The sequence below is a fragment of the Pseudorca crassidens genome, chromosome 13, assembly GCF_039906515.1.
Source record: "Pseudorca crassidens isolate mPseCra1 chromosome 13, mPseCra1.hap1, whole genome shotgun sequence".
NCBI lineage: Eukaryota > Metazoa > Chordata > Mammalia > Artiodactyla > Delphinidae > Pseudorca > Pseudorca crassidens.
The window spans coordinates 60,244,732-60,316,820 of NC_090308.1; the positions used below are offsets into that span (position 1 = coordinate 60,244,732).

At 39.5% G+C, this 72,089-nt stretch overlaps 1 long non-coding RNA gene across 1 annotated transcript; it reads left to right on the plus strand.

The window, feature by feature from the left end:
* The first annotated feature begins 352 nt into the window (after positions 1-352).
* Positions 353-17,981, plus strand: LOC137204719 (uncharacterized). Its single transcript, XR_010933802.1, has 3 exons — positions 353-5,557; positions 13,163-13,299; positions 17,500-17,981. It is a non-coding gene; the product is annotated as an uncharacterized lncRNA (long non-coding RNA).
* The last annotated feature ends 54,108 nt before the right edge of the window (positions 17,982-72,089 follow it).

Below are 72,089 nucleotides of genomic sequence, written 5' to 3' on the forward strand. Positions count from 1 at the left end.
CTTAGGAATATTTATTCCCACATACGAACTTTTTAATTAGCCAAAAGATCTTCGTTTTACTTTTAAAATATTTCATCAAGAAATATAAAATAGGGGACTTCCCTGGTGGCGCAGTGGTTGAGAGTCCGCCTGCCGATGCAGGACACGGGTTCGTGCCCTGGTCCGGGAAGATCCCACATGCCGCAGAGCGGCTGCGCCCGTGAACCATGGCTGCTGAGCCTGCGCGTCCGGAGCCTGTTGCTCCGCAACGGGAGAGGCCACAGCAATGAGAGCCCCGCGTACCATTAAAAAAAAAATATATATATATATATATATATATATATAAAAAATGGGAAAGGAAAGACATATAATCATCTGGGTCTTGGATCACTTATTTTTTAAAAAATTATTTTATTCAAGTATAGTTGATTTACAATGTGTTAACTTCTGCTGTACGGCAAGTGATTCAGTTATATATATATATATTCAGTTACATATATGTATATATATATATATACATACATTCTTTTTCATATTCTTGGGGATCACTTATTTTGAGCTTAAATTTAAAAAGAAAATATATTTTCATCTTTCTCTTAAAAAGTCATCTAGAAGGTGTTGCTGAGAATATTTGTAAGAAAGTGATCCACAGGAAGATGACATATAGGATGATTTAAAAGTAGCCTTTCTACAAAAAAGCCATTTCCACCCTAGTTTTTGGATTTGTGGCTTCCATCTGCTTGGTTCATAGTAAGAAGTCTCTGCAGCTCCAAATCCAGGCATCAGACCTGGGTGCATCCTGTCTCTTGCAGAACTGGGAGTGACAGACGATCTTTGATCAAGGCTACTGAGAGGTGGAGAAGAGCAGGAAAAAGACAGAGAGATGTTAGAGTGTATGTGTGCTGCCTGCCGTCTTTTAGTTGGTTCAATGATATAATCTTTTAATTTAAACTTTGGGTGCCAAACATGCCCAGTTTGAAGCAAATGTATTCCTTAAGAATTAGTTATATATTTCCCTAAGCAATGATTGTTCTTAAGACCCCTGAGTAGTTTCTTATAACAACAGTAACAACTGCAAAAACGTTATAGAGAAAACTCAGCAAGAATAGTATTTTGCTTTCTTTTCTCTTCAGAAGGAAAGAGGCAGATAATGAATGTGTGCATGCCTGAGTTTGTGCAGCTTGGGTATGGGGGGCACATAAATAAATCGTATTTTACTGCCCCAGAGTATTGGGAATCATTCCAGTTATCTCCTTCTGTGTAATGGAGTACCTTCCCCCTCGAACTTAGTGGGATAAAACAACCACCATTTTATTAATCGTATACTTTCTAAGGGTCAGGAATTCACTCAAGGCGTTGTCTTTGCTCCCCAAAGTTTGGGGCCTCAACTGGGATGAGAATCACATATCTGGCGCCTTGCCTGGGCTGGTTCAAAGGCTGTGTCTGTTGACCTGCGCCCCTACATGTAGCCTCTTAATCGTGTCCTCAGGGTAGCTGAACTTCTTACCTGGTAGGTTAGGGCTCCCAAGGAAGGTTTCCAGCAAATCAGGCAGAAGTGCCATGGCTTTTTATGACTTATCCTCAGAAGTCACATTGTGTCTCTTCCTATATACTCTATTTGTCAAAGAAGCCACAGCCTACCAGATTCAAGTGGAGGGGACATAGACCCACCTCTTGATGGGAGAAGAATGGAAGAATTTGTGGCCTTGTTTTAACATGACTACAGGAGGCATAGATGCAGATGAAACTTACAGTCCAACAAGTTATTTATCTAGGTCTCTCAGTATTCTGAAGACCAGGTGTTTGGATATTAACTTTTCTCCTTTGGACCACCCTAACCTTTCATACCCCTACATTTTGCATTCCTGAGAATGTTGATTTTTTTTCCTGTGATTTCCTTTCTATTTCTGAGCTTTAGCAAATATATACAAAGTAATATTAAACATGGTTTCCTCTGTGTTTAACTGGTGACACTTATCCTTACCAAGACTAGAGAAAGTCTTGCCTAAGGAGCTGGGCACCGATACAGTATTATAAATCCCCTGGAAGAAAGGGAACCATTATTAATCTAACTGGGGGATATCTCAGTGTGTGTCTTGCTCCCCTGTATCAGCTTACCCACAGAGCTGACTGTTTGCTTCTTCGGGTTTTCTTTCATAGGGATTGGCTTCCCCTGTATGGAAAGAGTAATGCAGACTGAGTGGTGGCATTCAGGTGCCTCATCCTTCAAGGCACTGGCTTGAAGTGGTTTTCCATTTAACCCTGCCTTTGTCTTCTTCTGATTATGTACCTCTTGGTTTGTGTCTAGTCTTCTAGAAATATTCTCTAAGCCTGATCATTGGATACATCCTTCAAAGACTTCAGATCTGCTCACTTTATCTGACTGTGCTTGTACTTACAACCCTCCTTGTGTATGTGACAAGTCAGCCAACTCCCGAATCCTGGTGTTTCTCTGTTCTCTTGTCATAAACCATAACTTGTCCCTGCCTGACTCCAACAGAGGCTCACCCTCCCCACAGTCCAGCGTGGCAGTAAAGAACAGAATGCTAACCTATGGAGAAAATCTTCCCACATGAATCCTGGCCAGATGGTAGGAAAAAGTCAGAGTGGGGGTGGGGTGGGGTTACCCTCAGTGTTAGTGCTTTTACGTTTTAGTTTGATTGTATTATGATAGTACCACGTGGTCTGATGAGACAAGCACTACCTTTCTAAAGAAAAATGTCCAGTCCTACTCTTTATTTGCTTGTGAAATAATCAGGGGGTTTGTTTGTTGGTTTAAATCAGCTGTACTTGTTATTGTAATTGTTTAATTATATAATATGGAAGTGAATGAAATATGAATTGCAAAAAGAGAGCTAGGGCTTCTTGGGAAAATAAATACATTAATTGCTTTATTAAGTGCTTTATTGAGCAATATCTTTGTAAAATTAGGTGAGGGAGAGATAAGTATAAAAGGTAGTAAAATAATTGTAATAAAGTAGAAGGATCTTGCACTAAGTTCGCTACCTCATCTGAGATTTATCTTATCCTCAACAAATGATAGTTATTATGTATTGTATTTAAGGAGAAATAACCAGGTGGACAAAGTTAGTACATATTAGGTTCTTTTGTCTTTGGATTGACACTTGAAACAGAACTTGGGTGGGAGGGGGAGATTGTGTTTCACTTTCAAGGCACAAAAAAATGTGTCTTGCCCAAACATCTAATTACCTTCTTAGGAGGCTGTGTTGATTCTTCCAAGCGTTGATGGGCACAAACTGTCAGATGGTGATAAATTATGTATCTGCTCAAATGATGTATCATGGGCCCAAGTTTTTGTATCAAGGAATTTTTGTAACAGTGAGGACTTGCCCAATCCCCCTACTTAAAATTGTAACCCTTACCCCATCCTTTTTCCATGGTTCTCCCTATCCTCTTTCCTGCTCTTGTTTTTCCCCCATAACAATTATCACCTTCTTATATATCATACGATATCCTTACTTATTTTATTGCCTCTCTTCCCCCACAGCCTAGATTATAAATTCATAGGAGCAGAGATTTTTCATGTTTAACTCAGAGCTATACCATAGCATTAAGAACAGTGCCTGACCACATATGGTAAATACATGCTCATGCACACACACACAAACACACACACACACATTTATGAATAAATGAATTTATGAATGAATAAGAAATGTGGAATTCTTATACTAGTAATTAACAAAACTTTCCAACCACATAATAAAGCTTGCCTTGAAGTCACCCCAGAATTAGATTAGATTATTTTAGATTAAGTTAGATTACAGACACAGACACAGACACATACACACACAAAATCAGGAAGTGACCAGTGATAAATACTTATGTCCATAAGGATAACTTTGAAGATAATATTGGATTCAGGAAACAGAACTCCAACTCAAAATGGCTTAAACAGTAAGAATACTTACTACTTTATATAATAAGAGGTTCCAGAAGCAATATAGCTCCATACTGTCTAATACAGGAGTCCAACAATGACATCATGGACCCAGCTTCTCTGAATCTTTCTGTGTTTCCACTCTTAAAAGAGTCAGATTTGTTCTCAGGCTTCAAAGTGGCTGCAACAATCCAGGCATTACAACCAAATGCAAAGATGTTCAGAAGAATAGATTATTTGCTTCTATGTGTTTTCCTTTTAAAAATTAGGAAACATTTCCTGGAAGCCCTCCAGCAAAGTTACCCTCATGTCTCATTGGTCAGAATTGTATCACATGCCTACAGTACTAAACCAATCATTGGCGGGGAGAATGGGTTTCCCCATGGTTGACAAATTAAGACTCACCCTCTGTCCTGTCCTAAAGCATATGGCTATGAGAAGAAGGAAGGAAATTGGAATAAATACGTTTTGGGGGGAGGGGAAGAAGAGAGCGGACAGAAATAGATGCTTGATAATGTCTGCTACAACACTAAATGCATTTGTATGTGGAGTTAAGGCTAAATATTTATAGGCTTGTTTGAAGCAGGTGGTTTAAAACGTAATAAAATGAACCTCTTTAATGGTTTTATATTTTCCTTATACTTAACCAACTAATTCTCTTTGTCAGAAGAGACATTGCTCTGATTTCATAAATTCTTCAACTTTACTTCAGTTAGAAAAATTATCTTGTTTAAATTCAAATAAAACTGTATTTCTTACTTAAAATATTACATATATTAAAATTTTATTTTATGTATATATCCATCCATCTCTATTATTTTCTATATATTTATGCATAAATATCTGGAATGAAGCTCATTTAATGTTAATGAGAGTTTTTAGTTTTTTACATTTTGTATATATTTTTTGCTATCTTTTTTTATACTCTTCTGGAGAGCTTGAATATTATGGAATGAGAATGTTTCATATTTATAAAAATAATAACATTATTCTAAAAAGTAAAAAAAAAGACAAGTAGATATATAATATTGTAAAAGTATCTCCATATTGTTAAATCCAATAAGCAAATTGTAAAAAAAAAAAGTATAGTATAATCCCATTTTGTAAATAAATAAATAAAAAGAGAGGGAAAACTATGTTATTAGAGGAATAGAAAAATTTGAGACATTTATATATAAAACAGGTAATAGTGCTTATCTCGGGATGATGCTGGTTTATGGGCACTTGCACTTTTCACAGTTTCTATATTGTTTGAATGATTCTTCAATGATTGTATAAATTTTTTTTTTACAGTACATGTTATTCTTTTTTTATTATTATTGAAGTATAGTTGATTTACAGTGTTGTGTCAATTTCTGCTGTACAGCAAAGTGATTCAGTTATACATATATATTCCTTTTTACGTTCTTTTCCATTATGGTTTATTACAGGATATTTAATATAGTTTCCTGTGCTATACAGTTATAATTTTTATAAGTATTAAATATAATAAATATAAATGTATATTAATAATAAGCAATCCCATCCCCCAATAATTAATCCCTTTTGTTGGGTTACTCTCCCAAAGCTGCAAATCCCTACTTCCTGCTGCCTCTGCAAAGGCCATGGTCAGCCTGTCATTTTCTGCCGCTTGATGCAGCCCCTGACTGTTGAATGGCTCTCCTGGAGGTTACAGAGGTGAGTCACAGGTGCCTTCCCACTTGTAGTAAATGCTGACGCTCTTTATTGCTGCTGAAGCCTGTTCAAAGGGAGGTCAATGGTGTGACTCTGGCCTTTGCACTTAGACTCCCCACTCTACACTCCTTGAACTTTAACAGTAGTTGTCTTTGCAAAAGCCTACTGTGAGTGCACACCAAATGGTGATCTTAAACCACTACTGTAAAATTAATGATAAAGTGATTCCTCCCCTTCTAGTGCCTTAGGGGCATCGTAAGTAAGGCCAGCACTGTGCAGGCAGTTGGAATTTCTTTTTAACTGAGCATACTTGATTTTAAGACTCAGAGAGGTTGGTTTTTAGGTATTTGTTTCCTATTGGATTTTAAGTCCAGTCCTCCCTGGCACTGTCAACTTTACTTCTCCTTTGTTGGTTTGGGAGATTAACTTTTCAACAGAAAAATCTCTTCCTGAATGCTTAAACATACTAGATTTGAGAGTTATAGAGTGTCAGCTTTAGGAGTACCTGACACACATTTTTAACTTCCCACTGAAATATCAATGAATATGTGCAAAAAGACAAAATAAAGCATACACCACAACTAAGACAGTTTCAGACAAGTTATTGCCATATTTTGGTGACAATTCATTAAGAAAAAAAGATGAGGGAACTGCACTGAGAATTACTGACCTTCATGAAACACAGCATTAAAAAACTTTGCTGTGAAAATAGGGATTGATCCTACCTGAATAAACATAATGGGCTGCCATAACAAAATACCACAGGCTGGGTGGCTTGAAACAACATAAATTAATTCTTTTGTAATTCCAGAGGATAGAAGTCTGAAATCATGGTGTTGGCAAGGCCGTGTTCCCTCTGAAGGTTCTGGGGAAGAATTCCACTTTGCCTCTTTCTAGCTCCTGTTAGCTTCCAGCAATCCGTGGTGTTCCTTGGTTTGTACATGCAGCACTCCAATCTCTGCTCATGGCTTTCACATGGCCTTCCTCTGTCTTCACATGGTCTTCTTCCCTTCATGTATCTCTTGTGTCCTTCCCTTCTTCTCACAGTAGTCATTGGATTTAGGACCAACACTTCTCCAGTATGACATCATCTTAACTTCTGCGAAGACCCTATTTCTGAATATGGTCACATTCACAAGCATTGGGGGTTAAGACTTAAACTTGTCTTTTAGGGGGACACAATTCAACCCACTACATTACCTGAAATCAAGAGAACTACACCAAATGAACACATACTGGATCCTATGTTAGTCAGCTCTTGGTAAGTAAAGCAGTGGTGACAAACCAACCCTGAAATCTTAGTGACATACAATAAGAAAGATTTATTTGTGGCTTGTATTGAATGTCAAGTATGGATCTGCAAGGCTTTCCTTTACATGTCTTCTTCATTCTTGGATTCAGGATGAAAAAGCAGTTGTGGTTTGGGGCATTGTTATGTGTTGAATTGTGTTCCCCCATTTTCATATGTTGAAATCTTAACCCCCAGTGCTTCAGAACGTGACCTTATTTGGAAATAGGGTCATTACAGATGTAATTAGGTAAGATGAGGTCATTAGAGTGGGCCCTAATCCAGTATGACTGAGTCTTTATAAAAAGGGCAAATTTGGACACAGATACAGACATGCACAGAGAGAAGATGATATGAAAATACAGGGAGAAGATGGCTGTCTACAAATCAACAAGAGATACCTGGAACAGAGCCTTCCCTCACACCCTCAGAAGGAACCAACCCTGCCAACACCTTGACTTTGGACTTCTAGATTCCAGACCTGTCTGACAATAAATTCTGTTAACCACTCCCCTTGTGGCACCTTGTTACAACACCCCCAGGAAACTAATATAGTCATGCCAATCTCATGGCAGAGGAAAATATATGTATGAGGAAGCATGCAGTGAGTTTTGAAGCTTCTGTTCAGAGCTAGCTGACATAAATTCTTACATTCCTTTGGTTAAAACTGACAATGGGGGCTTCCCTGGTGGCGCAGTGGTTGAGAATCTGCCTGCCAATGCAGGGGACACGGGTTCGAGCCCTGGTCTGGGAAGATCCCACATGCCGCGGAGCAACTAGGCCCATGGGCCATGGCCGCTTAGCCTGCACGTCCGGAGCCTGTGCTCCGCAACAAGAGAGGCCGCGATGGTGAGAGGCCCGCGCACCGCGATGAAGAGGGGCCCCCGCTCGCCACAACTAGAGAAAGCCCTCGCACAGAAACGAAGACCCAACACAGCCAAAAATAAATAAATAAATTAATTAATTAAAAAAAAAACAACTGACAATGGGGTGACTTGAGTTGGAATCTGGAGGAATTGTGAATGCATGGGTCTGCCAAGTACTGGGGCGACAGGCACGATGGGGCCTGGACTGAAAAGGGAAGTGAAATTTCCCACAGTATGCTGGGGCTTTGGTAGACAAAGCCGTGCTGGAGGAGTGGGCCTGTCATAAACACAGGCTCAGCCTCAAACATTTGACACTAAGGTGAACTGAGTCGTATCTAAAACTCTGTCCATTTGGAGTCAACTCAGTTCTTGGTTGGAGCCCAGCGATCAACCTCTCACTTTATTTGAGGGACAGAAGAAAGGCAAGACTTCTCTGAAGAATGCAGGGTGGGGATAATATTGACTTCAATTTCTTCTATCCTCTCATACACAAATATCTGGAATCAAAAAGAGAGAGAAAGACATGCAATGAAGCAAGAAAATTATTCAGGTGTTAGGTTTGGTATCAGGCAGAGTTTTTCCACTGTGATATTTTAGGCAGAAGCTTTTAGGCATCTGTGTTAAATCATTGTTCCTGCAGACAACTGTATTTGTGACCCAGGCCCTCCTTAGAACGTGAGGCCTCTGTTCAATATACAGTAGGACAAAGGAAAATAATATATATTTAACATTTTACAGGATATTTTAATCATATGCTTTGAAGTAATCAGAACCAAAAGAAAATGAAAGCAAACTCTTTAATATCTTCCATACCCATCAATTTATTTATTTGTTCAACAAATATATGCCGGCCACTGTGTTAAGTGTTAGAAATCTGGGAATGAACAAAACAGAGCTGAGTTTTGTCCCAGTGGAGTTTACTTATTTATTATTAATTTTTATTGGCGTATAGTTGATTTACACTGTTGTTTTAGTTTCAGGTGTACAGCAAAGTGAATCAGTTATACATATACGTATATCCACTCTTTTTTAGATTCTTTCCCTATATAAGTCATTACAGAGTATTGAGTAGAGTTCCCTGTGCTATACAGAAAGTTATTTGTTATCTATTTTATATATAGTAGTGTGTATATGTCCATCCTAATCTCCCAATTTATCCCCCAGCCCCTTTTCCTCCCTGGTAACCATAAGTTTGTTTTTTACATCTGTGACTCTATTTCTGTTTTGTAAATAAGTTCATTTGTACCATTTTTTTAGAGTCTACAAATAAGCGATATCATATTATGTTTGTCTTTGTCTGACTTCCTTCACTCAGTATGACAATCTCTAGGTCCATCTATGTTGCTGCAAATGGCATTATTTTGTTTTTTTAATGGCTTAGTAATATTCCATTGTACATATATATACCACATCTTCTTTATCCATTCCTCTGTCGATGGACATTCAGGTTGCTTCCATATCCTGGCTGTTGTAAATAGTGCTGCAATGAATATTGGGGTGCATGTATATTTTTGAATTATGGTTTTCTCCAGATATATGCCCGGGAGTGGGATTGCTGGATCATGTAGTAGTTCTATTTTTAGTTTTTAACGGAACCTCCATACTGTTTTTCATAACAGTTGTACCAATTTACCTTCCCACCAACAGTGTAGGTGGGTTCCCTTTTCTCCACACCCTCTCCAGCCCAGTGGAGTTTAGAGTAGGACAGTCAGAAATATTGACTAAATAATGAAATCAAAGGCCAAAGGCTATTAGGGTAAAAAGAAAATACAGGGCTCTGGCCCCCAGAATGGCGTTGGGACCCCAGTGCTAATAACAAGGGTGGGGTCTTTCTCTTGTGAGTGGGTATTTCAATCCTTTGCCTCAGGGGCTATGACCTCTGCATCTTCTTATGAAATTGTTTTTGCTTAGGAAAACTCATTCCTAGGAAAGATTTCTCCTTCAACTTCATATTGTTTCAGCTGGAGAACTCCCTCAGAAGATTTCTGCATAGAAGCTTCCATCAAGAGGTCACGTGAGGATCTGTGCCTATGTTTATTCTCCTCAGCTTTTGGACATCAGGGGCCTTGACTAGTAGTTTTACCATCTATTGTTTTCAGCAGAATTGGGATATGTTTCTATTAACGTATCTTCCTTCTCTTTTCCGCCCCTACTCTTTATTTATTTATTTATTTGTTTATTTGTTTATTTATTTTGCGGTATGCGGGCCTCTCACTGTTGTGGCCTCTCCCGTTGCGGAGCACAGGCTCCAGATGCGCAGGCTCAGCGGCCATGGCTCACGGGCCCAGCCGCTCCACAGTATGTGGGATCTTCCCGGACCGGGGCACAAACCCGTGTCCCCTGCATCGGCAGGCGGGCTTTCAACCACTGTGCCACCAGGGAAGCCCCACCCCTACTCTTTTAAGAAGCCTCTGTGGTGTCTAACAGTTTATTCTTTTTGTTATGTTAGTATCTTTACTCCTTGCAACAATAATGATGGTAATGACAGAATTTGGAGAAATCTATCCCACTGCTGACCTAGGCCTCACACGAACAATTTAAAGCTAAAAATTTGCACCCTATGGGACTTGCTTGGCGGTCCAGTGGTTAAGACTTTGCCTTCCAATGCAGGGGGTGCGGGTTTGATCCCTGGTCAGGGAGCTGGGATCCCACATGCCTCGGGGCCAAAAAACCAAGACATAGAACAGAGGCAATAATGTAACAAAATCAATAAAGACTTTAAGAAAATGGTCCACACCAAAAAGAAAAAAATCTTAAAAATCTTTAAAAATTTGCACCCTATTTTTCTGTAGTTCCTACACAACGTAGTTATAATTTAAGATTTGATCTGGTTGGCAAAACAAAACAGAAAGCAAACAATAAAAAAACCTAAGCAAAAGCTTCAGATAATTTACATGACCCCCAAATATCTAAAAAGCCTGACATGCAACGACTTTTTCTCTGTAATCAAATCCTCTCACTATAGTCCCTGAGGACTGCCTGCACTTGCTGAGGTCCCAGCTGCATTTATTGTCTAGCCTGGCGCCTGTGTGGTTTCTGGTTCAGCTACAGCAGCATTCAGCCTGAGGCATGCACCTTTGCTGATTCTAAGACAGCCTGGGAATCAGACATATGCTGAGACCAAGGCACCTTGTGCTTTTGCTGAGGCAGGCTTGAATTTTCCGAATGCCAGTGAAGATGTACAAAATAGCCATTTGCCTATGAACAAAGTTTCCAGAAGCTTCTGTGGCATGTCAAGGAAAAACTGCATTTGTGCAGCTTTGATCGCTCTCTTTCCTACCCATCTCCTCTATGCATCAACTCTTTTATTATTACTTGTCCCCTCAATTCAGTTTCGTCTCCTTTTCTGAAGTTTCAGATTTTGGCATTTCCTGAATCCCAATGAATGACTCCTTTGCTTTCTCTACCCAAGATTTGAACCAGTTGAGAGAGACAAAGAAGTAGCAGATAGCAAAATATTACCTCCATTACTAATAAAGTGTTTCAGGTGGCCTGTGTGAGTGGCAAGAGTGGACTTTCTAACTTTGAACCCTAGGATTAGGCAGACCTACACACTGGGTCCCAGGCAGTGCTGGGAAGCCCCTGGCCTCTCCAGTTAAGCTGCGGCTTTAAAACTTACAGCAGAGGGGAGCAGATATGACAAGTGCTTCCCACAGTTTCTGGTGTGGAGGAACAGGGAGGTCGGAGGAAGAGTGAAGCTGTGCTTGCCCAGTTCCTTATCGTAAACTCACAGATCAACAGTTCCTCATCCCTAGGGGCAGAGGGAGAGTGAGTGCGGAGGGGAGCTGTTTTGGGGAGAGTGGTTGAGGGACCAGGGGTGTTAGGCAGTGGGGCTCCATCGACATATAAGATGCTCTGCTCTAAATGTTTGCATCCCCCAAAATTCTTATGTTGAAATCCTAAGGCCCAAGATGATAGTATTGAAAGGTGGGCTTTGGGGAGCTGATAAGGTCACAATGGTGGAAACCTCATGAATTGGATTAGTGCTTTTATAAAAGAGACCCCATAGAGCTCTCCAGACCCTTCCACCGCGTAGGGATACAAGGAGAAGTCTGTAACCAGAAGAGGGCCTTCACCCAACCATGCTATTCTGGCACCCTGATCTTGAATTTCCAGCCCCCAGAACTATGGGCAATAAATTTCTGTTGTTCATAAGCCACCTGGTCTGTGGTATTTTGTTACAGCAGCCCAAATGGACTAAAACAGAGGGAAACAACAGGAGTGGGAAGGTACGTTCCTCTACTTATATTTCAATAAGGAAAACACTAACAGTAGTGTTAAGTAGGCAAAAGACAATAGAAAAAGAAAATTTTCTATAGGAACTTAGGCAAGAAACATAGACAATTAATGGAATAAATCCAAAGTATAAATAAGTAGCTTAAAAACTGTCCAATTGGGCTTCCCTGGTGGCGCAGTGGTTGAGAGTCTGCCTGCTGATGCAGGGGACACGGGTTCGTGCCCCGGTCCGGGAAGATCCCACATGCCGTGGAGCGGCTGGGCCCGTGGGCCGTGGCCGCTGAGCCTGCGCATCCAGAGCCTTTGCTCCGCAACGGGAGAGCCACAACAGTGAGAGGCCCACGTACCACCAAAAAAAAATAATAATAATTAAAAATAAAATTTAAAAAAAAACTGTCCAATTTGATTTCTTGTCAGATAATTAAAATTTAAAATAATGATGAGGGATAGATTGGGAGTTTGGGCTTGAAATATACACACTGCTATATTTAAAATAGATAACCAACAAGGACCTACTGTATAGCACAGGCAACTCTGTTCAATATTCTGTAATAACCTAAATGGGAAAAGAACTTGAAAAAGAATAGATACATGTATATGTATAACTGAATCACTTTGCTATACACCCGAAACTAACACAACATTGTTAATCAACTATACTCCAATATAAAATAAAAATTAAAAAAAAATAATGATGAGTTACTGTTTTTCCACCAGAGGAGGTAAAAAAAAATTATAGAATTTCTAGAAAGTATTTAGTTTCTGAAATATAGGCCAAGTAAATGAGGGTAATGTAGACAAATTAAGCACAAAGATGTTTCTTATAGTATAATTTATACTAGCCAAAAATGGGATAATAATCTCAATATTCAGCTGTGGGAAATTGGTGAATTAACTAGGGCATGATGGAATATTATGTATCCATTAACATTAATTTTCAATAAAATTTAACAAATTGGAGAAATGCTCATGATTAAAGTTTAAGTAAAAAATCAAGAAGCAACTCTACATACAAAATGATGAAAATTTTGTTGAACATGTATATGCCTAGAAAAATATTCTTGGAAGAAATATATAAAAATAAACCCTAGTTTGCTTAATTTTTATTTTTCTCTCTACGCTTTCATGTAGTTTCTAATTTTTTGCAACAAGTATATATTTTACTTTTTACAAGTAGAAAAATATAAGCATTTAATAATGTCATGAATTTTATTGCAGATTAGCCCACAGTCATTAATCCCACTCTGTAAAGAAGAAACCATGGGAAGTGAGAGTTCAGAGAGCAGAACTGAAGTGAACTGAGAACAGTTCAGCACCAAATGGAACGGCCATCAGCTTATATGTTTATAACCATAGTGAGTATTCATTTCATTCTTGGTGCAGCCCACACACTGTCCTCAGAGTTTTAGTTGAATTAACTCTTTAAATCCTCACAACAGCTCTATGAGGGAGGTACTATGATATTATTATTCTTATCTCATAGTTGATAAAAAGACTGAAGCAGAGAGAGATTAGTTAACCTGTCTGACTTCTTACAGCCCTTAAGTGCAAAGGGTAGGATCTGATTAAGGCCCATCAGATCCTAGAGTCCATGTTTTTAATCTTAATGTTCCACTGCCTCTATGCTGGCATTTGTTCACCCAGGTTATGGAAGGGAATTTTAAAACAGTAGGTTCTCTTGTAGGTACTTCCACTATGACAGTTCCTTTATTGCCATGTTAATTGTGTGGCTCCGGAAGTCTGGCAGGGGTCAACTCCAGAATCTTTGAATCCAGATTTCATGTTCTTCCTACCATACCATGCACAATGCCAGGAAAGCTCGTTCTTGTTATTGTAAGAATGAATTTTCTTATAAGAAGGCTAATTACACTAAGAGGCTAGCTTTTGCTCTGTCTTGGGTAGCATCTTGGTACACACACTGCTGATTATTAAAGGCAATACTTTGATTCATTGTGAACCATTCGTATTTTATTTTCTAGGTGAGTTAAGGGATAATGCTGCAACCTAATTAGAAGAGCAAATTGCATTGCTTTAAATGTTAGTATTTAGCTAGATTGTGAACACTGTTTAAAGAGAGTAGGACATAAGAAAATCAACTTCCAAAGTCGAATAAACACATATCCCCACATAGCTTACAACTAAGAGTAAATTAGTCATCAAATTCTGGAAGTAATATCTATGAATTAAGGTAGCACAATGAAGGACTTCCCTGGCAGTCCAGTGGTTAAGACTTTGCCTTCCAATGCAGAGGATGTGGGTTCGATCCCTGGTCGGGGAGCTAAGATCCCACATGCCTCATGGCCAAAAAACCAAAACATAAAACAGAAGCAGTATTGTAACAAATTCAATAAAGACTTTAAAAATATTCCACATCAAAAAAATCTTAAAAAAAAAGTAGCACAATGAAAAAAAATTATGAACTCTTTCAGTAACCTGAGCTTTCACATACCCCTTACTAAAGGTACCTAAATATGCCAATCAACTGTGGTCTGAAAATAAATGATCTTTCCTTTAATTGTGTTATAGTAGGAATTAGCTTTAAGAACCCCTAAAAACACTGTCAATACAGAATGATTTGAGAATAATTTAAAAAGCAAAACAAAGGACAGTCCATTACTCTCCCTAATTAAATTAATTACAGAAACTTGCTATCAAAGAATATACAAGGCAGGTGAAAATAATCTATTTAAATAGCTCATTGATTGCCAAAGACATTTATATCACATGAGATTACATTAAGGAGCACTAGGTACTTGAAATCTTTGTTGCAAGTGACAGTTTCATACTGTGTTCTCCTAGTACTTCACATCTTTTTTCAAAATATTTTGCTTTAGTGAAAATTATAGGGTTTACAGTGTTATAAGTTTAATTCATGGACTAATTCTTGTGCTATATGACTCCTCCTCCCCACATCTTTATTCGTGGTATCAATTCTCAGCCATTCAAAGAAAGAAAATAATTTTCATAACGCACTAGATGGTTTTCTTTTCTCCCAATCTAGAAAAGTAGCCTGTTATTGAATAAAGTTTCTTGAGAAAACTTTAATTTTGAAGATACTGTCTTGGACAACTTGAAAATGGAAATTGGAAAGGATTACAGCAGTGAAAAGGATGGATTTGATTAAAGATCAGCCTTGAATAAATCCTTTTCACCAGACTTCAATGTGGAGAGATGATTATATCAAGGACTGACTAATCCCACCCAATGCCTCCCTCTCACTCCGCACCCCATCAGAACGTGGACGCAAACTCTAGGGAAATTGACTGAGATGAAATTTCTGCTACTTGGAGGACTAGAAGCTAAAAATAATAAAGTTTCAGAAAATATGAAATTTACATGTTTTCATATGTAAGTTTGCAAACCAGTGAGAGAGAATAAAAGACAGTGAATGGATTTTACATATACATGTACACACCCGCACGTGCACACACACACACACACACACACACAAATGTATAATGCTACAGAATTTCAGGAGATACCTCCTAAATTACACAAGCAAGAAAGGCCTGTCAAAAAAGGTGATCATTAAAAGCTGAAACTTGAAGGATGCATCAAAATAGATCATAAAAGGGCTTCCCTGGTGGCGCAGTGGTTGAGAGTCCGCCTGCCAATGCAGGGGACACGGGTTCGTGCCCCAGTCCGGGAGGATCCCGCATGCCGCGAGCTGCTGAGCCCGTGAGCCATGGCTGCTGAGCCTGCACGTCCGGAGCCTGTGCTCCGCAATGGGAGAGGCCACAACAGTGAGAGGCCCGTGTACTGCAAAAAAAAAAAAAAAAAAAAATCATAAAAATACATGGAATCTGAAAAAGCTGAACTTATAGAAACAGAGAGTAGAATGGTGGTTTCTAGGGTCTGAGGGGTGAGGGAAATGGGGAATTCTTGGTCAGCGGGAACAAACTCCAAGCTATAAAATGAATAAGTTCTTAGGATTTAATTACAGCATGGTAGCTATAGTTAACAATGCTGTACTGTATACTGGAAAGCTGCTCTCAGAGTAGATCTTTTTTTTTTTTTTGGCTGTGCTGGGTCCTTGTTGCAACACGTGGGCTCTTCAGTTGGCCCATGGGCTTCTCTAGTTGTGGTGCGCAGGCTCCAGAGCACATGGTGCGTGTGCTTAGTTGCCCTGTTGCCCCACGGCATGTGGGATCTTAGTCCTCTGACCAGGGATCTAACCCACGTACCCTGCATGGAATGGAATGCGGATACTTAGCCACTGGGCCACCAGGGAAGTTCCGAGAATAGATCATGAATGTTCTCACCATACACGCACACATACGTACATGCACACACACACACACACACAAATGGTAATTGCGTGAGAGTGTGGAGGTGTTAACAAACTCTATTATGGTTATCATTTCACAATATATGCGTGTATCAAATCATCATGTTGTACAGCTTATGTAAGTTTCAATGTCAATTATATCTCAGTAAAGCTGGAAAACAAACAATTTAAAAATTGTGAAGAAAGAGCATTCTAGGCAGAGGCTACAGCATAGGGAAAGCCCTGAGGCAGGAGGGAACTTATACTTGAAGAAACCTGCAAGATGCCTCTGTGTGTGTGTGTGTGTGTGTGTGTGTGTGTGTGTGTGTCATAGTGAAAGAGGATGTGAATTATACAAGGTCAAGTAGAACAGGTAGACAGGAAACACATTCCCCTCTCAAAATACTCCACCCACCCACAGTGCTGGGATAGGTCAAACTGATTTAACTATACCCCTGACCTAACTTCAGTAAATCATTCTTTTTTTTGGGGGGGGGATTTTATTTTATTTTATTTATTTACTTTTAAATTTTATATTGGAGCTTAGTTGATTAACAATGTTGTGTTACTTTCAAGTGTACAGCAGAGTGATTCAGTTATACATATACATGTATCTACTCTTTTATAAATTATTTTCCTATTTAGGTTATTACAGAATATTGAGCAGAGTTCCCTGTTCTAAACAGTAGGTCCTTGTTGGTTATCTATTTTAAATATAGCAGTGTGTACATGTCAATCCCAAACCCCCAATCTATCCCCCCCCCGACCCTTGTTCATTGCAGTGTTGTTTACAATAGACATGAAAGCAACCTAAATGTCCATTGACAGATGAATGGATAAAGAAGATGTGGTACATGTATGCAATGGAATATTACTCAGCCATTAAAAAGAATGAAATAATGCCATTTGCAGCAACATGGATGGACCTGGAGATTACCATTCTAAGCGAAGTATGTCAGACAGAGAAAGACAACTAGCATATGATATCGCTTATATGGGCAATCTAAAAAATTATACAAGTGAACTTATTTACAAAACAGAAACAGACTCACAAACTTAGAGAATGAACTTATGGTTACCAGTCAATCATTCTTTCCTTTGGAAAGTTAGAATTGGGAACAGGGGCTGAGACAGTTGAGGGCAGTGAGGAGCTGAGCTGCACGGTCGTATTTCTGAGAGACAGTGTCAGCATGGGGAGGTGGGTGTCAGAGTCACATGGAAGCTAAGGTTATGGGGAGCCAGAAACAGGAGTTTTCTGGAAAAGGCTTTTTTTTTTTTTTTTTTGTAGAGAAAACATAGGAACAGATGCTCAAAGAGAAGCAAACATGAGAGCATGTGTGGATCTAGAGACTGACCATCAGAGAAATTGGCTGCCTGACAATTTTTTTTCGGTTTCTGTGTGGTCCTGCTCTTCATTCCTGTGAGGTCCTACTCTTCAAATCCCATGTGAGTCTGTGGTGGACACTCACCATTTTTGTATTCTCAGCACTCATTTATTTCTTCCCCAACTGTCAATTATGGTGCCCCTCTGGTTCTGTGGTCCAGGGATGAGTATGTGGCCCACTGGAAGCTTTCCCAGAGATTTGGTATATGGGCAATAGGACAAAAATATCTCTTTTCCCTTTGAACCATGAGTTATAAAGGGTGTGGTTTCCCAAGGGTGCTATTTCCTACCATGTGTTGAGAAGTTGTTGATGGTAGAAGAATGAGGCCAAAACACAGAAGCAGAGACAAGCAAAGCTGTGACATAGAGCCCTTGCTAACAAAATCTCACCCTTCTACTTGAGCTATTTTGAGAGAATCTCTGTTCTTTGCAAATAAATTGTTGTAAGATACTCTGTGATCATTTAATTCAATGTTCTCCTTTCACAGATGGGAAAGTTGGGCTCAGAGTGGCTAAGTGACTTCCCCCTGACACTCCAGCACTATGAATTGTGGCCTTGCAACCACAAAAATCAGGGCCTTTCTATGTACCCCTGGATCAGCAGAGTGCCTTACAAAAAGCTCCTAGTTAGTGGCAATTTTTCACAAATAACATGTTATTTAAATCCAGGTTATACATCATGAGAAAGATATTAGAACTTCACCTGATAAAAATGCCCCACATCAATAGATAATTCAATTTTAAAAATATAGTTAGAAAATTCATAGATAAGTATCAATCTCATTAATATCAAATAAATGCAAATCAAAGTGTCTTACATATTAAATTAGTTTCCTCCCCAAAGTTAACTATATCTGATAATAGAATATTATATTCAAAGTTTATTGCTCCAGGAGATCTTGGCTAAATTTCTTTTCTAAATTTGAAGCCTTCTAATACTCACAGTAGGAGAACACTGGAATCACAACTAACTGCTGAACAATCATCAAAAGGAAGGCACTGGAACTCACCCAAAAAATACCCCACATCCAAAGACAAAGGAGAAGCTGCGATGAGACGGTAGGAGGGGCGCAATAAAAATAAAATCAAATCCCATAACCACTGGGTGGGTGACTCACAAACTGGAGAACAACTATACCACAGAATTCCACCCACTGGAGTGAAGGTTCTGAGCCACACATTAGGCTTCCCAACCTGGGGGTCCGGCAATGGGAGGAGGAATTCCCAGAGAATCAGACTTGGAAGGCTAGCGGGATTTGATTGCAGGACTAAGACAGGACTGGGGGAAACAAAGACTCCACTCTTGGAAGGCACACACAAAGTAGTGCACACATCAGGACCCAGGGAGAAGGAGCAGTGACCCCACAGGAGATTGAACCAGACCTACCTGCTAGTGTTGGAGGGTCTCTTGCAGAGGCAGGGGGTGGCTGTGGCTCACCGCAGGGACAAGGACACTGGCAGCAGAAGTTCTGGGAAGTACTCCTTGGCATGAGCCCTCCCAAAATCTACCATTAGCCCCACCAAAGAGAGTGTAGCCTCAAGGGCTGAGTTCCCTCAGGCCAAACAAACAACAGGGAGGGAACTCAGCCCCACCCATCAGCAGACAAGTGGATTAAAGTTTTACTGAGCTCTGCCCACCAGAGCAACACCCAGCTCTACCCACCACCAGTCTCTCCCATCAGGAAGCTTGCACAAACCTCTTAGATAGCCTCATCCACCAGAGGGCAGACAGCAGAAGCAAGAAGAACTACAATCCTGCAGCCTGTGGAACGAAAACCACATTCACAGAAAGATAGAGAAAATGAAAAGGCAGAGGACTATGTACCAGAAGAAAGAACAAGATAAAACCCCAGAAAAACAACTAAATAAAGTGGAGATAGGCAACCTTCCAGAAAAAGAATTCAGAATAATGATAGTGAAGATGATCCAGGACCTCGGAAAAAGAATGGAGGCAAAGATCGAGAAGATGCAAGAAATGTTTAACAAAGACCTAGGAGAATTAAAGAACAAACACCTAGAAGAATTAAAGAACAAACAGAGATGAACAATACAATAACTGAAATGAAAAATACACTAGAAGGAATCAATAGAAGGAGACTGCTATCAATAGCAGAATATCCATTCTTCTGAATGGACAAGTGACCTGGAACACAGAATGGTGGAATTCACTGCCACAGAATAGAATAAAAAGAAAAGAATGAAAAGAGCTGAAGACAGCCTAAGAGACCTCTGGGACAACATTAAACTCACCCACATTCGCATTATAGGGGTCCCAGAAGGAGAAGAGAGAGAAAGAACCCAAGAAAATATTTGAAGAGATTATAGTTGAAAACTTCCCTAACATGGGAAAGGAAATAGCCACCCAAGTCCAAGAAGCACAGAGAGTCCCAGGCAGGATAAACCCAAGGAGAAACACACTGAGACACATAGTAATCAAATTGACAAATATGAAAGGCAAAGAAAAATTATTGAAAGCAACAAGGGAAAAATGACAAATAATATACAAGGGAACTCCCATAAGGTTAACAGCTGATTTCTCAGGAGAAACTACAGGCCAGAAGGCAGTTGCACGATATATTTAAAGTGATGAAAGGGAAGAACCTACAACCAAGTTTACCCTACCCGGCAAGGATCTCATTCATTTTCTATAGGGAAATCAAAAGCTTTACAGACAAGCAAAAGCCAAGAGAATTCAGCACCACCAAACCATCTCTACAACAAATGCTGAAGAAACTTCTCTAAGTGGGTAACACAAGAGAAGAAAAGGACCTACAAAAACAAACCCATAACAATTAAGAAAATGGTAAAAGGAACATACATATCGATAATTACCTTAAATGTGAATGGATTAAATGCTCCAACCAAAAGACACAGGCTTGCTGAATGGATACAAAAACAAGACATATGCTGTCTACAAGAGACCGACTTCAGACCTAGGGACACATACAGACTGAAAGTGAGGGGATGGAAAAAGATATTCCATGCAGATGGAAATCAAAAGAAAGCAGGAGTAGCAATACTCATAACAGATAAAATAGACTTTAAAATAAAGAATGTTACAAGAGACAAGGAAGGATACTACATAACGATCAAAGGATCAATCCAAGAAGAAGATATAAATGTATATGCACCCAATAAAGGAACACCTCAATACATAAGGCAAATTCTAACAGCTATAAAAGAAAAGATAAACAGTAACACAGTAATAGTGGGGGACTATAATACCTCAGACGAATGGACAGCTCATCCAGACAGAAAATTAATAAGGAAACACAAGCTTTAAATGACACAATAGACCAGATATATTTAATTGATATTTATAGGACATCCCATCTAGAAACAGCAGATTACACTTTCTTCTCAAGTGCACACAGAACATTCTCCAGGGTAGATCACATCTTGGGTCACAAATCAAGCCTTGGTAAATTTAAGAAAACTGAAATCATATCAACCATCTTTTCCAACCACAACGCTATGAGATTAGAAATAAATTTCAGGGAAAAAATCGTAAAAAACACAAACACATGGAGGCTAAATAATACATTACTAAATAACCAAGAGATCACTGAAGAAATCCAGGAGGAAATAAAAAAATACCTAGAGACAAATGACAACGAAAACATGATTATCCAAAACCTATGGGAGGCAGCAAAAGCAGTTCTAAGATGGAAGTTTATAGCAATACAAACCTACCTCAAGAAACAAGAAAAATCTCAAACAATCTAACCTTACACCTAAAGGAACTAGAGAAAGAAGAATAAACAAAACCCGAAGTTAGTAAAAGGAAAGAAATCATAAAGATCAGAGCAGAAATAAATGAAATAGAAACAAAGAAAACAACAGTAAAGATCAGTGAAACGAAAAGCTGGTTCTTTGAGAAGATAAACAAAATTTATAAACCTTTAGCCAGACTCATTTGAGGGAGAGGACTCAAATCAATAAAACTAGAAATGAAAAAGGAGAAGTTGCAGCAGACACTGCAGAAATACAAAGCATCATAAGAGACTACTACAAGCAACTCTGTGCCAATAAAATGGACAACCTGGAAGAAATGGACAAATTCTTAGAAAGGTATAACCTTCCAAGGCTGAACCAGGAAGAAATAGAAAATATCAACAGATGAATCATAAGTAATGAAATTAAAACTGTGATTAAGAATCTCCCAATAAACAAAAGCCCAGGACCAGATGGCTTCACAGGTGAATTCTATCAAAGATTTTAGAGAAGAGCTAACACCCATCCTTCTCAAACTCTTCAAAAAAATTGCAGAGGAAGGAAAACTCCCAAACTCATTCTACAAGGCCACCATAACCCTGTTACCAAAACCAGACAAAGATACTACAAAAAAAGAAAATTACAAACCAATATCACTGATGAATATAGATGCAAAAATCCTCGACAAAATACTAGCAAACATAATCCAGCAATACATTAAAACAATCATACACCATGGTCAAGTGGGATTTATCCCAGAGATGCAAGAATTCTTCAGTATAAGCAAATCAATCAGTGTGAAACACCATATTAACAAACTGAAGAATAAAAACCATATGATCATCTCAATAGACGCAGAAAAGGAATTGGACAAAATTCAACACCCATTTATCATAAAAACTCCAGAAAGTGGGCATAGAGGGAACCTAGCTCAACATAATAAAGGCCATATGGGACAAACCCACAGCAAACATCATTCTCAATGGTGAAAAATTATAAGCATTTCCTGTAAGATCAGGAACAAAACAAGGGTGTCCACTCTCGCCACTTTTATGCAACATAGTTTTGGAAGTCCTAGCCACGGCCATCAGAGAAGAAAAAGAAATAAAAAGAATACAAATTGGAAAAGAAGAAGTAAAACTGTCACTGTTTGCAGATGACATGATACTATACATAGAAAATCCTAAAGATGCCACCAGAAAACTACTAGAGCTAATCAATGAATTTGGTAAAGTTGCATGATACAGAATAATGCACAGAAATCTCTTGAATTCCTATACACTAACAACAAAAGATCAGAAAGAAAAATTAAGGAAACATTCCCACTCAGCATTGCAACAAAAAGAATAAAATACGTAGGAATAAACCTATGTAAGGAGGTAAAAGACCTGTACTCAGAAAAGTGTAAAACACTGATGAGAGAAATCAAGGATGGTGCAGACAGAGAGATATACCATGTTCCTGGATTGGAAGAATCAACAATATGAAAATGATGAACTTCCCAAAACAATTTACAGAATCAATGCAATCCCTATAAAATTACCAATGGCATCTTTTACAGAACTAGAACAAACAATCTTAAAATTTGTATGGAGACACAAAAGACCCCGAATAGTCAAAGCAATCTTGAGGGAAAAAATGGAGCAGGAGGAATCAGACTCCCTGACTTCAGACTAAACTACAAAGCTACAGTAATCAAGACAATATGGTACTGGCACAAAAACAGAAATATAGATCTATGGAACAGGATAGAAAGCCCAAAGATAAACCCACACACTTATGGTCAACTAATCTATGACAAAGGAGGGAAGGATATACAATTGAGAAAAGGCAGCCTCTTCAACAAGTGGAGTTGGGAAAACTGGACAGCTACATGTAAAAGCATGAAATTAGAACGCTCCCTAACACTATACCCAAAAATAAACTCAAAATGGATTAAAGACCTAAATGTAAGGCCAGACACTATAAAACTCTTAGAGAAAAACATAGGCAGAACACTCTCTGATATAAATCACAGCAAGATCTTTTTTGACCCACCTCCTAGAATAATGGAAATAAAAACAAAAATAAACAAATGGGACCTAATGAAACTTAAAAGCTTTTGCACAGCCAAGGAAACCATAAATAAGGCGCAAAGACAATCCTCAGAATGGGAGAAAATATTTGCAAACTAATCAATGGACAAAGGTTTAATCTCCAAAATATATAAACAGCTCATGCAGCTCAGTATTTAAAAAACAAACAACCCAATCCAAAAATGGGCAGAATACCTAAACAGACATTTCTCCAAAGAAGACATACAGATGGCCAAGAAGCATATGAAAAGCTGCTCAACATCACTAATTATTAGAGAAATGCAAATCAAAACTACAATGAGGTATCACCTCACACCAGTTAGAATGGGCATCATCTGAAAATCTACAAACAACAAATGCTGGAGAGGGTGTGGAGAAAAGGGAACCCTCTTGCACTGTTGGTGGGAATGTAAATTGATGCAGCCACTATGGAGAACAGTATGGAGGTTCCTTAGAAAACTAAAAATTGAACCACCATATGACCCAGCAATCCCACTACTGGGCATATACCCAGAGAAAACCATAATTAAAAAAGCCACATGCACCCCAATGTTCACTGCAGCACTATTTACAATATCCAGGTCATGTAAGCAGCCTAAATGCCCATCAACAGACAAATGGATAAAGAAGTTGTGGTACATATATACAATGGAATATTACTCAGCCATAAAAGGAACGAAATTGGGTCATTTGTAGAGATGTGGATGGGCTTAGAGACTGTCATACAGAGAGAAGTCAGAAAGAGAAAAACAAATATCGTATATTAACACATATATGTGGAACCTAGAAAAATGGTACAGATGGACTGGTTTGCAATGCAGAAATATTGACACAGACGTAGAGAACAAACATATGGACACCAAGGGGGGAAAGCAGGGGTGGTGGTGGTGGGATTAATTGGGAGATTGGGATTGACATATGTACACCAATATGTATAAAATAGATAACTAATAAGAGCCTGCTGTATAAAAAATAAATAAAATTTAAAAAACACCAATATATTTAATTATATTCTCTCTTTCTTGGGAAAGAAAGCTTAAAGACTTTTGTTTTTATTCTCAAGGAATTTCTACATAGATTTCAAAGCATCTTTCTCAGAAAAATAAATTTTTCATCATTGCAACAATAAGCGCTTAAACTTTGTAATGCTTGCAAAGTCCTATTGAGAACGCATTGCTCAAAACATTTGCCAGTTTGTGGTTTAAAGATGTCTCAGGAGATATGATGTCTTTGCTGACAATCGAATTCGCTTGGAGAATTTTTAAGGGATGAGAAAAACTTCTCCAGGTTGTAAGGATCCCAATTTTGAAGGTCCAGTTGTGTTTGCACATATGAAAAAGAAAGAAATGTTTCAATCAGACAGATTAAATCAATGTGGTAACATTTACATGCTGTAATATTGTTTTGTATAGTGAATAAAGGAATAAAGAAATAACCCTTTGACTTTTTAAAAAAGTACTTGAATTTTTGAAATGTCTGCCTTGTATATTTTTCAAAAAGCAGGAATTAGTGACCTGCTTTTGGCAAACATGCAATAATATTGTACACAGTACCATTTTTTGGCAAAAAAATTTTCTCTGTATCAGTAAAAATACAATAATGACCAGGAATCTATCAAAGAAAATTAGTGTAAATTTTGGAAAAATTTAGATAGATGAACTTATCCATTGCAGTAGTATTTATAATTATGACCAATATCTACTGAGATTGGGGCACTGTGGTAAGAACCTTGCAAGTGTTATAGCTACTGTGTGCTATAACGAGGTAGGCACTATATTATTCTCCTTTTGTAGGTAAGGAAACTGAGGATTAGAGAGGTTATTAGTTACGGTTTTCCAGAACCAATACAATGTGTATATATATGTCCCTATCCATCTATCTATCTATCAATCTAGAACTATTTTAAGAAATTGGCTCATGTGTCTGTGGAAGCTTGGCAAGTCCAAAATCTGCAGGATGGGCCAGCAGGCTGGAGATCCAGGGAAGAGTTGCCATTCAAGTCTGAACTCGCCTGCTGGCAGAGTTTCCTCTGTGTTTGTGTCCTAATTTCTTCTTGTAAGTACATCAGTCATATTATATTAGGACCCACCCCAGTAGCCTCATTTAATCTTAATTACCTTTTAAAGAGCCTATCAGCAAGTACAGTCACATTCTGAAATACTGGGGGTTAGGATTTCAACATACACATTTGAGGGGACACTATTCAGTCCATAGCAGAGGTTTCTTCATTTGTTCAACAAATACTGATTGAGAGCTTACTAAGTGTCTCTTTGTGTGAGATTCTGGAGAAAGATTAAGTAGCACATTTACCATCAGGCAGCTGATTACTGGTAGAAACACAGTTTGATGTCAAACGATGTGCTCTTAACTACTCTAATGTCTTTTAATAGCAAAAATCAGAAAATGAAAAAATAGAGTGTATAATCTTTTGTTGGAATATGATGGAACTTAAAAAGGCTGATTATAAAGGTAAGAAATATGGGAAACTACTTTTGGCAGAAATAGAAATGCCGGTTATTTATACTTCTACATTAGAATGGCATCTGTGAACAACTGCATAGAAAATAAAAGCCTGAAAAGAAATACATCGAAATACTGATAGTAGTTTTATTGGAGCAGTAGGCACTCTCAGAGATTTTGTTTCTTTACTTTCAAAATTTTTTGTAGTATAACATACTTTTCTAAAATTTTCTAAGAGATTAACGAAAGGTGATTATTTTTGTTACTTATGAGACTCATAAGACGGAATAATTTTGACATAGTAAAATCTCTTTTTGGATATATTGGTTAATCAAGGAACCATGAGTATTAGAACTGGAATATGAATACGAGGACAGTTAGTAACTTAATGATATTAACCACTGCCCAGTTTACGAGCTATTAAGACTCACTGTCATCAGTATCTAAGTGATCTAATGTTTTGGGTCAAAAATTCATTTATTTCATTCTTCCGCTCTATTTACTTTCAACACACCTTACTGCTTTCATGCATCTGGAAAGTCTCTGGTATTTTTCAAAATTATTTATATTTCTTTCACTTTTAATCATGGAAACTTAATGAGGTCTTTGGAAGTTTATGGAATGGTTAAATGGAAAAAATGGATATATTTTATGGCTCCAATAAATTTATTCATGTGCCTCTTCTGCAATGGCTAATTAATCTCACTTTGGTAGTCTAGTTACAAAGCATATACCTTTCCAAACATTAACTATCCTCATTATCTTTCTCCAGACTTTTTCAGATTAAATTACTATCTGTTACAATAAAGTAAAAAAAAATTAGCACAAATTATTTACCATTCAATAAGCACATACAATGTTCTGACCGCTTTATATTTTCCATAGAAAGATAGCCAGTGCATTGGGCTAAATTTCGGCCTTCCAGCTGATTACACAGCCTAGTCCTTTCCCCATTGCCACTCACCAATTTTTACCCACACACCAAACTCAGCAGAGGGCTGGTTTTAAGTAGTTACCTTGGATAAGGATATTATATTGTAGGGCACTACAGAATACGACAAAGAGAAAGAAATATAAACATCTTTAAAATGAGTGATTGCTTGTGTGGTATACCATGGGGAACAGGCAAAAGTGCTTACTCCCTCCAACAAAAATTCCCCTCAGTGAAACCTAAAATCTTTCTAATAATGATTATTAAATAATCCTTTGGGATTTGAAAGTAGTCACAGTTAAGACTCTATGGTCTTGGTATGAAAGCATTGTTAAAAGTCTTCTGTTAGATCCTAAAGTAGAGACAACATATGGACCCAAGAAAGAGGAACTAACTAGAGAGATGGATGGGCTGCTGAACAAAGAAGACTGATGATGGGGAGAGCAAAGGCGAATGATCCTGTTACAGTCTGAATGTTTGTGTGCCACCAAATTCATATGTTGAAATCCTAACCCCCCAGTGTGGTGATATTAGGAGATGGGGCCTTTGGGAGGTCATTATGTCATAAGGATGGAGCCTTCATGAATGGGATTAGTGCCTTTTCAAAAGAGATCCCAGAGAGCTCTCTAGCTCTATCCTCACCACGTGAGGAGGATACAAGGAGGAGATAGCAGTGTGCAGCCTGGAAGAGGACCCTCATAGAACCTGACCACACTGGCATCCTGATCTCAGAGTTTCAGCATCCAGAACTGTGAGAAATAAATTCGTGTTGTTTATCAGCCACCTAATCTATAGTCTTCTGTTACAGCAGCCCAGACTGACATAAACACATCCTGATCTAACAAGAGTGCCTGGTGGTAAGCCTTATATCCCAGCAAGGGTAGATTTAAAGAAGGCGTGGGGGGTGGGGGGGGTATGGAGAGACATGCTTTGGGATGTATCTCTATATGCCAAATGGAAAGAATGACAAATAGTGTTGCAACCTCAATGCAAGGGCTAAAATCAATTTCTCTTTTATTAAAGTGAGCCCTACAGGGAGGTGGGTTGGGTGTCTGTGAAGGATGGAAGTAACGTGATGGAAGAAACTGTCCCCGCAGGTGTTGATCACAGCAATGAGCCACACTGTGCCACTCAGGCCAGCTTAGGAAAGTAATGGGAGCTAAGGTAATTTTAAAGAGGATAGCATTGGTAGGTCTTAACCTCAGGACCCTCCAGATTCACTTTTCATCTTTGACCCTCCTTCATATCATTCATTGTATTTCTGATGTAACTACAATAATTATGGGGCTTTATTGTTTCCCCTGCAGCAGGAGGGTGAATGTATATTGGAGAATGTCAGAAAGGGGAAGCTACAAAAAATTGATGATCAAATCTGAGTATGGGCGTTGGGTGGGGAGAAAAGCAGAGCAAATGATGGCTATTGCATGAATGGAAATGCAAGTTTTCCTTCTCTCTGTACTCAAATCGAGGATATGTTATAGCGAATTTTAGTGCCATTGAAGAGTCAGAACAGATGGCAACAGCCAGACCAATGTGTGACTCTTTGTTCTGCCCAGAGGACTTGGGGCAATTACTTAACCTACCAGCTTCTTTTCAATGCCGTAATATTATCTACTTCATGCTTGAAGGTTGAATTAGATGAAATGGGTAGGACATTTTGCCCAGCACTAGGCACATAGAACTCAAGCAAATATTTACTGATTTCATTATTTAGAAGAGGGTCCCCCTGGGAATATTTATTGGCCTGAAGAACTGGTGTGGTTGACAAAATAATGCTTATCCCCACTCAGGAAGTCCACGTCTGAATCCCCAGAACGTATGAATATGTTACTTTACATGGCAAAAGAGACTTTGCAGATGTAATTAAGAGTAAACACCTTGAGCTAGGGAAAGTGGCCCCGGTTAGCTGGGGGGTGGGTCAGAGAGAGACATGACTATGGAAGAAGGGTGAGAAAGAGATTTGACATTGCTGGCTTTTGAAGGAGGAGGAAGATGGCCACAAGCCAAGGAATGTGGGTGTGCTCCAGATGCTGAAAAAAGCAAGGAGCCATATGCTCCCTTAGATCCTCCAAGAAAGATCTTGGCCCTACTGACACTTCTTTAGCCCAGTGAGGCCCTTGTTGGACTTCTTACCTACCTGGGAAAGAACAAGAACAAAAACAATCTATATTTACACCCTGCTGGGAGAAACATGGACATTTATACACAGGCCAAGTGCCATTATTCAAGTCAAGTGCCACGGGAGCAGAGAAGAAGGGGAAACAGCTGGGGATTTATGGAAGGGTTTTGGAAGAGGTAAATGACACAGGACTTGACATATTTCAACAGAAGTAGAAGTGAGATGAAAATTAATCTGAGGAGTAGCACAGTGGAAGCTTGAAAGGGTACTGCATGTTCACCAGCTAGAGTGCCCATCCCAAGGGACTGGAGAAGAGCACTTGAAGTGGGAGGAGAAAAGAGTAGACAGTGATGAATCTGTGAAGCCTGGGTGGCGAGGCAGCGTTGCCCACAAGAAGGTGCACAGCACTGGGGGCAAAGAGACCATGGTTGAAGTCTTGGGGTTGAGCTCTCAAAAGATAACCAGGGGAAGCAGCTGTGGCTCTGTTCCACCCCAGTGCACCTCTGCAATCTGAGTGGGGCACTTACAGAGGCACATTCTGGCACTAATGGCCTCAGAGGATTCATTCTAAGTGCTCCTTTAAATGACTCACTGCATATGGGCACTTTGAGAAAACAGAAGAGCAAAACACTGACTTGATTATTTCTCTAAAACAGGCTTGCATGTAAGCCTTCACCCATTCTTCTTTCTGTTATTCCCTACCTAAAACCTCCAAGCTTTGTACTTCTAAGGATACATTTGAAACACCAATCAAAATGAGAGACCTCTTTTCTTTACCCCTTGCCTGACACACATTTTCCTCATATGAGTCAGCTGCGCTTACCTGACTCAGTGCAGTGCCGCCAACTAGGGCTGGGTGGATAGTTTGTAAGCCCAGCATAGTGAGAAGACGTGGAGCGTGGCAAACTGATCCCCAGAGGAGACGTTTGGCACCTAATACAATGTCCTGTGAGATCCAGGCTCCCATTTAGGCAGCTCAGACATTTCTCTTTTTATTCTTGTGCCATTCCCTAGTGAAACTTGCAAAGCCAAGCCATCCATGCAAACTAAGGGTACAGATCCCGTCAATGCGCCCACAGATTGAAGGAAAAAAGCTGAAATTTAGACTTGGGTTGAAACATCTATGAAGGGCTTTATATTTGAGATATCCTAAGCTGTTTTATAGAGCGAGATGCTTATTTTCCTCTGGCCCAGTGATAAAAAGCTGTAAATGTAGATTCCAGTCACTGGAAAGAGTTGGAAAGGAGTTTGGTTGTTTGAATAATTGAAGTGATGACTTTCACTCTGGATGCAAATTTGCAGAGGTTGCAGCATCCCAGCATCCCCAGACAACCATACTCCAACCGAGCCTGTGAAATTCCTCTTCTAGCTTTTCCCTGGATCTCACATCCTCATCATAACCAACATCTCTTCCTGGAGACAGCCTGATGTCTGCATATTACTCTCTGATGAATCTGCCCACTGATGCAGTAGACCCTGTAGGAGGTAGATGCAACTAGGGGGACAAGGTGGGATATAGTTGGCTACAATTCCTGGGAATTTATTAATAAATTAATTTAAAAACCCTCTTCCCTTTTCTAAAGCAGAGTTTCTAAAAACGTGGTCTTTCCCAGAACTGCATTAGAATCTCCTAGGGAATGATTATTAAACACAGATTCCTGTTCTTACCAGACACACTATTTCCAGGGGATGGAGATCTGGAACTACATCTTTAGAAAGCACCTGAGGCAATTTTGTTGGGCACCAGTGTTTGAGAACTATTGCTAAGGCAAAAAAAATAAAACTACCCTCTTCTCTCTCTCAGATTGCCTTACAGTGAATATTTTTTCCATCAAAGTTGCCTTCGAAGGTGTGCCGTAGTCCTTTGGGGCTGCTATAACAGAACATCATAGACCGGGTGCTTTATAAGCTACAGAAATGCATTTCTCACAGTTCTGGAGGCTGGAAAGTCCAAGATTAAGGCACAGGCAAGTTCAGTGCGTAGTGAGTACGTGCTTCCTGGCTCATAGAGAGCTGTCTTCTCACTGTGCCCTCACGTGGGGGAAAGGAGGGACATGGGAACTCTCTGGGAGCTCTTGTAAGGGCATGAATCTCATTTATGAGACCTCCACCCTCGTGGCATAATCATCTCCCCAAAGGCCCCACCTTCAAATGTCATCACGCTGGGGAATAGGTTTTAAAAGACAAATTTTGGGGGGACACACACTTTCACAGCAATGTGTGTGTGAGGGTGGAGGAGGTGAAGGGGTGGGTGGCAGGGAAGAAGCAAAAACGTTTGATAAAAAATGACAGAATTGGGCTTCCCTGGTGGCGCAGTGGATGAGAGTCCGCCCGTCGATGCAGGGGACACGGGTTCGTGCCCCGGTCCGGGAAGATCCCACATGCTGCGGAGCGGCTGGGCCCGTGAGCCATGGCCGCTGAGCCTGTGCGTCCGGAGCCTGTGCTCCGCAGCGGGAGAGGCCACAGCACTGCGAGGCCCGCGTACCTCAAAAAAAAAAAAAAAGACAGAATTAAAGATTCCTCCCTCATCATATCTTGACATCTGAGATCTTCCCCTAGGACTTCAAACACGTAGATTCTGCCATAGGCGTTTTTAAAATGCATGCTCTTAGCTTTAATGCAGAATTACAGTTATCACAATTTTGATGTCTCTGATTCCTGGAGAGAAATTTACTGAAGGCTGAAGAGAACAGAAAGAAGGCTATAGCCAACCAAAAAGTATTATATTTGTTTCAGGCCATATTTAGGGTTTAGATGATTGATTGCAGGTGCTGTGTATCAGGACTCTCTGCATATTTACAGTATATTAATACTGATTTTATTCATTTATGTATCAGTTCAATACTTATCCCATTGTGAACGATAGGAGTTCAAGAAATAATTTAGTGAATGTATGTTCTTCATTATGTTTGCCGTTTATTTGATGCTGAGTGGTTGATCATGAATATAATCTCAATTCTGTTGCTGAAAAGGTGGTATGGTGTAATGGAAGGGGTTCAAACTTTGTAGATGAGGATTGTGGTTAATATGAAACCAGAGAGCTTTTAAGCCTATGTAGCCCAGTGCTGAGTACTTAACCAGTTACAAAAGTTTGGGTCCTTTAGCTTTGTCTTAAGGGAAAATATGATCCCCATTATAACATATGTTCGTAAAAAGCATCTGATAGAGAGCAGAGGGTTTAGGCAGACTGTGATGAGTTGATGAAAACTTCTGTGGCTACTAGGGCTGTACTGCTGGATGCAGAGGCAGCACGAAGCACAATGGCCTTTTTTAGCAAGTGCAAGAAAGGAAGACAGACAGCTCTCAAGAACGCAGTCACCATCTCTCTTGGGTGTACACAGACGACAAACAGAGCTGAGCACAAAAATATTGTGCAAAGGATATGCACTTTAGAGACTGCCTGCGTAGGTAGTTTTCCTTTAAACTGTTCACTCCAGATAACAAACAAGGCTTAACCCATCATTCCTTTTCTACTGACTCTTGGATAAAACCTAAAGTATAAAAACTTGTAGCAAAGCTATATAGGCAAACTAATAACTAGCATGTGAAAATAACCCCAAAGTAAAACCATTAGGTAAGAGAAAAAGGACAATTTATCTGCTTTTTGACCTTAGACAATTTACTTAGCTTCCTTTTAAGACTTATTTTACATATTTGTAAAAGTGGGAATAATAACATCTAAAGAGATTTTGTAATTATGAAACAAAAATGTATATAGTGTTTAGGACAAAATGCTCAGCGAATGGGAACTATTTATATTAAATGGAATAATACAGAATGGCTAATAGTAATCAGAAATAAGTTATTGAAATATGGCTCTGAAAATAAGAATGGGGGCTGTTGTGTTTAAAACTGGATTTATTTTGACAGCACTGTAGCTATTTCCACTGCAGCGTGTGCGACTGTCAATCGTCTTCTCTTCCTGCTGACACATGATATTTTCAGTGCTGAGGTAGACTTTAAAAATGGTTCAGAGAAGGTACTTGGCTATCTTTCTGAAGTTACTATAATAATCCCCATAAACCCTCAAGCCAGCAGTGTGCTCTTACCTGGGTAAATTGATTTAGTGAGTCATGTGTGATTTCTCAACAGTAAGCTGCACAGAAATTTTGTTCAGTATATTTTTATGGGAAAAATAATACTTTTTGAAATGAATTGTTTTCCCTCATAGAGATGCAATTTGAAACTAAATTTCAGACTATACTTAGAATTATACAATGGCTATGAATCAATTAAACCAATAGAGAGGCAGAAGTGAGTGGAGTTTATTTGTTTTAAATCTTGTTGCTTTTTCAAATAAATAAAAGAGTTAAGAAAAATATTTTACGTCTTTAGAAGCTATTATATATCCTTATGTATTGTGGTTTGCATAGTTTTAATTCAATTAAATGAAACCACGTGTTTACTGCCTTGGGAAAGATATAAGAATAAGAACACAATTCCCACAATTCCTTATCTAATGGAAGGAAAACAATGATATAAGTAATCTGTTTAGTTTAGTAAAAAACCAAGTGAGATATACAAAGTGCTATGTGTGAAGTACCCAGCTCTAAGGTGCTGAGGGGGGAGGGAATGCTTCATTTGACCCGGGCTTTAGAAGCTTGAAAGGATTTGTATTCTAGAAATAGGCATTCCACTTGTCAGAAAAAGCATAAGCACAGTTACAGAGAGAAGAAAATACATGTCAGACTAAGGGAACAAAAAAATAGCCAATTTTGGCTGGTACAAGGGTCACTGGGAATCATATGTAACAAGTCATAATGGTAGGCTAATACCATATGAAGCATCATATCCTCAGAAGTTGTAAACAAATTAATTGTTGCACTGAGAGATAATTCTGATGGAAAATTGTTCATGTGAATAGTGGTAAGGACGGTAAACAGGTTGAGAACAACTACTCCAGTCAATGGAAAATAGTTGCTTTAGTCAACAGAAAAGCCAACTTTTTCTAAACAGAAGACTGACATGATCAAGGAATTAGGAGACTCTAGTAATTTACTAACAAGAGGAAATAAAGGCCAATATCTAGCTAAGCATGCAAGTCGACTTGAACTTCGGCCCCCTGCCCCAACCCATACTAAAATGACAGTGAAGAGATTTTAGCTTTTCAACCTAAAAGGACAAAGGAAATGGAGAGGAGCCAATAGCAAACATTTGGAAGCTGGCAAAGCAGATGGCTGACCAATATTTAATTAGCAGACCTGAGAAATATGAAGATCTGAAAAGTAACCCGAGCTACACTGCAGAATTCTCATTGGGTGAGGAATTGTTGGCACTGTGTGCCTCTGGGATCATAGGTGAATTTGGGGCCATAAACAGAAGAATTATTTGAAAGTTTGTGGAGGTAGAAGATGGTCCTGTAGGTCAGGCAAAATTTTACCTCTACGATGTTAGGCTATCAGCTGGAACTCTCTAGCAATGTGGTCTGTACACGTCAGCAAGAGAAACTTAAACTCAAAGTAGTTCACAATGGTGGCTTAGAATTCAGCCTCTTCAACAAAGGACAGGACCTTTGTAGAGAAATGACGTAACAAAGGAAGGCAGTTTTAGGTTTCCAAGGGCAGCAAACTGTGCGAAGGTAAGTATCTGGGAGGAAACTAGTGGAGTAAAGTTTGTTTGCAGATTCCTCTGGTGCCATCTCTGGACTGATAAGAATCTCTCTTTAGTAAAAGGAGAATATATATGCTGCCTTTAGGCAGAAAATGGGGAGTATTTCCTGGGTTTTCTGCTTCTTGATTGCCTTCAGCTCAAAATAATTTTTATGTCAAAGAGACATATTTTGGAGTGAAATATTCCAGTTTTCTTCATCCCCTTTATTCATTTTTTTTCCTTTTCCTTTTTTTTTTTTTACATCTTTATTGGAGTATAATTGCTTTACAATGGTGTGCTAGTTTCTGCTTTATATCAAAGTGAATCAGTTATACATACACATATGTTCCCATATCTCTTCCCTCTTGTGTCTCCCTCCCTCCCACCCTCCCTATCCCACCCTTCTAGGTGGTCACAAAGCACTGAGCTGATCTCCCTGTGCTATGCGGCTGCTTCCCACTAGCTATCTACCTTACGTTTGGTAGTGTATATATGTCCATGCCACTCTCTCACTTTCTCACAGCTTACCCTTCCCCCTCCCCGTATCCTCAAGTTCATTCTCTAGTAGGTCTGGGTTTTTATTCCTGTCTTACCCCTAGGTTCTTCATGACATTTTTTTTTCTTAAATCCCATATATATGTGTTAGCATACAGTATTTGTCTTTCTCTATCTGACTTACTTCACTCTGTATGACAGACTCTAGGTCCATCCACCTCATTACAAATAGCTCAATTTCGTTTCTTTTTATAGCTGAGTAATATTCCATTGTATATATGTGCCACATCTTCTTTATCCATTCATCCGATGATGGACACTTAGGTTGTTTCCATCTCCAGGCTATTGTAAATAGAGCTGTAATGAACATTTTGGTACATGACTCTTTTTGAATTATGGTTTTCTCAGGGTATATGCCCAGTAGTGGGATTGCTGGGTCATATGGTAGTTCTATTTGTAGTTTTTTAAGGAACCTCCATACTGTTCTCCATAGTGGGTGTACCAATTCACATTCCCACCAGCAGTGCAAGAGTGTTCCCTTTTCTCCACACCCTCTCCAGCATTTATTGTTTCTAGATTTTTTGATGATGGCCATTCTGACTGGTGTGAGATGATATCTCATTGTAGTTTTTTTTGTTTTTTTTTTGCGGTACGCGGGCCTCTCACTGTTGTGGCCTCTCCAGTTGTGGAGCACAGGCTCTGGACGTGCAGGCTCAGTGGCCATGGCTCACGGGCCCAGCCACTCCGCAGCATGTGAGATCTGCCCAGACCGGGGCACGAATCCATGTCCCCTGCATCAGCAGGCGGACTCTCAACCACTGCGCCACCAGGGAAGCCCTCATTGTAGTTTTGATTTGCATTTCTCTAATGATTAATGACGTTGAGCATTCTTCCATGTGTTTGTTGGAAGTCTGTATATCTTCTTTGGAGAAATGTCTATTTAGGTCTTCTGCCCATTTTTGGATTGGGTTGTTTGTTTTTTGTTATTGAGCTGCATGAGCTGCTTATAAATTTTGGAGATTAATCCTTTGTCAGTTGCTTCATTTGCAAATATTTTCTCCCATTCTGAGGGTTGTCTTTTGGTCTTGTTTATGGTTTCCTTTGCTCTGCAAAAGGTTTGAAGTTTCATTAGGTCCCATTTGTTTATTCTTTTTCCCATTTCTCTGGGAGGTGGGTCAAAAAGGATCTTGCTGTGATTTATGTCATAGAGTGTTCTGCCTATGTTTTCCTCTAAGAGTTTGATAGTTTCTGGCCTTACATTTAGGTCTTTAATCCATTTTGAGCTTATTTTTGTGTATGGTGTTAGGGAGTGATCTAGTCTCATACTTTTACAAGTACCTGTCCAGTTTTCCCATCACCACTTATTGAAGAGGCTGTCCTTTCTCCACTGTGCTTTCCTGCCTCCTTTATCAAAGATAAGGTGACCATATGTGTATGGGTTTATCTCTGGGCTTTCTATCCTGTTCCATTTATCTATCTTTCTGTTTTTGTGCCAGTACCATACTGTCCTGATTACTGTAGCTTTGTATTATAGTCTGAAGTCAGGGAGCCTGATTCCTCCAGCTCCATTTCTCGTTCCCAAGATTGCTTTGGCTATTCGGGGTCTTTTGTGTTTCCATACAAATTGTGAATTTTTTTGTTCCAGTTCTGTGAAAAATGCCAGTGGTAGTTTGATAGGGATTGCATTGAATCTGTAGGTTGCTTTGGGTAGTAGAGTCATTTTCACAATGTTGACTCTTCCAACCCAAGAATATGGTATATCTCTCCACCTATTTGTATCATCTTTAATTTCTTTCATCAGTGTCTTATAATTTTCTGCATATAGGTCTTTTGTCTCCTTAGGTAGGTTTATTCCTAGGTATTTTATTGTTTTTGTTGCAATGGTAAATGGGAGTGTTTTCTTGATTTCACTTTCAGATTTTTCATCATTAGCGTATAGAAATGCCAGAGATTTCTGTGCATTAATTTTGTATCCTGCTACTTTACCAAATTCATTGATTAGCTCTAGTAGTTTTCTGGTAGCATCTTTAGGATTCTCTATCTATAGTATCATGTCTTCTGCAAACAGTGACAGCTTTACTTCTTCTTTTCCGATTTGGATTCCTTTTATTTCCCTTTCTTCTCTGATTGCTGTGGCTAAAACTTCCAAAACTATGTTGAATAAGAGTGGTGGGAGTGGGCAACCTTGTGTTATTCCTGATCTTAGTGGAAATGGTTTCAGTTTTTCACCATTGAGGACGATGTTGGCTGTGGGTTTGTCATATATGGCCTTTATTATGTTGAGGAAAGTTCCTTCTATGCCTACTTTCTGCAGGGTTTTTATCATAAATAGGTGTTGAATTTTGTAGAAAGCTTTTTCTGCATCTATTGAGATGATTATATGGTTTTTCTCCTTCAATTTGTTAATATGGTGTATCACATTGATTGATTTGTGTATATTGAAGAATCCTTGCATTCCTGGAATAAACCCCACTTGATCATTGTGTATGATCCTTTTAATATGCTGTTGGATTCTGTTTGCTAGTATTTTGTTGAGGATTTTTGCATCTATGTTCATCAGTGATATTGGCCTGTAGTTTTCTTTCTTTGTGACATCTTTGTCTGGTTTTGGTATCAGGGTGATGGTCCTCGTAGAATGAGTTTGGGAGTGTTCCTCCCTCTGCTATATTTTGGAAGAGTTTGAGAAGGATAGGTGTTAGCTCTTTTCTAAATGTTTGATAGAATTTGCCTGTGAAGCCATCTGGTCCTGGGCTTTTGTTTGTTGGAAGATTTTTAATCCCAGTTTCAATTTCAGTTTGTGATTGGTCTGTTCATATTTTCTATTTCTTCCTGATTCAGTCTTGGCAGGTTGTGCTTTTCTAAGAATTTGTCCATTTCTTCCAGGTTGTCCATTTTATTGGCATAGAGTTGCTTGTAGTAATCTCTCATGATCTTTTGTATTTCTGCAGTGTCAGTTGTTACTTCTCCTTTTTCATTTCTAATTCTATTGATTTGAGTCTTCTCCCTTTTTTTCTTGATGAGTCTGGCTAATGGTTTATCAATTTTGTTTATCTTCTCAAAGAACCAGCTTTTAGTTTTATTGATCTTTGCTATTGTTTCCTTCATTTCTTTTTCATTTATTTCTGATCTGATCTTTATGATTTCTTTCCTTCTGCTAACTTTGGGTTTTTTTCGTTCTTCTTTCTCTAACTGCTTTAAGTGCAAGGTTAGGTTGTTTATTCGAGATGTTTCCTGTTTCTTAAGGTAGGATTGTATTGCTAGAAACTTCCCTCTTAGAACTGCTTTTGCTGCATTCCATAGGTTTTGGGTCGTCGTGTCTCCATTGTCATTTGTTTCTAGGTATTTTTTGATTTCCTCTTTGATTTCTTCAGTGATCACTTTGTTATTAAGTAGTGTATTGTTTAGCCTCCATGTATTTGTATTTTTTACAGATCTTTTCCTGTAATTGATATCTAGTCTCATAGTATTGTGGTCAGAAAAGATACTTGATACAATTTCAATTTTCTTAAATTTACCAAGGCTTGATTTGTGACCCAAGATATGATCTATCCTGGAGAATGTTCCATGAGCACTTGAGAAAAATGTGTATTCTGTTGTTTTTGGATGGAATGTCCTATAAATATCAATTAAGTCCATCTTGCTTAATGTATCATTTAAAGCTTGTGTTTCCTTATTTATTTTCATTTTGGATGACCTATCTATTGGTGAAAGTGAGGTGTTAAAGTCGCCTACTATGAATGTGTTACTGTCGATTTCCCCTTTTATGGCTGTTAGCATTTGCCTTATGTATTGAGGTGCTCCTATATTGGGTGCATAAATATTTATAATTGTTATATCTTCTTCTTGGATTGATCCCTTGATCATTATGTAGTGTCCTTCTTTGTCTCTTCTAATAGTCTTTGTTTTAATGTCTATTTTGTCTGATATGAGAATTGCTACTACAGCTTTCTTTTGATTTCCATTTGCATGGAATATCTTTTTCCATCCCCTCACTTTCAGTCTGTATGTGTCTCTAGGTCTGAAGTGGGTCTCTTGTAGACAGCATATATATGGGTCTTGTTTTTGTATCCATTCAGGCAGTCTGTGTCTTTTGGTGGGAGCATTTAATCCATTTACATTTAAGGTAATTATCGATATGTATGTTCCTATTACCATTTTCTTATTTGCTTTGGGTTTGTTATTGTAGGTCTTTTCCTTATCTTGTGTTTCTTGCCTAGAGAATGTCCTTTAGCATTTGTTGTAAAGCTGGTTTGGTGGTGCTGAACTCTCTCAGCTTTTGCTTGTCTGTAAAGGTTTTAATTTCTCCATCAAATCTGAATGAGATCCTTGCTGGGTAGAGTAATCTTGGTTGCAGGTTTTTCTCCTTCATCACTTTAAATATGTCCTGCCAGTCCCTTCTGGCTTGCAGAGTTTCTGCTGAAAGAATAGCTGTTAATCTTATGGGGATTCCCTTGGATGTTACTTGTTGTTTTTCCCTTGCTGCTTTTAATATGCTTTCTTTGTATTTAATTTTTTATCATTTGATTAATATGTGTCTTGGCGTATTTCTCCTTGGATTTATCCTGTATGGGACTCTCTGTGCTTCCAGGACTTGATTAACTATTTCCTTTCCCATATTAGGGAAGTTTTCAACTATAATCTCTTCAAATATTTTCTCAGTCCCTTTCATTTTCTCTTCTTCTTCTGAAACCCCTGTAATTCGAATGTTAGTGTGTTTAATGTTGTCCCAGAACTCTCTGAGACTGTCCTCAGTTCTTTTCATTCTTTTTTCTTTATTCTGCTCTGCAGTAGTTATTTCCACTATTTTATCTTCCAGGTTGCTTATCCGTTCTTCTGCCTCAGGTATTCTGCTATTGATCCCATCTAGACTATTTTTAATTTCATTTATTGTGTTGTTCATCATTGCTTGTTTCGTCTTTAGTTCTTCTAGGTCTTTGTTAAATGTTTCTTGCATTTTCTCTATTCTATTTCCAAGATTTTGGATCATCTTTACTATCATTATTCTGAATTTTTTTTCAGGTAGACTGCATATTTCCTCTTCATTTGTTAGGTCTGGTGGATTTTTATCTTACTCCTTCATGTGCTGTGTGTTTTTCTGTCTTCTCATTTTGCTTATCTTACTATGTTTGGGGTCTCCTTTTTTCAGGCTGCAGTTTCGTAGTCCCCGTTGTTTTTGGTGTCTGTCCCCAGTGGCTAAAGTTGTTTCAGTGGGTTGTGTAGGCTTTCTGGTGGAGGGGACTAGTGCCTGTATTCTGGTGGATGAAGCTGGATCTTGTCTTTTTGGTGGGCAGGTCCACGTCTGGTGGTGTGTTTTGGGGTGTCTGTGGACTTATTATGATTTTCGGCAGCCTCTCTGCTAATGGGTGGGGTTGTGTTCCTGTCTTGCTAGTTTTTTGGCATAGGGTGTCCAGTACTGTAGCTTGCTGGTCGTTGAGTGAAGCTGGGTGCTGGTGTTGAGATGGAGATCTCTGGGAGATTTTCACTGTTTGATATTATGTGGAGCTGGGAGGTGTCTTGTGGACCAGTGTCCTGAAGTTGGCTCTCCCACCTCAGGGGCACAGCAGTGAATCTTGGCTGCAGCACCAAGAGCCTTTCATCCACACGGCTCTGAATAAAAGGGAGAAAAAGTAGAAAGAAAGAAAGAAAGAAAGAAAGGGAAAGAAAGGAAGGAAAGATGGAAGGAAGGAAGAAAGAGAAAGAAAGAAAGGAGGGAGGGAGGGAGGGAAGGAAGGAAAGAAGGAGAGAGGGAGGGAGGAAGGAGGGAAGGAAGGAAGGAAGGAAGAAAGAAAAAGAAAGAAAGGAAAGTGGGTAAAATAAAATAAAGGAAGATAAAATAAAGTTATTAAAATAAAAAACAATTATTAAGAAAAAAATTTTTTAAAGAAAAAAAGCGGACGAATAGAACCCTAGGACAAATGGTGACAGCAAAGCTATACAGACAAAATCTCACACAGAAGCATACACATACACACTCACAAAAAGAGGAAAAGGGTAAAAAATAATAAATCTTGCTCTCAAAGTCCACCTCCTCAATTTGGGATGATTCGTTGTCTATTCATTTATTCCACAGATACAGGGTACATCAAGTTGATTGTGGAGCTTTAATCCGCTGCTTCTGAGGCTGCTGGGAGAGATTTCCCTTTCTCTTCTTTGTTCTCACATCTCCCAGGGGCTCAGCTTTGGATTTGGCTCCGCCTCTGCGTGTAGGTCGCCGGAGGGCGTCTGTTCTTCGCTCAGACAGGACGGCGTTAAAGGAGCCGCTGATTCGGCGGCTCTGGCTCACTCAAGCCGGGGGGTAGGGAGGGGCACGTTATGCGGGGCGAGCCTGCGGCGGCCGAGGCAGGCGGGACGTTGCACCAGCCAGAGGCGCGCCGTGCATTCTTCCGGGGAAATTGTCCCTGGATCCCGGGACCCTGGCAGTGGCGGGCTGCACAGGCTCCCCGGAAGCAGGGTGTGGATAGTAACCTGTGCTCGCACACAGGCTTCTTGGTGGCGGCAGCAGCAGCCTTAGCGTCTCATGCCCGTCTTTGGGGTCCGCGCTTTTAGCCGCGGCTCGCGCCCGTCTCTGGAGCTTCTTTAAGCAGCGCTCTTAATCCCCTCTCCTCGCGCACCAGGAAACAAAGAGGTAAGAAAAAGTCTCTTGCCTCTTCGGCAGCTCCAGACTTTTCCCCGGACTCCCTCCCGGCTAACCATGGTGCACTAACCCCCTGCAGGCTGTGTTCACGCCGCCAACCCCAGTCCTCTCCCTGCGCTCCGACCGAAGCCCGAGCCTCAGCTCCCAGCCCCGCCCGCCCCAGCGGGTGAGCAGACAAGCCTGTCGGGCTGGTGAGTGCAGGTCGGAACCAATCCTCTGTGCAGATATCTCTCCGCTTTGCCCTCCGCACCCCTGTTGCTGTGCTCTCTTCCGCGGCTCCGAAGCTTTCCCCCTCCGCCACCCGCAGTCTCCGCCCGCGAAGGGGCTTCTAGTGTGTGGAAACTTTTCCTCCTTCACAGCTCCCTCCCACTGGTGCAGGTGCCGTCCCTATTCTTTTGTCTCTGTTTATTCTTTTTTCTTTTGCCCTACCCAGGTACGTGGGGAGTTTCTTGCCTTTTGGGAGGTCTGAGGTCTTCTGCCAGCCTTCAGTAGGTGTTCTGTAGGAGTTGTTACACGTGTAGATGTATTTCTGGTGTATCTGTGGGGAGGAAGGTGATCTCCGCGTATTACTCTTCCGCCAGCTTCCTGATTCCCCTCTATTCATTTTTCTATTGCATAAAGCCAAGACAGTTCCCTCTTTTAGCCAGGCAGAAGATCAGAGATTTATTCTCTAAGGTCTATGAAATATAGGGTCTTTGGACTCAGGAATACCAAGAAGAATTGAAGGCAGGATTGCTGTATGAAAACAAGGGCATTAAGTGAAAAATTTACTCTGAATCTGAGCCACTCTGCCTTCTCCTTCGTCTCATTTACCGTAACGGCTGGTAGCTAGGTTTATAGCATCGAAGCAGACAGTGCAGGCTTTTCCCTGGGGAATCTGATCAGCCAAGAAGAAAAGTTTTATAGAAATGGGTATCAGATGTTTCTCCCAACATCTAATCTGGCCCTTTGAGATTACCTTTTAGTCAAGCTCTTCATTGAAAACTCCAGCTGTTCAGTCAAGGCTTTCAAATAGCCTCAGTGAGCCATCCTGAACTATAAGCTGACACTTCAGGATCATCTCAAATTTGAATAAAAGCTGTTATGGAAGATAGAGACCAAAAAAAAAAAAAAAAAAAACTTAGAGAAACAGACTATGCAGGGAGAGGGAAACCTCAAAGAAATTAATCATTAATATTCTCTGAGAGATAAAAAACAGATTTGTATCCATGAAATAGGATCATGAAATGAAACAGAAAACAAAAAGAATTACTGAAAATTTAAAATATGATAACAAAAATGAAAAAACCCACTAAGAATAGTTGGAAGTAAACATTAAGAAAATCTCCCAGAATACAGATGGAAAGAGAAATAGTTCAAGGCAGTTTAACATCAAAATATTAGGAAATTCAGAAAGAGGAAACAAAGTAAAGGAATAATTTTCAATTACTTATATTTCAATCATATGTAATATTTCAGTTATTTATATATGTTATATATATATATATATGTGTATCTCACTAGTAAAGGACACAATTTTCCAATGGAAAGGGCTCTCTGAATTGAATGCTCAGCAAAATGGATAAAAATAGATGCATACTAAAGCACATATTTGTGAAATTTCAGAACACTGGAGATTAAAGAAAGATCTTACAAGCTTCCTGAGAGATACAAAAATAAATAGTAGTAGTAGGAGAGGGAGGTTCATACAAAGAGGATCAAGAATAAAAATGTCACAGACAGAAGCAACACTGGAGACTAGAAGATATTGTTTTCTAACCTCGAAAACAACATCTACACATACTTTCAATCAAATGTGAGGGTAGAATTTTAAAAGTTTCAAGAATTTACCTTTTCTCAGGACACTAGCAAAATGAGAAGTTATAGCTAGAATGAAGACATGGGGTCCAGAAAACAGAGATTCAACTCAAGAGTCAGGAGAAGGGAGTCATCATGATGCTGGAGAAGGAAGATCTTAATATGGCAGTAGTGCAATTGGCCTGGGTTGGGGTGAGGTATGGGGGACAGTCTTCATGGAGCACTGAATCTGAAATTCCAGTGAGAGATGTCACAAAGATGAAATCGAAAGGACACCTGAGCTGTTTGAATGTAGTGAGAAGATACTGACACAATAGGGGAGGATTTGTGATTGAATTCATGATAGAAAATCAGGCCAATGAAACTCTGGCAAAAACAAACTGTTCAGTAGAGAAAGACATCATGTTATGCTACATGGATCAATGAAAGCATTTACTTAGTCATAAGAATGTAAACATGGATCCAATCAAAATTACAGTATATTTATATTTGAAGAATGAAGATCGCTAAGTGTGTGGTGGGAGCTGAGGAGAAGGAGAGCTGGATCTTCCTCTTCTGCTGTGAGAAATCAATAGTCAATGCCTGACATTAAAAACAGTAGCAGCAGACACGTTATTTGGAAGTAAGGATGCACATATGCCAAAAGACTCACTTAAAAGAGCAGAAGAGAGTTGGCTCTGGGGATGAAGAAAAGGAAGCGGGAGGGTCTAAAATTAGACGAGAGGGTGAGGTGAGGAAGGAGAAGTAAAGAAAGGAGATTTAGGACTAGATGAGGGAGATGTGTAAAATTAAAGCTGTAGGACTGGGCAATTGGTTGGATTTTAAAAAAGAGTAGGACAAAGATGACAGGTGTTTCGGGCAGGGTAACTGAGAGGACAGTGACATCACTAACACAATTAGGAAATCCAAAGACATGGGTTAGAGTGGGGACAGATAGGGGGAGACCATGGAATATGATCGAAGTGTAATGGCTCAGAAATGTGAGCATCCTGATTCTGCCACTTCGTCTATATGACCATGGGCAGAACACCTAACCTCCACAGGTTGCGGTGTCCTTACCTACAAAGCAGGAGAGGCAGAGGAGCAGAGTGGTGAAGAACCCAGACTCTGGAACTGGATTGCCCAAGTCTGAATGCCAGCAAACCCCATTCTTTTATCCCATTTACTTAACTGCTGTGTGCCTCAGTTTCCTCATCTGTAAAATGGAAATAATAGTATCCGCGTTATGTATTTCTTTGCAGAATTAAATGGGTTTGGGCCATTTACTTAACTGCTGTGTGCCTCAGTTTCCTCATCTGTAAAATGGAAATAATAGTATCCGCATTATGTATTTGTTTGCAGAATTAAATGGGTTAATGCATGAAGCATTTAGAACAAAAAGTCCTATATATGAATTTACTATTTTTATTATAAGTAAACTCTAATGTCCATTCCACATCTAAGTTTTTATGAATATATATTAGGGTGTGTTGTATTTGAGATTCCAGTTTAATATTTAGGGGAAGGATTAGGACAAGCAGTTACAAATATACTTCTGGAACTTGTGAGAGGAATCAGGATGACAGAAATTTGCAAGTTATTTGATTGTACAGGTGATTGTTGATGCCGGGAGAGTGCATTAGATTGTTTAAGGATAAGAGAGAAATAAACCCTGAAAATATAAAATAAAATCCCTGATTGAATATAAATATAAATGAAGTAAATTTGAAAAACAGGAAAGAGGCTGTACAGAAGCATCAGTAGATTTTCTCCCAGTAAACACCAGGTAGCACAAACAGATCACGGTAAGAGCTTGAGCCTTGGACCTGAACAGACCAGGGTTTAAGTCTTGATTCTCAAGCCATGTAAGTTGGGGAAAGTTATGTACCTCATCTAAACACACTCTACCTCAGCTGGGAAATGCCTTAAACTTTTGTATGAAATAAATCACACATTATGAGGAATGTGCCCAATACGGTGCATATCCCAGAATGTACATTGGAATGTTGTACACATGAATGTTGCACACAGAGCGGGAGTTATATATGACCACTAGCTTACATGTACCTAGGGTATCAATGTCCATGCCATCTGGAAGTCAAGCTGTTTCCTCTCCTTTGTCAATCTCTTTCCTAGGTTTCTTCTCCCATCATTCAGGTCCTCATCGCTCTTGGAGTCCCTGTGCAGCCATAACTTTCTAATTAGTGTCGTTATTCTGTTGGCTGATCTGTAAATAAAGTGAACAAATGACCCAGTTCACAGAGCCCATGACCAGGTGCAATGTAACGTCTACAAAGCAGGCACAGTTGTCTGCATCTGCACACTGAATTAATGCCTGATGTCACTGCAATCTCAGGAGCATGGTTAGATTTGAGAGTCCTCTGGTTTATAGACTAATGAAGGAAATTCAAATCCTGGAAAATGATAGGCTGACCTGACTGTAATATCCAGTAACTAAGAGTGCAGAAAACAATCAGGTGTGATAGGTAGGATATGAAATCACTTGGTTGCAAAAATGAAAGAGTAAATGTAGGAGTTCAATACATGCTTTTTTATTGAGTGCCCAATCTCTCTACAATCCAAAGCATTGATCTCCTTGGAGGAAAGCAGAAAAAAATTTAAAATAACAACAAAATAAAAACAAATAGAACAGAGTTCTTGGGATATTTCATCATTCAAAGACACATATGTGCAAGAAATCGAACACAACTCACAGAATATCTATTACACCCTCCAAAGTGTCTGTGTAATCATAACCCTGGGTTTTGAAATTGTGTCTTTGCAGAAGTCAAAGAAAAAAATGGAAAATTCTTCATGTCCTACAAGATGTGTCACATTAGATGGGCCAAACTTAGAGTAAGAGAGATGCAGGAAACAGAAGCACTCAAAGTTGTTTCATTGCCCATCAAAAACTGAGTTCTGTACGTGTCTGCTTCCAGTAACCATAGCATCATACCAATGGATTTGTGCTCCATTTTATGCTGTAGGCTTAACACTACAGGAATTCAGCAGCCAATCAGAGTTAAACAAATACTCAGCACTAATTAATGATTCTTAAGGTTTTATGTGGGGAAGAGATGTGGCCCAGACCAAGCTAGTCAACAGGGTCAGAGTGGCCTCCAGTGATAGACAATATTTCTATTATTATACAGAGTTTCCTGCCACAAGTAGTGAATTGCTTAGATCCAGCAAGACACGTGCAGTGTAGGGAGGGAGCTGGTTTTGGAGGTAGAGAATTCATGTGTGTTACACGTCTTTGGCCAATGCTTAACACAGTTCCTTTATCTGTAAAATGAGGATAATAACACTTTGCAGGGTTCTTCTGAAGGCTAAATGATTAAATATAAAAAAATATGACTGGGGCTTCCCTGGTGGCGCAGTGGTTGGGAGTCCACCTGCCGTTGCAGGGGACACGGGTTCGTGCCCCGGTCTGGGAGGATCCCACATGCCACGGAGCTGCTGGGCCTGTGAGCCATGGCCGCTGAGCCTGCGCGTCCGGAGCCTGTGCTCCGCAGCGGGAGAGGCCACAACAGTGAGAGGCCCGCGTACCGCAAAAAAAAAAAGACCACTTCAGGGCCTGGCATATATTTAGAACTCAGTAAATTTTATTTTGTTTATTTCTCTTCTGAGGGGAAAACCGTCTTAGATAAATGACTGCAAAACTGATCTTTGTCTACCTGAAAATAGAGAGGGGCTTACCGTTGTAATCACATCAGCCCTTTTCGATTTTATTGTGGCCGCAGAGGTGAACGTCTGTTGGCCCTGCTAGCTTGAATCTGCACATTTTTTTTTTTTTTTTAGTCGGGAAGGGCTAAGAAAGGCAGTCTTGGTCAAATGCCACACACCTCTGTGGTTGCTCAATTGATATCAATTAATCCTCACTAGCAGCATTTTGGCAACAGACCTTGACTCCTGTGACCTTTCATGCTGGGTCGAATTACTCTCCGATGTTTCCTTTTCTCAGCCAAGCCCTTCAGAACCTTCTTAGGCTGTTGGCAGAATTCCTTGAGCACTACAGTTTCCTGAGAAGACTGAAGTTGGCACCTTAAATGTGTTATTGCTAAATAAGTAGAACATGAGACAATACATATCCAATTTTGGTGATGGAAGATACCCAAGTAATTGTCGTCAATATACAAAAATTCCCGCTCTGAGCTCTGTGGGGCTCCAGAGGGTGGATTGGGGAAATAGTCTCCTGCCTGCTGCCTGCAACCATTCACAAGTCCTGTGGTTATGCAGCACGTCCACTCACCACGACAAGGGATATTGCTGGCAAAACAACTGCTTCTCTCAGAGGATAAGCAGCTTACATTTGGTGCCTTGGGTAGCGTTGGCATTACATTAGCTTTTAGTCCTCTTTCACTTTTTCTCCTGCTGTTTATGAAAAGGTGTTTTATTATGTGATTTTCTTCTGTTTGAAATGAAGGCAGAAGTCACAAAAACTGGAACAAAGAGCTGACACTTCTAGCCCTACCTGGGCCTCTTTCTGCCTGAGATGACAGTGCCCAGGCACCAACTATGGCAAGGAAGGAACATGTAATGTTTGGATCATCTTTTGCATCCCTACAACTGCATTTTCTTGTAGAAAGGGTTTAATGCAATTTAAAATTCTACTGTAAATGATTTTCAAAAATTCTGTAAATGATGATTTTCAAGAACTTGGTAATAATAGCTATTATTCTGTAATTACAACGGTTACTACTGTTAATGCCTTTTCTTTCCTGGAACTACACAGCACTACTGTCACCACGTGTTCTAATGGTCAGTTTACTTTTCTCTCTCCTCCACCATATTTTAGGATGTTTTTTCATTGTATCCCAATCACCTGGAACTGTGATGGGTGAGAGTAAACTGTTCAATAAATATTTGCTGAACAAATGAATGATGAGGTCTTATGAAAGTAGTGGGATACATGATAGTGATGTAGCCAAATATTTACAGACTTAGTGTGATGACAAGTAGTATCATTCGCATATGTTTTTTCCGCCTCCAACCTGCTGTTAGTTAACTCCAAGTTGTCCTTCAGATAAAACAAGTTTCTCAAGGAAGAACTCTTGCATGCGATTTATCTTTTCACTTAACTTTGTAAGTGTAGAGACCAAGGTTATTTTCGCCTAACATTCTATTCCTGGCACTGAGCACAGAGCCTGGCATGTTACAGACACACAACAAATATTTGTTGAAAAATTACTCTGTGCTCTGACTGCGCCTCTACCTACTATCAAATTGTCTAGGCACTCACCACATTTCATTTAGAACACTTCAGCGATCTTCTTGCCGGACTTTATTCATCCAGCTACTCCACGCTAGAATTGGTCTGGACACAGCTGCCAAAATAATTTTCACCAAGCTGTGTTCAGGCCATAAACTTCCTCAAATTGCTTTCAAATTACTCCTATTTATTCACTTGTAAACAGGGACTTTTAAGTTTTACACCAGATGCTCTCCATTATCTTTATTTTTAAAAAATATTTATTTATTTATCTGGCTGTGCTGGGTCTTAATTGCAGCACTCGGAATCTTTGTTGCTGTGTGTAAGATCTTTGTTGCGGCACGTGGGATTTTTAGTTGTGGCATGCGAACTCTTAGTTGCAGCATGTGGAATTTTGTCCCCTGACTAGGGATCGAACCCAGGCCCCCTGCATTGTGAGCACAGAGGCTTAGCCACTGGACCACCTGGGAAGTCCCTCTCCATTATCTTTTGAAACCTCATTTGGCCACAGAAGTTGTTTGTACTACTCAAGCCATTTTTTTTGCTTTGTCTTTAAATGTATGCATACTTCTCTCTGGTCACGCCCAGCTTCTTGTCTTTCTCTCAGGTCTTCAGAGTCATGTTTATATTGCATATCCCATTTGCCTTACATGTGTGAAAGAGACCCAGAAATGTTTTAGCTCTATGGAAGATGAGCTCTCAGTATTCAACAGCAAATAAGACGAGGAAATGAACCACACAGAGAGACTTGAAGTTATCCAATAATCTGAATGAAACTATAAAATAAGCGGATCACAGGAATAAAAGGCTTCCTGTGAGTCCAGCAGGGAAGAGGGGAGAGAACGAGCAGAAAGTGGGGTCCCCACCGTGCTGTGCCACTGCTGCCTCATTGGTTCTCTGAGCTGGAGAAGGGGGAGATGGAGGTGTGAGTCTTGGAGGTCAGTGGGAGCACCTGGGTGATGGGGGTTGTAGTAGGTAAGTAAAGGCAGATCAGGATACTCAACAGTGCTGGCAAGCAGCATCAATTGGCTGCTGGAAGTCAAGGGCCCAGAGCCTGGTGGGAATATCCAACTATAGTGGAAAGAAATCAGAGGCCTATCCTTACAGTCCTGGGAAGTCTCTCCGACTGTCTTACTAAAACTAAATTGCCACTCAGAACATGTGATGATATCCATGGTCTATCTATGATATTTTTTGCCTTTTTTTAATATAGTAGTTTGCCTCCAAAGACAATTATTGTTTCTTGAGTCTATAAGATGAGGAAATACACATTTTATTCACTATAGGCTGTCAGTGTACTGTTGGCCTACAAAATCAACTATTCAGGTAGGTTTTTCTTCTCAAAGGAAATTATAAATATTAATGGAATTTATTAATTTTATGATGAATATCAAAGAAGATAAAATATTGAACCATGAAAACCCCCAGAGTAACTGTTTGCAAATGTAGCTATCATGCATTAGAAATTTTTCATTACCATGAAGTTTTTAATCACCAAATCTTTAAAAATCTATGGAGTAGATTTAATGAATTGTTTGACAAACTTACGTACCAGATCAAATTCTTTTTTGTGATTTTTGGTGATTTTTGGTGATGGTTCCTGAAAATATGTCTGGGTTTGGGATGAAAATGATGAAGAAAGTCCTTCACATTCAGACCAGAAGTAGTTGTAAAACATTTCCATAAGTAAGATTGGGAACTTACACAGAAAGTCTTTCATTAAAGACAAATATGAATATCTGCAAGGACACCAAGTTATTGTATGGGAATTTGATAACACATTTGCCATGAGGAATATGGAAAAAAATGCTTACATGTATTCTTTCTGAATTCTTAAAATTTCAGGGAAAATAAAGCCAAATTTCAGTAGATTCATAATACTACCGGAGTATGGTCAAAGAGCAAAAAAAGAAGCAAAAAGATCAATTTAGTACTGCTTAGTTGGGATTTTTAATACAAAATAGCTTACTTTCATTTTTAAAACTGTAATGTGTACTAGTCTTTTTTTCCCAAATAAATATGGGTTTGTGTGCCCCTTACCCATTTTCATTTATTATAACATAAAAATAAGAGATTTTCCCCAATTTACAGTATAGTGTTTCTTATCAAATTAAATTACCAGTTCCATTTGTAAGCAACTTTTATTCTGAAAGGTTACAGCTGTGTACTCCAAGGGTAAATATATAATTCGTTCACTTTTTCTCTTTAAATTCAGTGCAACCAATTATTAAATTATCTTTCTTCATTATGTTTTTCATCCTTTACTTTTAGTCTGTGTCTTTATACGTAAATTGAATTTCTTGAAGACAACATATATTAAATCTTGAATTTTATTTTTTTACCCTCTTATAGTCTCTGTCTTTAATTGGCATTTAGATCATTCACATTTAAAGTGATTATTGATACAGTTCTTTTAGTATCTAGCATGTTTGTAACTTTTCTATCAGTTGCTGTATGATCAGGCCGCCCAAGACGGCTGTTCTCTCGCTGTCTGTACATCCCTTGCTCAACCAGCGCCTGCTTCACCTATACCAGTCACATGACTGACCTTCCCTTGTACATGCCCTCCCACCCCGCCCCCCGCCTCAGCTGGTGATTGTTCTAATCTTTGGAGCAGAACATCTCCACCAGAATAGCTTATCAAAGGAGTGGTGAGGGGCGTGCCCCTCTATTAGTTTCCCTGGTAACTGATGAGCCCACCTGACGTCAATTCCCCTGTAACTGATAAGTAACCTTCCCACCTGCCCTGGGAGCAAAGACTGCCGCCATGTTCGGCCTGCCCGCGGTCTGCCGCACAGGAGGGAGGGTGTTGCTCCAGGACCTCGCTCCAGACAGGTAAGCTTCCCCGTGCATTAAACCATTAATGTTTCTCTCGCTGACTCCGGGTTCGCTCTTCAGTCTTGAAGCTGGGCAAGCATAGGGCTTGCAGGCCTGCGGGCTGCAGCCCAACAATTGGCCTAGCCAGCCAGGAGACCGAGGAAACTCCCGTGAGCGCTGAGATGTTGGAAAATAAGGACAGGGAATGGAAGATTGCGGGGCCCTCCGCTCAAGTATGGAAGCCCGGAAGTTACGAGTGTAATCCTGAGGTGGCCATCCACTAATGCGGGGCCCAAAAGTTCCAGGGGTAATCCTGGAGTGGCCGTCCACGGGTATATGGGGCCCTGTGGTGGCTGTCCTTGACGAATCGGGGCTGCTAAGAGAGTACAGGGAACTTACCACGCTACCCGCCCCCTCCGAAGGCCATTGCTGAGCTATTGGCTGCCATTATGGTGGGGGGAAAAGAGAAGTTAGACGATGAGGCAGTGGCCACAGCTGTGGGCAGGCCATTGCTTTTTCTGTTAAGAAAGGCCACAGAAGCTGAGCGAACAGCTGAAGCGAAAGTTAACTTGAATGCTGATTCCTGTTCCTCTGAAAGTGAGGCACGTGAATGTGAGTGAATGATACGTATTATTGTCTGTTACTGTTATTTATTTAAACTGACTTGGCTGTTTAGAAACTGAAAAAAATCCTTGAAAATGGCCAAGGTGGGAATCTTTTGACACTCTAAAGCTGGTTGTTGCATATTCCCTGAGAGGAAGTTAGTTTTCTAGAAAGAATTGGTATTTCTCTTCCTGCGCCTTTGAGATATAAATGATCTACCTGGGCTCCCAGGAATTATAATCACCTGAGATCCCTGAGAGCGAAGAAAAAAGAGGCCTTTTAAACTCTAGCAGGAAAACTGTGACATCTCCGTGTCTATATAGATATATGAAGAGAATTCATTGACTATCTGTGTCATTTCACATAGGATAAAATATTGGAGTATTAATTGCTGGTCAGGTCTAAGTTTATCTACCTTTGCTTTCTTAGGAAAGGAAGACTGAAGTATAAGTTTTCCAATCAGGAAATGCTGGTATGACAAATAGTTTACAATTAGTTCTTGTTTTTTGCCAGAGATTAAGGTTTTTAAGGGTTAATTAAGATTATAATCAGTCATAATTGTAGTTGTTGTAACCAAGTTTCTTTATTATATTGTAATCAGACGTTTAACCATACCTTTAAAAGTCTTTTATCATTTATAGACAGTTGTTGTATTCTGATGTCATTGCAAAAGGGCTTCATTTTCAAGAAAATTCATAGGAAGAACCCTTTGACAAGTATAGGCCTCTGATAAATTTCAGATTATACTGTTGAACAGAGAAAGAAATGAAAGACTCCTAATGGAAGACCTAATGGCTTCATTAAAAGTTCACAGAAGGATTGCTTACTGAGTGAACTGGTGAATATGTTTATAATTCTTTTGGTTTTTCTCTGGAATATTACTGGTTTTGATCTGTGCTTTGCAGGTCTAGGGAAGCCCTTCCCCTCGAGTTAATTATGACTTACAGCAATTGGGTAAACTACACCTGTGGGTAGAATTGAAACATTTTTCTTTTTTCTCTGCCTGGTCCCTCCAGAAGTTGGAGATTCTTGGGTTCCAAGCTGCCGTATCAGGTGAACAGGAAAGACCGTCTCCTGGCATGTGCAGGAATCTCAGTATTTTGGGGACCTCTAGAAGAGAGAAATCCACCAAGGCGGAGTCTGATGGCACGCCTTTGACATGGGTTTCCTGGCCTTGAGAGGCCTTTTGGGAATTCAGTCTGAGACTCCTTCTGAGGACTGTTCCACCACAGCCAGTTTGGAAGAAACTGTGTGGTCTATTGACCAGACTTAATTTGCAAACAAATTAGTCATGATTTAGCTGTGTTTGGTGGAGATGAGGGTAATTTGAGGGAGAAAAATATTATGTCTCAGTGGATATTAAATTCTAGTTCTGCTAATTGAGGTCTGTATTTATGAAAGTTATTGTGTTAGCCATACTTTTGCCCTGATGTTCAGGATGGAAAGAGAATCTCTAGTGAAGTTGTCACAGAGTATAACTACTCATGGTGTGTAACACTGCTTGCTTTAAATCTGCTGCTAAAAGCACAGACACAACGGTCGTGTAACAATTTGGTATAAATGATAAAATGTATAGCCTCTAAAACGTTTCCCCATCAATATACCTCTGAGCTTGTTCAGGGTGTGGTATCTCAGAATGCTGTTACTGCTTGTGTTTTGCTTAATGGTCATGATCTCTCCTGTGTCGTGCCTGTTAGATGTCTTACATTTCGTCCCTAGCCTGAGCAGCAACAATGGGCTCACTGTGAAATGAGTCTAACTGCTGGGTCTACAGTGAGTTGCTATTGTCATCTTTCTCTTGACTTTCATGAAAAATTGACCAGGCTAATGCAACCATGTGGGGATGACTGACAATGGGGAGAAAGACGCTTACATCTTCCTGTCACACATGCCAGTACCTCAGAAGGATGCCTGTCGGTAAATGTTACCATACAGCACATCCTACTCTTTGCCAGGGAGACTGCCCATGTGCCCCCCTGGGCTATGCTGTGTCGAGGGAATCAGCTGGCTTCTGGACACACAAGTCCAACTAGTGGGATTAACATTTTTTTGGTTGGAAAGACCTCATGGGTCCACCCCTAATGGCACCCAACATAACATGGGGTGGCAGACCTGTACTGTGACTGCTGACTCCTGGCTAGGCCACCAAAATATTTCTCTTAGAGCCAGGGCCTTCCCCTCCCCATGGGGGTGGCTCTGGGTTTGTGAAACCAGGTGTGGCCTTACCTTCCTTATAACTGGACAGGGTGCTGCTATCATTGACTCCCTCTCCATTGACCTGGTAAGTGCTCGGCTCTAAAATTTGCCCACAAATGACTGTTCTGAGCATACTAGGTATCTCATTCTTGATACTCTTTGACTGCTGCTGTCTTTTATTGTATTTGTGACATGTGGTTATAGTGCCCCCCTACATACATGACCATAGGGATCTCGTGGAAGAGGAATGAACCAAGATTATAAGGGTCCTGCAGGGTGTGTAGGGGTGGAGTATATGATCAGGCCACCCAAGATGGCTGTTCTCTTGCTCTCTGTACGTCCCCTGCTTGACCAGCGCCTGCTCCACCTACACCCGACTCGACTGACCTTCCTAAATACTCCTCCCACCCCTGCCTCAGCTTATGATTGTTCTCATCTTTAGATCAGAATATCTCCCCCAGGATAATTTATCAAAGGGGCAGTGAGGGGCCTGCTAGTTTCCCTGGTAACCGATGAGCCAACCTGATGTCAATTCCCTCTATAAACTGGTAACCTTCCCCTCCCCTCTGGAAGCAAAGACTGCCCCCCACGTCATGTCTGCCGTCTGCTGCACACAGTGCAGTGTTGGCTGTAGGACCTTGCTTCAGACCTGTAAGCTCCCCTCTTCCATTAAACCACTGATGTCTCTGTTGCTGACTCTGGGCTCTTTCTTTGGCCTTGAAACTGGGCAAGTACAAGGCTTGCAGGTCTGTGGGGTGCAGTCCAGCCCTTGCCCTTGCTCCTTCTCCGGTTTTAATTGAATGTTTCATATGATTCTTTTTTCTTTCTTCTTAGCGTATAAATTATACTTGTTTAAATGTTTTTTTTTAGGTGTTGGCTTAGAATTTGCAATATACATTTAAGACTAAGATAAATCTGCTTTCAAATAACACTGTATTATGCTTTATGGGTAGTGTGTGTACCTTACAGCAGAGTATTCCCAATGACTCCCTCCCATTCCTTACAACAGCTGTCATTCATTTCACTTAGCCATAAGCCGTAATCACTGCATACATCATTGCTATCATTATTTTGAACAAACTTATTTATTAGGTCAATTAAAAATAAAAAGTCTTATTTCACCTTTACTTATTCCTTATCTGATTCTTTATGCAGGCTGACCTATGTCATTTCCTTTTTCTCTGAAGAACTTTCAACATTCGTGCAAGGCAGGTCTACTGTCAACAACAGCAACACAACAAGAATAAATTTGCTTGTCTGAGAAGTCTTTATTTCTCCTTCTTTTTGAAGTATAATTTTTCTGGATACAATTTTCTAGGTTAGTGATTTTTTTTTTTCCTCAACACTTAATATTTCACTTTGCTCTTTTCTTGCATACATGGTTTCTGAAGAGAAGTATGAGGACATTTGTATCCTTGCTTCTCTGTATGTTAGGTAGTTTTGTTTCCTCTGAGATTTTCAAAATTTTCTCTTTGCCTTTGGTTTTCTGAAGCTGGAATATGATATGCATAGGTGTAGATTTTTTTTGTTTATCCTACTTGGTGTTCTCTGAGATTTCTGAATCTGTAATTTTGTGTCTGTCATTAATTTTAGAAAATTCTCAGCCATTATTAAAATGGCTGAGAATAAAATAGAGCATATCAGAGGGAAAATATCTTAAAACTTACCAGCCAGGAAAGATACTCTATGTACAAAGAACAACAATTAGATAGACAGGAAATTTCTTATTCAGAAATCGTTACTTGAATACAATAATATGATATCTTTGAATTACTGATAGAAAAAAACACTTTTAATAAGAAATTCTATACCCAGGTAAACTACAATTTAAGACTGAGGTCACAATAAAAATATACTCAGAGAAAGACTAAGAGAGGCTACCAGTCCTTAAAAGAGCTACTAAAGGATATAGTTTAGTAAGAAAAAAAAGAATCCAGAAGGAATTCTGGATTCTGCCAGAAGAAAATTGACTAATTTATGTTTGTTAATATGGTGGACTACATATCCTGAAGAATCTCCCTCAGTAGAACACATATATTCTAAACATACATGATAATTAGTATATATTCACTTAAATGCATAGTTCAAAACGTCAAAAATTTAGAAGCTGAGATCATGGTTGTAAGTGATCACAGATACTTAGACTGCCCTGAGAGTGTTTATTAATGAATTTGGGTTTAATGGATTATTGGAATTAGACACTAAGGCATAGGAGTGAGTCGGGAATGTTATCCCTCTCTCCTCATACAGCTAAGAATCTTATGGTATCTGGCATTATTGTTCCCAGTTTTTCACCCCTTCCTATATCCATACCCTTTGCCATGTTGAAACTGAGTGAGAGGCAGTGACCACTATGGCAGGCTTTTGGCTATGAAAATGAGGATCTGTTTATAAATCAAGTAATATTCTAGCAGGCTGTCGATGTATTTCATTCTCAGAGACACTCTGATCTATTAGCTCACCAGACATCTCTATAAGTCAAAATGTTCTGACCATCACTAGGTTCCTGAGTCCTTTTTATTTAAAATATCCACCTTGTCCTTGGCACCAAAGTGCTAAAATTTCATTTCTGCTGTTTTGAAGTCTCCAGTGTAATGGGGGAACCCATCTCAGTGGTAGTATCCCAAAGGTCATTACTGTCTAGAAGATGAGAACAGGTATTGTTAACAAACAGGTATTGTTAAGGTTATCCTCATTAATATATTTCTCAACGCCCTAGTGAAGGGAGTGTCTTCTGGGTCTTCTAACAGATATAGTTGGTATGTGTCTGTGTGTAGATTATACAGGATAAATCCATTTAAAGTCTTGTCTTCCTAAATCTTTGTATTCCTTTTTCTACATTAGTGCCAGGGAAACACTGGCATTTCAACTTCATTAAGCATATGCCACCATGAAGTCCAAGTTTCAGCCAACCAATTGCACTGTTAGAACACATCCTAGCTGTACAGACTAACATTAATTTCAATATCTCTAGTAAGTGCACCCATGTAAAAAGAATTCAGCCTGGTATAGTATAGTATAAATAGTATAGTATAATCTGTCCTCCTTAATACAGCAACTTTAAAATCTGTTCATAAACATATTCCCCAGGAGTCTCCAATATACCTTAGCAAAATATTACAATTCTTTTGGTGTTTAAACTACTTCCTCTTTAATGCTTCTTTTTGACCCCCTGAAGTAAGTTCAGATTTGACCTTAGTTATGGCTCTAGTGGCAAAGGAATGGTTGGAGTGCATCTTGAGCAGAACGGGCATCCTCTAGTAAAGCATCTGTCTAAGGTGAGGTTATTATAGGATTTACAAGCAGATGAAGGATATTCTTCTTACAAGGGAGAGCAAGCACATTTTCTTGATGAAGGCTAAGATTGACTCAGGGTCTGAAGATTCTCAGTTTTGTCTGAGTAAAGTCAGATATTCTTATTCTCAGTTTCAAGGCCCCATTCCTTGCCAAACAGTGCCCTAAATTGTATCTGAGAAACTTGGCAAGGCTTCAAATAAACTTTGTAATTTTGCAACCCACCTATTAAATTTCGCATTCAGTTTTAGTTAACAATTGAATTTTTCCAGTTCAAATTACTGGTGTAGTCTCTGTCTCCTGACCAGATTCTGACAGGTACCAAACATGAATTGCAGAAATGTTTGCTAAAACATTGACTTAAAGATAATGTCATCGTCCAGTTAGAAGAGTGACACTATAGTAGCAGTGATGACAAACAACACTGACTGATAAGACAATAGATTTTGAGTCCACTTGAGTTCTTACATAAAGTAAGTGACAAACTCAACTCAAGTCACAGTCTGAGGACCAAAGAGTTAATTTCTGGAAATCCTGGGTTATATTGCTGGAAAAAAGTCTTTCTCCTATAGTCTTTTTTTTTGTAATTAATTTATTTAATTTTGGCTGTGTTGGGTCTTCGTTGCTGTGTGTGGGATTTCTCTAGTTGCAGCGAGCAGGGGCTACTCTTTGTTGCAGTGCGTGGGCTTCTCATTGCAGTGGCTTCTCTTGTTGCCGAGCACGGGCTCTAGGTGTGCAGGCTTCAGTAGTTGTGGTTCGTGAGCTCTAGAGCACAGGCTCAGTAGTTGTGGTGCACGGGCTTAGTTGCTCCGCGGCATGTGACCAGGGACATGGGACCAGGGCTTGAACCCGTGTCCCCTGCATCTGCAGGTGGATTCTTAACCACCACACCACCAGGGAAGTCCTGTCCTTTAGTCTTGTCTTCTCCCTCTAACCCCCACTTTTGGTAGTGCTTAACATCAAGGCAGTTGGCAAAGAACAAAAGTTGTTTGGAGTTCAGATCCAGCATCATAAAGCAGGGAAAAGACAGGTAGGTATGGTTCTGAGAGGCAAGAAGATAAGGGCTTAAGGCAGAGCTCAACTGGCATAGATAAGCAGTTTGAAATTGAAATAACTAAATCCAGTTCTTGCTGAAAAAGAGCATAGATTGCTCTGTGATTCATAAGAAGAGCTTTAACTTTTATGTAGAAAGGGAAAAAAAATTCATAATTCAACCACTCAATTTTCTAGTCATCTTTCTTATGTATAAAAATTGTACCCTTAGAATAGTGATCACGTAGAGCACCACTTTATGGGATTTCAGAGATGGAGATATTTTTTAGTTTTCTAGTGAATCGTCTTGTCTGTGGCATGTCTGGATTACACAGTATTGATATTAGCCTGCTGTAATCAAGCCAAAATTCGTAACCTAATGAGAGGTTAAGTCAAGTCAGGTTTTATTAATAGTTAGCCAGCAGTTTGTTGTGTTTTTTCTTAATTGGACAGTTATTTTGATTCCTTTGGCTCTCTGTTTCTTTATCTGTGTAACGAAAAGTGACTCCATACCTGTGAAAGTACCTCGTAGGATATCCTCACTTTCCACTGGAATTAGAAGAGGTGTCTATAAGAATAATGGTCAGAACCACATTTCCAGTTACCTGTTTTGCCAGTCAAATAGTAAAGAGGAGGAGAAAAAAAAACTTTTAAATGACCCCTGTCACAAGCTTTTAATACTGAGAATATACAGATGCACCAGTGTTTGTGCATTTTATGGCAATAGGTCAGGTTTTCATCTGTTGGGATTTTTCAACTGTCATTTTAAAATGTATGAGAAATGTTACTATAGCAGAAGTGGAGAGAATTTAGCTCCTTAAAAGACAGAAGCAGTGAAATACTAAACTTCTTTTTTTAGGTTTCAGATTTAACTGTAGCAGTCATGAATTTCTAAGGTTTCAAACTTGACTATTTCCATATCCATATTCATGATGCTGTTTTTATCTGTAAGTGCTACCAACTAGGTTTATTTTAGATGATCTTGTTAATACCCTGACAAGCAGTGAACCTCTCATCTTTAGGACTCAGAAATGTGAAAGATTTGGGGTGGTGCAGGAGGGTGATAAAAAGAAAGTGGATACAGGGGGAAAAATCCCTTCTATTAATGCTCAAATATCAACATGAAAATATTTCAGTGGTCAGAATTATTCTGAAATGTAATAAAAATGTATAAAATAGATAAAATTAAAATGTATAAAATCTAGTGATTAAGATGCAGAATATTTAATTCACTATATTTCAGAATAGAAGAATATTTTCAACTATATTAGAGATGTATTTCTCAGGGATCTTCTAAGTATCTTAAAGGGGTGCATTTGACTATTTAAAAAGAAATACACCTGAGATCATTGAAGTATTGGTAATTATGCCTTTTGACCCAGGGCTTTACTTTTGATTAGTATATTTTCTACCATTTTGTCAGAAGAAAAACATTTTTATGTAATGAGGAAAATATAATAACATTAAAAGTAGATCTTGGGCTTCCCTGGTGGCGCAGTGGTTGAGAATCTGCCTGCCAATGCAGGGGACACGGGTTCAAGCCCTGGTCTGGGAAAATCCCACATGCCGCGGAGCAACTGGGCCCGTGAGCCACAACTACTGAGCCTGCGCGTCTGGAGCCTGTGCTCCACGACAAAAGAGGACTCGACAGTGAGAGGCCCGCACACCGCGATGAAAAGTAGTCCCCATGCACTGCAACTAGAGAAAGCCCACGCACAGAAACGAAGACCCAACACAGCCAAAAATAAATAAATAAATTAAAAAAAAAAAAAAAAAAGTAGATCTTGCTGATTTTTTAGTATAATCTCTTCAGCCACAATAATAATTCAACCTTAAGGCAAACCTACTTCACTTATTTATTTAATTTCTATTTCTGATGCCTAGTCATCTTCTATTTTTTCTTTCAAAAATGCTGGAGTCTGGGGTAGATGTGTGTGTTGGTATAAGAAAGAGAAAATCTACTTTTAAAGATTGATTATAATCTGTAAAATAGTTTCTTTTTTGCAGTTCAGTAACTTTAGTAACATACTTTTAAAAAAGTACATTCAAATATATCTAATAAAAATATTGATTAGGGATTATATTGTCAAATTGCTCATTAAACTGTGGAAATGAGTTTGGACCATTGTTCCACTTTAAATTATGTTTGACACAATGGATGACATGTGTAACTTGTCCATGTTCAATGTGAAGCATGTTCAGGACCTGTTTTGCTGGACAGCCCATAGAGCCATCTTTCTGAGCACTGCTGGTTCCATTTTGAGACCGAATTATTATTATTATTTTTGGCTGCGTTGCATCTTTGTTGCTGTGCGTGGGCTTTCTCTAGCTGTGCTGAACGGGGGCTACTCTTTGTTGCGGTGTATGGTCTTCTCATTGCGGTGGCTTCTCTTGTTGCGGAGCATGGGATCTAGGTGCGTGGGCTTCAGGAGTTGTGGCACGTGGGCTCAGTAGATGTGGCTCAGAGGCTCTAGAGCGCAGACTCAGTAGTTGTGGCGCACAGGCTTAGTTGCTCGGCAGCATGTGGGATTTTCCTGGACCAGGGTTCGAACCTGAATCCCCTGTATTGGGAGGCTGATTCCCAACCACTGCGCCACCAGGAAAGCCCCCGAGACAGAATTTTGAGACTTAAATTGTAGAGCTCTTGAGAAAATAAATGGGGAGTGAAAAAGAAGTACAGAGAATTTTCATTTTAATATTTGTAATTCATACCGTATTCTTATCGGAGTGATAAAAATACCATTCCCACATTTATTCTGCTGATCCTTTTCTCCACGAGCCAAAAGAATTGCACAGAAATGGAGTTTTTATGGTAGCCTCCAGAGATACTGAAGTGACAATGATATTTGTATCCTAGATGAGAATGTACCTATCACTGGCAAAATGAATTAGCATGACCAAAACCCAAATGAATGTTATTTTACCCCTGACCACCTCCAGAGTACTTATTTCATTTTATTGTAATTGCTTATTTAATTTTCTGCCTGTGACAGTGTAAGTTAAGTAAGGGCAGGATCTATATACACTTTATTTTACACTGTTTTCACAGTGCTTAGTACAAAGTCTGACTCTTGGTAGATTGTTAATAAGTATTTGTCAAATGTATGTCTGAGGAATAAATAAATAATGCTATGACCGCAGTTGCTTAAGCAATGCTCTACTGAATGGAGGGTAAAAATTTTACATAAGAGAACTACAGTCTACAGTAAGAATAATCAAATGATCAATTCTTGACCAAGGATCAATGGCTGAGCTGGTAATAGTCAACCTACTGGGAAATTCTAAAGTTTAGTCACTCATCAATCATCTTTTGAAAAGCAAGTATCGAACACCTGTTATGTACTAGTTCCTGGAATAAGCTCTAAGGCCACAATTCCCAACAGTAGTACCCACCTCCCACCTCCCTTCCCAGTGGTGTTTTGCAATTTATGAGACTTTTTTTTTTTTTGGTCACACATATTTAGTGGTCAGGAGCCAACAATTCTAGACATCTTTCAGTCTGTAGGATAGTCCTTCACAGTGGAGAATTGTCCAAGGTTCCATAGGATTTTGAAATATTTTGCCATACTTTCACATACCATATTTCATTTGATGTAAGATACCACTGATTTTTAAGATAAATGATTATAACTGAGAAGGGAGAAATGCTATAAGATGTGACACATGCCTTTACTCTAGTTCTGTTTGAAACATGGATCAGTCTCCATAGCTCTTGTAGCTTTGACATTTCTTTTATATTTCTTTTATCAACTCTGAGGGATCTACAAATTCTCCTGAGATCTGTTGCATTGGGTGACACGTGGTAGGAAATGTCGCACATGATTCATTAAGAAAACATAAGCCAACATCTTCTGATGGTGTCTACCTTCCTTAAATAAGGAACGTGTGCTTCTTTCTTAAAGGAGGAAGCAATTTAGATGTTCCTTTGGGAAAAAAATCGAATATGATCATTCTTCCAATTATTAATATTCTAAAATTTCAAAATTATGCCCAGCTACACAGCTTTCCATGCCTTTGAATAGCTATTTATTTCAATGTTGAATCATACATGATCTTTTAAAAGGACATTTTATATAGTAATTAAACTCAACACAGGTAATACCTACAAAGCAGATAATGCAGTTGAACTGATGACACAATGAGCAGCTGACCAAGTTTCTGATCTTGACTGCCACCTGGTTGAAAGAGACTGTAAGAAGCCCTTGACTATGAAATAAGTTTCCTAATTTCAAAGAACTTAAAATGTGAGGAAAAAAGTTACCCAGAGACAATAGACGAAAGCTTTGTTTTTGTAGTTACGGGTCCAGAACCTAAATCCATTTTGTTCAGTGGTTCATCATTTTGGAAGGTCAAGTCACTGATGGAAAACATATTTGTTTTATTAGAGGCTCTTACATCACACACCTATAAGTGTCAGCATTAGGAGCCAATACATTCAATGTAATTCTTCATTGCAAATATCTGAGTAATTCAAATTTTGTCCTGTTCAAGGATTTATATATTGACATATAGCCTCCTTAATTATAAGTAATTTCCCTTTATTATTCTGTGTACTAAAGTGAAGGAATTTTGTTGATTTCTTTTGAACACAGTTTACTGCTTTATTATATTTATAGTGGTATAAAAATATAATTTCAAATGACCATAACCACATCATATATTATGATGGATAGTTTTTACATACTGAAATAGTGATAGTTTAAATAATACTTGAAATTCACTGACATTTCTTTATACAGATGCATCCACACGTTTTTCTAAGGTCTATAAACTTTTAATCTGATCTTATTCATATTCTTAGAATTTTCACACATCCTTAAAGTGTTAACTAAGCTCAGGAACTTTTTTTCTGAAAGAACTGGCCTTTTTTACAAAAGCAATTACCCCCCAAAGCAGCTGTGCTTAATGATACATAGTAACTGATAGGATATGGATGGCTTTTGATGTATCAAAATTTCCTTTTTATTTAGAGCAAAAGCAAAAACTTTCACCTGGGCATCCAGACCACCTTCTAAAGACTGACCATATCCTTGAAATAGAACTCATTTGAAGGTATTTCAGATAGCCGTTTCCATTTTAATAGTCAAATGAGGATTGTAGTCTTCAATCTGAAAATCTTTAGCTTCCAAGTCATTAATTACCTCAATTTTTTTTAAGAGGGCTTGAGTTTTAGCTCATTTTTTAAAAAATTAATTAATTAATTAACTTATGTTTGGCTCTGTTGGGTCTTCGTTTCTGTGCGAGGGCTTTCTCTAGTTGCAGCGAGCGTGGGCCACTCTTCATCGCGGTACGCAGGCCTCTCACTGTCGCGGCCTCTCTTGTTGCGGAGCACAAGCTCCAGACGCGCAGGCTCAGTAGTTGTGGCTCACGGGCTTGGTTGCTCCGCGGCATGTGGGATCTTCCCAGACCAGGGCTCGAACCCGTGTCGCCTGCATTGGCAGGCAGATGCTCAACCACTGCGCCACCAGGGAAACCCAATTATCTCAATTTTTTTGAAGACTGTGAAGTTAAGGAAAGGTCTGATTATCTTTCAATGGTTCAACGTGATTTAAGTAGCCACGAGCCTCTCCAAACTTTGTTCAAAGTCTCTTGTCTTCAGGTCAGTGATGCGTGGGATCATGTAAGTGATGCTGAAAGGTCCCTTGGGATGCATGTCTCTTGTCACCCGCTGAAGTTCACTGTTCACCAAAGAACCGGCTACTGGCATGCCGCCAGTGCCAACAAAGGGAGTGTTTTTTTGTGGGGGGAATTCTAAACCCACCTAATGATTCTTTTCTCATTGGAGTTGGTTTTGATTACCACAGTAACCTTTGGCAGTTGGTCTACTTCTTGACCTGAATAATCTGGTTCATCTCTTTGCATTTTGTCCCAGTGTTTCTACTGAAAAGCTTGTTCCCGACTTCCTTTTGGTGGGGAATCCAAGACTGTCCAAAAAGGTTTTGGGATTCATTGGCATAGTCGGATTTACTCTCTTGGAAGACAGTTCTTCAGCATGTGTGGCTGTCTTGATAACCATGGTAAATCTTCTCAGAACTGGTTTGTCCTCCTTCCTGAATTTGAGAATGTGCTCCATCTTCCCAAGGTACTAAAGCTGGCTGTGGGGGTGTGGTTCCTGCTCTGGCTCTGGCTGAGCCAGTGGGCAGGTACCAGGAGCCTGTGCTCACCTCCTGTGCAGCAGGCAGCACCTCAGGCTGTTGCAAAGGCCATGGGCCTATTGATATTTTAAGTGTGTGTTTATGTAGGTGCGTAATTGGCTGTACGCCTGAAACTAACACAGCATTGTAAATCAACTATACTCCAATAAACAATAAAAATCAAATTTAAAAAATAGAGTGAAAATGGCAGGAAGGAAATGATAACACATGAAATACAAGAAAGTATTTTATAATTGAGAAATATGAATATCCAGATTTAAAGGATTTACCAATTTGCCACTACCAAGAATGAAAATGACCCACGCTAGGACACCTCGTAATGAAATTTCAGAGCACAGATAAAGAAAATTTCAGAACACTGATATAAATATCTCCTAAGTATTAGAAAAGACCACATGTAAAGGACTGGGTATCAGCATAGAATCAGATATCTCAAGTCTGGAAACAAGAAGACAATAGAAGATGGCTTTCAAAATTCTGAAGGGAAGTCCATCTACCTGCTTGTTAGCTAGCTATCATCTGTCTCCATCTATCTTTCTGAGAACTTTATACTCGTACTGCCAACGAAAAGTAGGGAAGATGAAGACCTATTCAGAAGGTTTGCCTTCTGTGCAAACTTTCTTAAGCTGTTAGTGGAGGATGTGTTCCAGCAAAATGAGGGAATACATCAAGAAAGGAAAATATAGAATCTAGGAAACCATGTTTCTAACAAAGGAGAGTAACAAGGAGATGTGCCAGGATAAAAGCTGTTCAGCAAGCTGAAAGAACAACCAGTCTTGTTTGGAGTAGGAGAAATGGAGGCCTTAATGATGGAGCAATCCAGAAAAAAAAAGTAGACCCAGTAGATTGCATGAAATTGTAGATAGCAAATTAGAGATAAAGTATTAAAGATATTTACATGGAAATTATGTAAGAAAAAATTGTCACAATAATAAACTCCATAAGATAGGACATAAAGTCTTGATAATCCTTTTCTGTATAGAAAATAATATTTCCTAAATCATATTAATGAATTGATTCAACTAGTAGCTTTTAACTATATTCAAATAATAGGAGAGGGGAAGTGGAGGTATAAGAAAATGCACATATATCATGTATGGAAATCAGTAATATGTAAACTGTTGACATAATGTGTAAACTGCCATAAATCTAGATGTAGAAGTATGAGCATATGTAACAGAGACTTCTAGTTGTCACCCAGTAGCCTGTCTGCCCTTCTTCAATAGGAAGAGTTGACACACGGCTGGCCAGTGCAAGCCCTACGTCTCCATCCTCACTGTGGCTTGGATGACGTTTTGTTTAAGGTGATGTATAGACACATTTTAAGCGACAGCCACCTGGAATGTCTCATAAGGGAGAATATGCTCACGTGCCCTCATGTGCCCTTTGCTCCCTCTTTGCTTCTTTCTCCCTCCTGCTTCCTGAAACGTGGACTCTACCTCAGACCAGGAGAACAAAGGCCATATTCTAGTGGTGGTGGAATGTGAACTGGCAAAATTCTGGGTCCCTATACTGCAAATCTTTTAAGTGAGAGAAAAGCAAGCAAACAAAACTCCCTTTGCACTTATTTGAGGGGTTGCTTTGAGCTTTGAAGAGCCAAACCTAACACTATTTTAGAAATATGGAGTTAACATCCAGAAGAATCAACTGAAAGGATGAAGAGTGGTTGTCTTTGGGGAGGAGGCCTGGAGCTAGGGAGGGACAAAGCAAGGAACTACGGTTTTCCATTACAGGTTTCAGTAATAATAGGTTGAAAATGAAATTGCCACTTTTGTATACTAAAATTGGTTGAACATCAACTTCATATAGTTCAATGGAATAGATTTTTGTCAAGCTAGATGCATGTATTGGTATGATTAAAACATTTGAAATGACAAAAAAGAAAGATGAGACTGGGAAAGTAGGCAGGAGTCCTCTTGAAGGGCCTTGTATATTGTGGCAAGGAGTTTGTAGTTGAATGTGATCAGATTGGTAGTGTGGAGATGACTCCCACATGGAGAGGAGAGATGAAAGGGCAAGCATCAGCAGCTGTAATAAACAAAAATGCAAGAGGCTTTTATGGTAATCCCGTGACAGATAATGAAGACTAAACCAAGGCTAAAGAAGAGAGCATCAGCTCAAGAAATGTTAGAGAGTTAGGCCCAACAGAGCTGCACTACCAACCACAATAGAGGGTGGGAGATGGAGGAGAGGTGGTACCACTAAGTGGTTCAGACCCTGTACCTGGAGTCCTTCCATCTGCAGCTGTCGCTCCATGTTTCACTTTTTTTTTCCTTTGAGAATATTTTTATTATTTTTTTATTGGAGTATCATGTTGTGTTAGTTTCTGCTGTAGAACAAAGTGAATCAGCTACATGTATATATATATCCCCTCCCTCTTGAGCCTCCCTGCCATACCCCGCCATCCCACCCATCTAGGTCACCACAGAACACCAAGCTGAGCTCCCTGGGCTATACAGCAGCTTCCCACTAACTGTTTTACACGTGGTAGGGTATATGTGTCAATGCTACTCTCTCAATTCGTCCCACCCTCCCCTTCCCCCCTTGTGTCCACAAGTCTGTTCTTTATGTCTGCGTCTCTTCCTGCCCTGCAAATAGGTTCATCAGTACCAGTTTTCTAGATTCCATATACATACTTTGATATACGATATTTCCTTTTCTCTTTCTGACTCACTTCACTCTGTGTGACAGACTCTAGGTTCATCCCCATCACTCTCCATGTTTGACCTTGACAAGATTCTGCAAGGATTCTATGCTTCTCGTTCCCCCTCTGTAAAATGGATATAATAGGAGTACCTTTTCTTGGAGTTGTGGGGAAGATTACATGCAAGAGCACATGTGGAGCACTTAGCACGCTGCCTGGTGCAGACTGAGTGTTGAATAAATGTCAGCTGCTATTGTTACTGCAGGTTGATCTATTTACAGCGAGGAAGCACAGAGCAGGCTCAGGCTGGGGAGTGGGAAGATCTTGAACTCTATTCTGGAATGTGGCATTTGAGGTCCTGACTATCCAAGCGGTCTGTCCACTGAAGAGGATTTACAGGAGAAAAGTTGGGCTACACACAGGAGTCATGGGTATCCAGGTAGAGTTTGAAACTATGGGAACTAATTAATTCTACATCTGAGAGCCGTGTGCAGAGTGAGTAGAACATAAAGGAAGGAAGGAAAGAAAGGAAAGAAAGAAGGAAAACCAGTATTTACAGGGAAGGGAGGCTTAAAAGAAATTAAGGAGACATCAGCAATTTGGGAGGGGAACACAGGGGAAGAAACACTTTCAAATAGTCTTTGAGCATGCTCAAACACAAGGCTTTGGGCATGTCCATTGGCTTTAGTACCAAGGGGGTTGATGCAAACCTTGTGTTCCAAGGAGCACAAAGCCAGAGGGCAGAAAGCAGAGGCACTGTAGCATGAAGGAGGCAAACCGAGCCCCTGGGCTTTGACTACTCTTTCTAGAAGCTTGTCTGGGAATGAAATAACTGGGAGAGATTTGAGAATGTGTACACATGCAAATAAATAAGTTGTCAGAAAAGAGGAAAAAAATATGGGAAAGAGTACACATGAGAGGGCAGGGTCCCTGAGGATCTGTTCTCTGATTCTTCTGTTTTGCTTTCTCGGATAAGTAGGATTTGTAAATTCAGAAAAATGAATCATTATTTTTGGCACTTACTTACATAAGATCTCTCTTAAAGCCCTCATGGGAGCACGTGTTTCGTCCTGTTATATATCCTTTTTCTGTATCGTTTCTTAAAATAAATAATATATTCAAAGGAACAGTGAGAGAGAAATCGATCTGCAGTGACATCACATGTCCAGGGATTATTCTCTGTGTACAGAGAATAATAGCTTTTTAATAGCTTTTCCTATTAACATGCCACCTCTTGGAAGAAAAAGAAAGTGCTGTGCCTCACAGTTGGAAAACTGTTTTCTATTTTAACTTCTCCAAAAAGGTAATTGAGTGATTTCATCTGTCTATAAAAGCAGCAGGTGTGTGTGTGTGTTTAAGAGACTTGGGAGTTGAACTTAAAAGTCTTTCTGTAATTAAAGATATTTTTAAACTGTCAGTGAAAACAATCATAAATATATTTGATCTCAGGACGTGACAGAGGCATTTCTAGTAACAAGCAGTGCATGCATGCAGCCCCTGGGAGGGGCTCCTATGCTGAGCTCTGCCTCTGCAGCCCTGCTTCAGAGCCACTATAAATAGAGACAGTGCACATAGGAGAACCAATATGCTTTTCTGTATCAGCATCTGATTGATCCCAGGAAGTGAACTGCTATAAAAGCTGATGACAAGAACTGGATGATTATTTTCAAATTATTTTAAATAGGTTTTCAATGCATATGCTGCTTGACATGTGAGGAAAATGTTATTTACATATAAATAACTTTGAGAGAACTGAGGAAAAGCTCAAAGAGAGATAGCCTTCATGATTACCAAGCCCATGTCCTTCTAGGCCAGAATACTGCCATGTGTGTTCCTCATGTGAGTTCTGATTATTTGCCAGACACTGTGCTATGTACTTTAAAAGCGTTTACAATTGCTAACATTACAGTCCTATGCCATAGATACCAGTATCACCCCATTTAGCAGAGGAGGAATTCGAATCTCAGTTAAATGACTTTCCCACTTTTTGAGATTGGTATGTGGGATTTAGAGCTACTAGTGGGGAGACCAGTCTTCCTAGCAGTTTGAAAATTGAGTGATATTTTGGGGCAAAACAACCAAGATTAAAGAAAATATCCTCATTTTATGAACTTGGTATATTGCTCAAAAGTTGTGGGCCTGGATGTATATATAAATTTTATAAATGTCTACAGCTCTATTTGAAAGGGGCCCTGCTGTGAACACTGAGTAGTGTTCTATAAGCAAAGAGTATAAATGATTATTTCCCAAATAAACACACTCGTATGGCACTAACTGCACAAATGGGGACCTCATTGTTTCAAACCGTGTGGCTAAGATGTGGACTCCTGTCAGTTGAGTGTCACGGCACCTGGTGGCCACTAGAGATGGGGCCATGCCCCACCAAGGGCATGGAGCTGGCCTGGGCCTGCGAGCAGCACGCCATCTCCTGTGCCCTTCTTGGTAAGGGTGTCTAGCGAGGACTCTTATAATTCCTGCTATGTTTCCATGATTCCAAATCTTTTTTGAAATATTTTTGTAAATATCCCATGGTTTCCTAAGAAAATGTTATTATGTGCTCCTTTATTTCTTATTTTTATATTATTTCAAATTTATAGAAATATGAGAATAGTTTGAAGAACTATGTCCATACCTTTAACCAGATACACCAATTGCTTACATTTCCCCCATTTTCTCTATCATTTTCTCTCTCTCTAAATGCTTATTTTTTATTCTGAAACACTTAAGAATAAATCTCAGACATCATGCCCCTTTGTCCTAAAGGTTTTAATGTGTATATCCTAGGAACAAAGATATTATTCTACCTAACCCACATAACTGCGATTATAAAATCAGGACACTTAGGCTTCCCTGGTGGCGCAGTGGTTGAGAGTCCGCCTGCCCATGCAGGGGACACGGGTTCGTGCCCCGGTCCAGGAAGATCCCACATGCCGCGGAGCGGCTGGGCCCGTGAGCCATGGCCGCTGAGCCTGCGCGTCCGGAGCCTGTGCTCCGCAACGGGAGAGGCCACAGCAGTGAGAGGCCCACGTACCGCAAAAAAAAAAAAAAAAAAATCAGGACACGTAACACTGATACATTCCTATTATCTAATGGTGTATATTCAAATTTTATCAGTTGTCCCAATTATGTTCTTTATAGTTATTTTTTTTCCCAGTCTAGGGTCCAATCCAGGACCATGCATTGTATTATGTCTCTTTCATCTGGAACTGTTGCTCAGGCTTTCTGTGTCATTCATGATTTTGACAATTTAAAAAAGTACAGGCAAGCTCCTTGATGGAATGTCCCTCAGTTTGGGCGTGTTTGATATTAACTCATAATTAGACATTAGACCATGTGTTGTTAGCAAGAATTCCAAAGAAGTGACATATCTTTCTTGGTGTTTCACAGCAGGTAGCACAAGATTCATTTAGTCCCATTACTGATGACCTTGATTTTCACCACTTAGTAACATGGTATCTACCAGGTCTCCCCTCTGTAAAGTTATTTTTTCTCTCTTTGTCATTAATAAATAATTTGTGGGATCATCCATTGACGATTCTTGCCTGAATGAATTGTTACTGTGGTATCCAAAGTGGTGACTTTCTAAATTTTCTTGCACAGCAAAGAATTTTATCCCCTGTTATGTATTTATGCACTTATTTATATCAGTTTACATGAGTTTGGACTCATGGATTTTATTTTGTTCAATAGGATGCAATATTTCGTTATCATTATATGAGATGATGGGTGTGTTAATTAACTTGATGGGGGAACCCCTTCACAAAGTATATCAAATCATCACATTATACACTTTAAAATCTTACCGTTTTTCTGATCAATGATGCTTCAATAAAGGTGAAAACTATACATTCTCATAGCATGGAATTTGATTCTAATATATACAAAATCAATTATGAATAGTCAGTGATCTTGAAGAGTGGTATCTTTGTTGTAATCAGGGTACCACTTCTCAAACAATCTACTCATATTTCTCTTTTTTAAGCTAGTATAAAGTTCACCACTATCAGTAGGGTGATTCTCCCTTTTAGATTTTAGGTTCTGCTAGATTCACATTAGTCACACCTTCTGTAAGATTTTTCTATTTTCTTTGCTCAGGTACCCTCTTAACCTCAAAGAACAACTTGAGAGGTCAGGAATGGATTAAAATATATGTTGATAATACGTAGTTGCTTCTAATTATTGATTCATTTCTCTGTGTACTTTAGTCCAGTAAGTATTATCCATTTGGTCTCTTAACAGCCTGTTTTGTTTTGGATGTCTTCTGGTCAGTCTCTCTTTACAAATCCTATATTGTAGAATTCTCAAAATTAGATCTTATTTGCATGCGTAGAAATCTACAAACTTATGACCAAAAGTGAAATGGCATGAACTTACATGTGAATCTGTTGATTACCATTGCTTCTAATATTGTCATTGAACAGGAGAGGCACGGAATGGTTTAACTGAAATTATACCAGGGAAACTCTGTGTACCATGTTCAGAGGCTAAAGAACAAGGAATCTAATAATTGTGAAACTTCATGGAGAAAAATTACCTGGCAGAAAATTAGAGTTTGGAAGGATTTCAAGTTTAGATCATAAGTTTGGAAAACATATGTAGTGCCTTTTTGACTAGGCCTCTTCTTGGACTTAGGAAAACAAATAGGGTAGTAGGGTAGTTAGGAGTGAAGAAAGGAGTCTGCTGGTTGAGTGGCATTGAACTAGGACTAAATTTTCCATTTTGCATGTTATTTAGGGTTTGTATTCGTT